Genomic DNA, 72,089 nt, shown 5'->3' on the forward strand with positions numbered 1-72,089 from the left:
AAGCCCAGAGGGACCAGTGGTGTCAGATAGATAATCATTGACGATCTGCGTATCTACATGAGCTACTCGGTCGTAACCCTCTTTATCGGGTGCAAGGGTGACGGTCAGGTGGCATTTCTGTGGTGTCATTTTAAGGGTGTCTGAAACACTTTTCCGGCTGCTTGTGACACATAATGTAGCTGCTAAATATCTGATCCCTTCTGATCTACATCCTTCATCATACTTATTCTTCGCTCACAGTAGTAAGGCATCCAAAACTCATTAATGCAACTGCTACAACCATGCTTTCTTCTTCAAAATACTTTTAATAAACGAAATTGGTGGCAGTTTATTGCATAAAGTGCAGCAGTGCAATAAAATCGTATTAAAATTTTCTTACAGAGCAAGTATGATGCATGTCAAGAATTCAGTTTTAATTAATTCATAAATTCATTATCCGATACTCATTCTTTATCTAAATTACACCAATTCATTTTCCAAATCGTAATCAGTACCCACCCTAAGTCAGTTCATTATCCAAGCACATACTCAACATCCTTCATATCTACTTTCATTATCCAAAAACTGCATATAGATCTCGGGACAACAAGCTGCGCAATCAGGGTGCAACAAAGTTTATTCAAAACGTCTCATTTTGTGTCGGCGCCATTTTGGGTGGGGTCAGGCGAGTTCCAGCACAGTCAGAGTGTCTCTAGTCTCGCGTGGTTGGCCCAGAACTTTCCGTTGGCAGTTCAAAAAGTTTTGTGCTATGTGGTTAACAGTTTATCAAATATGGACCATGAGTCAAAGAGTGGGAAGGGCGGCAACAATTTTCCTACCGGGTCATCCTGGTGTTCCTCCGGAACTGAACAAGTCTGTGCCGCGGCTGCATTTTAGCCATTTCCAATCCGAGGCTGGCGCCGGCAGGAGTTGCACCGATGTCGTGGTTCCCAGTGAGGGGGCGGGGGCACCCATGCGGAGGGATCGGGGTGCCCCCCGGCTCTTATAGAATCTTCAAGGTTGAGGAGAGAAGGCATGGAGCGTGTGCCCGTCCTGGGCAGAAGACCGCTTTTTGATGTTGACCCTCTTTAAGTAAGAGCATTGGGGTGTCGCTGGAAGCCTCCACCTGGAGGGAGGTGGGGGAGGCTCGTTCGCGTCACCTCCCCCTTCCAGCGACCCCGCGCCGTTCCTTGGCTCCGTCGCTTCGATATTGGCCGTGCTGGCTATTGAAGATGGGGGGGTGGTCAGCGGCTGAGGCAAGACAGCCCCCCCTTTTCTCTTGACATGTGGCGGGACTACCTGGAACTGTCCAGGCGTCGACATGTGGCGGCACTACCTGGAACTGTCCAGGAATTTGACATGTGGCGGGACTACTTGCAAGCGCCGCCATTCTCGCTTTTGGCTTCGGCCTTCTTCGTGGGTCGGACCAGGCGAGAGACAGAAGGGGGGGGGTGGTCGGTGGCTGAGGCAAGACAGCCCCCCCCCCCCATGGCCTGCAGATCAGCAGAAGAGGAGAGAAGGAGAGGTCTCTGCCATTCTTTGGACCGCCTGCCCAACATCATCTCCTCCTGACCGTGGCCAGGCGAGCCCCTCGTGCCTCGAGGCCTCGCCTTCCGGATGGGCGTAACCGCGGACCTGTTGCACTTCGGGAGCTTCCGGAATGGGGGTAGGTACCTATTGGATTGTTTCTATTTCATGTGACCGTTATTTGGGCGTGGCGGGCAATGAGGCAGGCATGTTGGGAGCAGGAACAGGCAGTGAAGCCTAGCTACCTCGTGGCTATTTTTGCTGCCAAACTTTTCGCCATTTTATATTTCTTATTATGAACTATTTCTAATGTTTCTTATTTTTAGTGAAGTCAAAAGCTCATCAGGGGGTTACTGACTTAGCCTGATTTCCTTTTCTATTTTTCTTTCTCTTCCTTAGCGTGTTTCGAGCTAAAGCTTTCTGTTAGTAGGGAACGGTGATCACTTCATATTTTTATGTGTCCTTTTCACTAGGGGGTACTTCTGGACGGACCAGACGAGTTCCCTCCAATAAATGGTCCGGGGTGGAACGAGATTATCGATCAAAAGGGGAACATATATTCCTTCATTAGGGTATCATCCTGGACGGACCGAGCGATGTACTTCCATTTACTAGGGTAGCCTCCTGGACGGACCAGATGGTCTACTTCCACTAAATGGCCCATGAGCGGGGAGCATATGTCCTCCATAAGGGTAGTCTCCTGGGCAGACCATGCGAGCTACCCCCCAAACAGTGGGGAGTGGGTAGGACTGACGAATTCACAAAGGGGCATAACCTACCCTTTACTACTTGCAAAGACTAGATAGAATATTTCTATTCCACGTTGTTTGCAAGTAGAAAATACCTCAAACGAAACAATTCCTGGAACAACAATGTCCAGGCAACCAACCAATCAGTGGGGAGAAAAACAGGCATGACGGATTACAACGGGGACAAATGTCTGCATTACCTGCCCTTCGCTATCCAAAAAGGAAGACAGAATATTTCTACTCGTCTCAGTTTGTAGACAGGGAAGATCTCAAAGAACAACAATCGATTATTAATCGACTTCAAACAATCAGTGGGGAGAAAAGTAGGCATGACGGATTAATACCGGGGACAAAAGTCTGCATTACCTACCCTTCTCTATCTGCAAAGAGGGACGACGTTCCTATTCGCCGCTGTTTGCAAACAGAGAATGTCTCGTTCTCCAGAAGAGAACCAATATGTCAAGTAGCCTTCAAAGCTAAATGAACCAATACCAACAATTTCGGTATACAAATACCGATTTTCAATACAATCAATCAATCAATCAGGTGGATAGAACCACCCTACCAATCAGGCGTAAGAACGCCCTACTTAATCTTACCCGGACCGGACCATACGGACAGTTCTTTGACTTCCTCCTCCAGCGCCCGATCGTTCTCTTACTCCATGTAGCATTCCTGTGGGATTCCAGTCAGGACAATAGGTCACTCAAGAGAGGTCAGTTCAGAATTGGTGAAGTTCTGTCGATCGGCAGCCGGGCGAGGGCCCTCTCAAGGCAGGCATACCCCGATCATTTAGATGTTCACTTCTTCGTCTGGATCTCTCTTATCGGACCCTATGTCACTGATGGACCCCGCGTTGGGACGCCAATTGTTGAAAATGAGCCCATAATCCTATCGATGCCCAGGCCGCTGGCGCAAACCGCCTCTTAGTTCCCATGTTGAATAATTACCAAATAAAGAGACGGGCGCTGGAAGCAGGAATCAAGAACAGATTTTATTTCTCATGAGGAGAGCCAGTCATTTCGGACACGAAACACAGTGTCTTTCGGGAGGTGCTCTAACAAGTGAGCTGAGACTCTTGCTTTTATACCTTACAGAACACTTGATAACACAATCAGGACAGTATGACGCAAAAGAAAGACATCCCTATAATCCTTGTGTCAATCCTACCCCACATGTGTTCACAATGGGGACCCTTGACCTGCTGATAAGAGGGGAGGGCAATCACGCAGCTGAGTGTTTCGTAGGATGTGTACGCCTGATCATAGCCCAGGGGGTGGGGTGGCTAGGATCAATAGTGGGTCTCTTGAGGAGGAGTGACTTCATACAATAAGGGCAGTAAATGGTATCTCCTGGCTTAGGCGATGGCCTCGGGCATGTGTGGTCAGCCGGACTCGGGGGAAGGGGTCATCAAGGAGTGGTATTCATGCCGCGTGGACAATCGAGCGCGGAGGGAAGGCTTGTCAACAGAGGGGCATTCATGGAAGGGAAGGAGGTGTTGGTCAGGCGCGGCCGTGACTCTCAAGGACAGGGCCTTGCAGAAGAAGAAGGTTTATGACTTGCCCATGTGAGGAGAAGGGAGGGGTAGTCAGGGTGGACACAGGGACAGAGTCACACAGTGAGAGAGAGAGATCTGATGACCCGTGCATGAGAGAGCGGGGGCAGTCAGGTGCAGCTGGGGAGGGCTACGTCAGCTAAGGCGAAGGATGCCTCTTCAAGAAGGAATGGGGGGGGTTTTGTGCGGGTCAAGCAGGAGAGTTGCCTTTCACAGCAGGGTCGCGCAGAGGGAGAGGGTTTCATGGTCTATGCATGAGAGAGGGGGGTGTAAGGTACGTGCAGGTGGGAAGCCGGGGATTCCAATGGGTAAAAGGCCATGGTGCCTAAACTGGTTGTACATATGCATAGGGGTATGGGCTCTTACTGGCAGAGTGATACGGTCAATAGTTTACGGTATTCATGGTGCTCACAGGGAGAGGAGTGGGAGAAGAAGGGAAATGAATGCTGTCTATGTACATCAATTTCTTCAACTTTCACAGCACGGTATACAAAATAAGTGTGGATTAGAACCAGCAGTGCACATTTCATAACCCCATTCTGTCTAGTATTTCTGCTCCATAACTGTAGCACGCAACGAACAAAATGCAGTACGAAGAAATCACAAAATTAACTGAAACAAGGGCAGACACATTTGCATACTCTACAGAGGAAACTACCAAAATCTATGCCCTCATCCAAGAGGAAACGTGTGAATACACCACATCGAAATCCAAAGAACAACAAGTCAAACAACTATTATATCTATCACGGAAAATCATCAACCAAAGGTTGCATGCCAGCACAATGTTAAGATACCATAAAGCGTCAAGAATCCCACGGGGGCTGAGAATCTTATTGAAACCATCATTATGCAAAAATTCCCAAAAATTCACAGACAAATGGTATGCCATTCTCAATAAGTGTTCACTCGATCTCATCCTATTGATAATTGAGGAACTATCGCAAATATTGGAGGAACTGGAAAAAGATATTAACCAGGTAAAAGAGGAATTGAGTAAAGGTATGACTTCAGAAGAACTGAACACCATATTGGAGGATATCAAATCACAGCTAACAAAACATACCGAAGAAGTGAATGAGAGGAAATTGCGGAAATACCGCAGAGACACCATTGACTATAAGTTGGGTGAAGTTTATAATTGGGCAGAAGTCTATGCGAGAAAGCGGCAAAATCGTCCCTATACCCAACAGACAGACACATCATCTACCGACACAGATACCACATCAGAAGATAACAGAAGAGAACCCACTACAAGGGGACCGAGAGCAAACATCCCGAAAGCTACACAGCCTTTTTTAGAGGCAGGCCCCAGCGGCGGGGACGACCCAGGAGGTCAGAGAGAACAAGTAACAACGGAAAAGGAACAAGAACCGCCACAAACACGTCAGATAACCACGAAGAAGGACAAGAAGAAGAATCAAAAATAGAGAACCTAGTAATCAACATCTCTAAAATGCATCTCAATACCACTCAGATTAAGACATTACAAAAAGGGACGTCTTTTGTGCCCACGACACGCACCAACCAATTGGAAATAAACGTCAGTTTTTATAAACTCATGAGAAAATTAAGACTCCGACACTTCTTCTCGAACATTATTACGGAAACACAAGAACCAAGCGACGATCTTCTCAAGGGTCTTTACAAAAGCAGTACGTACATCCCTCCAATCAGCCACAAGACGTTGGACTTATATGAACAAATGGTTAAACAGGATTTGAACAAAATTAATTGCCGTAAACAGACTAGACATCGGAACCTTACTCAAAAAGAATATGCTACTTTAAGAACTATAGCAAACAACTCCAATATTGTATGTCAAATGGCGGACAAGGGAGGTGCCCTGGTAATCATGGATAAAGACTATTATGATTCCCAAATTGCAGTACATCTCCAAGATACCAACACGTATATGGAACTCAATACCAACCCTACGAAAGAGATACAAATGGTCCTAGAAAACATCATCCGGGAAGGGGTGTTAAGAGGATGCATTGATGAAAAAGTTAAAAAATATCTAACTACAGAGTACCCGAAAACACCTAGGCTATACCTCACGCCTAAGATCCATAAAGATCCGATTAGACCTCCTTGCCGACCCATTGTGTCTACATGTGGTAGTGTGCACGAACCAGTAGGTAAATGGATTGACAAATACTTGCAGCCATTCGTAATCACAATGGATTCGTTTGTGAAAGACACAACTGACTTTTTGTTGAAATTGGAATCTATTAATTTGACACCAGAAGAAGAAATCACTCTATGTACGATCGATGTACAAGCATTGTACACTTCCATCCCACACCTCTCGGGTATGGAAGCAGTAGAAGAAGCATTATTAACCATGGAGTATGATGTTTCCACAAAAAATTTTCTAATGGAAATGTTGAATTTCATTCTGATGCACAGTTATTTTGAATGTGACAAGCGGTGGTACCTACAAAAGTCGGGAACATCCATGGGCAATCCGGCTGCTCCAGCCTATGCGAATATCTTTATGCACCAATACGAACAAAGACACATTTTACAAAAAGATCAATGGAAACAGGGATTACGGATGTACGTCAGATATATTTCTGACATATTCATACTATGGAAAGGAGAAAAAGAAAATTTAATTGAAAACATCAGCAAATTAAATACCATAGATCCTCGCATCCAATTCACGTCAGAAATCCATCAGAGCCAAATCAACTACCTAGATGTGACCATCATCAAAAGGAATCATCATCTAGAGACCACGTTGCACACTAAAAAAACAGACAGGAATAATCTCTTGACATATCAGAGTTTCCACCCTAGTCCCCTGAAACAACACCTACCCTATTCCCAGTTATTGAGAGTTAAAAGAATCGTCTCTAACCCGCAGGAGTCATTGACGCAAACCCAAAACATGCTCCAATGCTTCAAAAAGCGAGGATACCCTGAAAGCTTACTGAAAACTTCCATGGAAAGGACTCAAACCAAAACCAGAGAAATGTTGTTAAAGTCAAAATCCAACAAAGAAGAGGCTAAAATAACTTGTGTCAGCAAATTCTCCACAGTGAGTCACCTAGTGAAAAAAGCTATTGGTTGACACGGTCGACCATGATATTTTGGTCGACCGTGTCGGAGAGGCCGGCATCCAGGGTACCGCCCTGGTCTGGGTCCGCTCCTTTCTGACCCAACGCCATCAAGCGGTCAGACTATCCCAGTTTTCTGCTTCCCAGGTCAAACTTACCTGTGGTGTCCCGCAAGGCTCTTCCCTATCCCCCCTCCTTTTTAATTTGTATCTTTCCCCACTCATCCGTGCCCTCCGGCAGTTCAATGTCACAGCGTTCAACTACGCTGATGACATACAACAAATTTTCAACATTGATTCCTCTGCTGATTCCATTTCTACTTTCCAAAGCACCCTCTGCTTTATCAGCAATTGGATGAGCTCAAACCATCTGAAGCTCAACCCCGACAAGACCGAGCTGGTTCTTGTCGGGGGCTCTTCCAACCCCTGGGACTCCTCCTTCTGGCCGGTCAGCCTCGGCAGTCCACCTCGCCCCGCCAACTGTGTCAAAAGTCTGGGAGTCGTCATCAGCAGCGACCTTTCTATGACGCCTCAGATCAGCGCGGTAGTCTCCTCCAGCCATTTTCAATTAAGAAAAATTAGGAAAATCTCCCGGCTACTCACTTTCGAGGCCCTTACCCTAGCCCTGCCAGCGCTAGTAATATCGAGGCTCGACTACGCCAACGCGCTCTATGTTGGCATTCCAGCCTACCAACTCAGGCGGCTTCAGCTGATCCAGAATCAGGCTGCCCGCCTGATTCACTCTCTTCCAAGAGACCAACATGTTCGCCCCCTCCTGAAAAGCCTTCATTGGCTCCCGGTAGCCGCCCGTTGCAAGTTTAAGTTGGGCTGCATCATTTTCAAATCCCTTGCCGGTCAGGGCCCCCACTTCATCTCTTCCCTCCTTCAACCCTATGTTCCCCCTCGCACTCTCCGGTCTTCCCAACTGGCCCTGTTATCCACTCCCAGATACAAGAGGAAGAAACACGGCGGGCTTAAGTTCTCCTTCCTGGCCCCCACTCTTTGGAATTCCCTCCCTCTGCCTCTCAGACTGTCCACTCCATACCCCAAATTCAGATCTTCTCTCAAAACTTTTCTTTTTACTGAATCTCACCAATAAACGTCCCCTGTTGCCTTTTCATCTGCTCTCTTCATTATGGCGCCAAGAAACCTAATGGTGTTAGTTGCGCCTTATAAATTTGTTTAACATAACATAACAAAAAACATTGGCCAATGTTGCAAACTGAACCAGATTTCCAAAACATCTTCAAGGAGGAACCTGTTTTTGCATACACGCGAGCCAAGAACTTGGGAGAACTTATTAAATGTCCGAATATCATTGAGGCCAGAAAAAATTACAAAGGAACAATCCCTTGTAAAAATTGCAGCAACTGCCACAACATTATGGAAGGCAATACCATCACGCATCCCATGAAGGGCAATAAAATTAAATTGAATGTTACAGGCACTTGTGATACTAAAAACATTGTTTATCTCATCAAATGCCCTTGCGGGAAAGTATATGTTGGCCAAACAGAGCGTAAACTTAAAACAAGACTCACAGAACATAAGAGTAACATTCGCACAAAAGTTATGAAATCAGCAGTAGCCACCCACTTTCTGGAACAAAGGCACCAAGTGAATCAAATAAAAGCCTGCATTCTAGAAATTGTTGATAGAAAAGAAGACAAAGACAATAAAAAGACTCTGCTTATGCGAGAAAATCACTGGATTTTTTTCCTACAAAATTTGACCCCACATGGAATCAATGAGAGGGTTGAATACAGCTGTTACCTGTAGTACAATGCTCAATAGAAGAAAGACTTGTGCTGTTGCATGCATCCATATATCTCTCCATTATAAGTGTTGCTGTTATCATTGCTGTTTTATATTTGTGTTTATGTTTTTGTTTCTTTAGAGGATAGGAACTATACAGGTTGACACCCTATTTTTTATAAATAAGTTCACTCAGGAACCCGGTTGGGATATTACATGAACGTAGTCGCCCCTTTAAATATATGAAAACCAAGCCATTTCCGGCTCATACGTCACACGCCGTCGGTCGAGTGTTTCAGATACTCGAGCCGCAGATGAGATACGCGTGCACTTTAACCATTTCCCGGGTAAGAATGAAGAGTGTTTGCCGGTTACACGTTAAGTCAGGGGCATAATGCGCTAAAAGTCTTTCGACTGCTTGAAAGTATTTCCCACCGGCTGGTGGTTTAATAATTCCGTAGTTGTGAACTCCAGCGCGTAAATGTATAGAAGTTTGTGAACCCTTGCTAGCTAGTTTTCGTTTATACTGAGAGGTGACAGCATGAAAGAACGGTCACTCATGCAGATTTGTAACGGGTTGATTTGTGAAATGTATCGTGGTAACAGTGTAGCCACTATGCTTAATACGATTATTATTTCAGTGTATTCAGGTTATTGTTTAGCAGGATATTTATTTGTGATTAGCATAAAGAAATGCCATTATACACATCATTGTTATTGGAATAATGGGAGATGTATTTTTCGTGTTATAGATTTCCCTGATGAAGCCCAAGGGGCGAAATGCATTGGAAACCAATTGGATGTTTGGAAATGATATGGATTGTTAAAACTTCACTTCATGATTGAATAATGAAGGAAATATATCACAGAAATATGAAAAAAATCTAAAGTATGAATAAATGATTTTCGAAAGAAAAACAAGAGAATACGTTATTATCATTGTTGAAATTGTGATGGTACAAAACTTTATTGACAAACTTTGCTGAATATTTCAGCTAATCACCAGTGACCTGGGAGTCACTCACGCATGCTTGCGCCAGTGCTATCCATTTGTGTTTTGTCTTACTCCTGAGCGGGGAGTAACCCAGGAGCACGGTATACAAAATAAGTGTGGATTAGAACCAGCAGTGCACATTTCATAACCCCATTCTGTCTAGTATTTCTGCTCCATAACTGTAGCACGCAACGAACAAAATGCAGTACGAAGAAATCACAAAATTAACTGAAACAAGGGCAGACACATTTGCATACTCTACAGAGGAAACTACCAAAATCTATGCCCTCATCCAAGAGGAAACGTGTGAATACACCACATCGAAATCCAAAGAACAACAAGTCAAACAACTATTATATCTATCACGGAAAATCATCAACCAAAGGTTGCATGCCAGCACAATGTTAAGATACCATAAAGCGTCAAGAATCCCACGGGGGCTGAGAATCTTATTGAAACCATCATTATGCAAAAATTCCAAAAAATTCACAGACAAATGGTATGCCATTCTCAATAAGTGTTCACTCGATCTCATCCTATTGATAATTGAGGAACTATCGCAAATATTGGAGGAACTGGAAAAAGATATTAACCAGGTAAAAGAGGAATTGAGTAAAGGTATGACTTCAGAAGAACTGAACACCATATTGGAGGATATCAAATCACAGCTAACAAAACATACCGAAGAAGTGAATGAGAGGAAATTGCGGAAATACCGCAGAGACACCATTGACTATAAGTTGGGTGAAGTTTATAATTGGGCAGAAGTCTATGCGAGAAAGCGGCAAAATCGTCCCTATACCCAACAGACAGACACATCATCTACCGACACAGATACCACATCAGAAGATAACAGAAGAGAACCCACTACAAGGGGACCGAGAGCAAACATCCCGAAAGCTACACAGCCTTTTTTAGAGGCAGGCCCCAGCGGCGGGGACGACCCAGGAGGTCAAAGAGAACAAGTAACAACGGAAAAGGAACAAGAACCGCCACAAACACGTCAGATAACCACGAAGAAGGACAAGAAGAAGAATCAAAAATAGAGAACCTAGTAATCAAAATCTCTAAAATGCATCTCAATACCACTCAGATTAAGACGTTACAAAAAGGGACGTCTTTTGTGCCCACGACACGCACCAACCAATTGGAAATAAACGTCAGTTTTTATAAACTCATGAGAAAATTAAGACTCCGACACTTCTTCTCGAACATTATTACGGAAACACAAGAACCAAGCGACGATCTTCTCAAGGGTCTTTACAAAAGCAGTACGTACATCCCTCCAATCAGCCACAAGACGTTGGACTTATATGAACAAATGGTTAAACAGGATTTGAACAAAATTAATTGCCGTAAACAGACTAGACATCGGAACCTTACTCAAAAAGAATATGCTACTTTAAGAACTATAGCAAACAACTCCAATATTGTATGTCAAATGGCGGACAAGGGAGGTGCCCTGGTAATCATGGATAAAGACTATTATGATTCCCAAATTGCAGTACATCTCCAAGATACCAACACGTATATGGAACTCAATACCAACCCTACGAAAGAGATACAAATGGTCCTAGAAAACATCATCCGGGAAGGGGTGTTAAGAGGATGCATTGATGAAAAAGTTAAAAAATATCTAACTACAGAGTACCCAAAAACACCTAGGCTATACCTCACGCCTAAGATCCATAAAGATCCGATTAGACCTCCTTGCCGACCCATTGTATCTACATGTGGTAGTGTGCACGAACCAGTAGGTAAATGGATTGACAAATACTTGCAGCCATTCGTAATCACAATGGATTCGTTTGTGAAAGACACAACTGACTTTTTGTTGAAATTGGAATCTATTAATTTGACACCAGAAGAAGAAATCACTCTATGTACGATCGATGTACAAGCATTGTACACTTCCATCCCACACCTCTCGGGTATGGAAGCAGTAGAAGAAGCATTATTAACCATGGAGTATGATGTTTCCCCAAAAATTTTTCTAATGGAAATGTTGAATTTCATTCTGATGCACAGTTATTTTGAATGTGACAAGCGGTGGTACCTTCAAAAGTCGGGAACATCCATGGGCAATCCGGCTGCTCCAGCCTATGCGAATATCTTTATGCACCAATACGAACAAAGACACATTTTACAAAAAGATCAATGGAAACAGGGATTACGGATGTACGTCAGATATATTGATGACATATTCATACTATGGAAAGGAGAAAAAGAAAATTTAATTGAAAACATCAGCAAATTAAATACCATAGATCCTCGCATCCAATTCACGTCAGAAATCCATCAGAGCCAAATCAACTACCTAGATGTGACCATCATCAAAAGGAATCATCATCTAGAGACCACGTTGCACACTAAAAAAACAGACAGGAATAATCTCTTGACATATCAGAGTTTCCACCCTAGTCCCCTGAAACAACATCTACCCTATTCCCAGTTATTGAGAGTTAAAAGAATCGTCTCTAACCCGCAGGAGTCATTGACGCAAACCCAAAACATGCTCCAATGCTTCAAAAAGCGAGGATACCCTGAAAGCTTACTGAAAACTTCCATGGAAAGGACTCAAACCAAAACCAGAGAAATGTTGTTAAAGTCAAAATCCAACAAAGAAGAGGCTAAAATAACTTGTGTCAGCAAATTCTCCACAGTGAGTCACCTAGTGAAAAAAGCTATTGGTTGACACGGTCGACCATGATATTTTGGTCGACCGTGTCGGAGAGGCCGGCATCCAGGGTACCGCCCTGGTCTGGGTCCGCTCCTTTCTGACCCAACGCCATCAAGCGGTCAGACTATCCCAGTTTTCTGCTTCCCAGGTCAAACTTACCTGTGGTGTCCCGCAAGGCTCTTCCCTATCCCCCCTCCTTTTTAATTTGTATCTTTCCCCACTCATCCGTGCCCTCCGGCAGTTCAATGTCACAGCGTTCAACTACGCTGATGACATACAACAAATTTTCAACATTGATTCCTCTGCTGATTCCATTTCTACTTTCCAAAGCACCCTCTGCTTTATCAGCAATTGGATGAGCTCAAACCATCTGAAGCTCAACCCCGACAAGACCGAGCTGGTTCTTGTCGGGGGCTCTTCCAACCCCTGGGACTCCTCCTTCTGGCCGGTCAGCCTCGGCAGTCCACCTCGCCCCGCCAACTGTGTCAAAAGTCTGGGAGTCGTCATCAGCAGCGACCTTTCTATGACGCCTCAGATCAGCGCGGTAGTCTCCTCCAGCCATTTTCAATTAAGAAAAATTAGGAAAATCTCCCGGCTACTCACTTTCGAGGCCCTTACCCTAGCCCTGCCAGCGCTAGTAATATCGAGGCTCGACTACGCCAACGCGCTCTATGTTGGCATTCCAGCCTACCAACTCAGGCGGCTTCAGCTGATCCAGAATCAGGCTGCCCGCCTGATTCACTCTCTTCCAAGAGACCAACATGTTCGCCCCCTCCTGAAAAGCCTTCATTGGCTCCCGGTAGCCGCCCGTTGCAAGTTTAAGTTGGGCTGCATCATTTTCAAATCCCTTGCCGGTCAGGGCCCCCACTTCATCTCTTCCCTCCTTCAACCCTATGTTCCCCCTCGCACTCTCCGGTCTTCCCAACTGGCCCTGTTATCCACTCCCAGATACAAGAGGAAGAAACACGGCGGGCTTAAGTTCTCCTTCCTGGCCCCCACTCTTTGGAATTCCCTCCCTCTGCCTCTCAGACTGTCCACTCCGTACCCCAAATTCAGATCTTCTCTCAAAACTTTTCTTTTTACTGAATCTCACCAATAAACGTCCCCTGTTGCCTTTTCATCTGCTCTCTTCATTATGGCGCCAAGAAACCTAATGGTGTTAGTTGCGCCTTATAAATTTGTTTAACATAACATAACAAAAAACATTGGCCAATGTTCAAACTGAACCAGATTTCCAAAACATCTTCAAGGAGGAACCTGTTTTTGCATACACGCGAGCCAAGAACTTGGGAGAACTTATTAAATGTCCGAATATCATTGAGGCCAGAAAAAATTACGAAGGAACAATCCCTTGTAAAAATTGCAGCAACTGCCACAACATTATGGAAGGCAATACCATCACGCATCCCATGAAGGGCAATAAAATTAAATTGAATGTAACAGGCACTTGTGATACTAAAAACATTATTTATCTCATCAAATGCCCTTGCGGGAAAGTATATGTTGGCCAAACAGAGCGTAAACTTAAAACAAGACTCACAGAACATAAGAGTAACATTCGCACAAAAGTTATGAAATCAGCAGTAGCCACCCACTTTCTGGAACAAAGGCACCAAGTGAATCAAATAAAAGCCTGCATTCTAGAAATTGTTGATAGAAAAGAAGACAAAGACAATAAAAAGACTCTGCTTATGCGAGAAAATCACTGGATTTTTTTCCTACAAAATTTGACCCCACATGGAATCAATGAGAGGGTTGAATACAGCTGTTACCTGTAGTACAATGCTCAATAGAAGAAAGACTTGTGCTGTTGCATGCATCCATATATCTCTCCATTATAAGTGTTGCTGTTATCATTGCTGTTTTATATTTGTGTTTATGTTTTTGTTTCTTTAGAGGATAGGAACTATACAGGTTGACACCCTATTTTTTATAAATAAGTTCACTCATGAACCCGGTTGGGATATTACATGAACGTAGTCGCCCCTTTAAATATATGAAAACCAAGCCATTTCCGGCTCATACGTCACACGCCGTCGGTCGAGTGTTTCAGATACTCGAGCCGCAGATGAGATACGCGTGCACTTTAACCATTTCCCGGGTAAGAATGAAGAGTGTTTGCCGGTTACACGTTAAGTCAGGGGCATAATGCGCTAAAAGTCTTTCGACTGCTTGAAAGTATTTCCCACCGGCTGGTGGTTTAATAATTCCGTAGTTGTGAACTCCAGCGCGTAAATGTATAGAAGTTCGTGAACCCTTGCTAGCTAGTTTTCGTTTATACTGAGAGGTGACAGCATGAAAGAACGGTCACTCATGCAGATTTGTAACGGGTTGATTTGTGAAATGTATCGTGGTAACAGTGTAGCCACTATGCTTAATACGATTATTATTTCAGTGTATTCAGGTTATTGTTTAGCAGGATATTTATTTGTGATTAGCATAAAGAAATGCCATTATACACATCATTGTTATTGGAATAATGGGAGATGTATTTTTCGTGTTATAGATTTCCCTGATGAAGCCCAAGGGGCGAAATGCATTGGAAACCAATTGGATGTTTGGAAATGATATGGATTGTTAAAACTTCACTTCATGATTGAATAATGAAGGAAATATATCACAGAGATATGAAAAAAATCTAAAGTATGAATAAATGATTTTCGAAAGAAAAACAAGAGAATACGTTATTATCATTGTTGAAATTGTGATGGTACAAAACTTTATTGACAAACTTTGCTGAATATTTCAGCTAATCACCAGTGACCTGGGAGTCACTCACGCATGCTTGCGCCAGTGCTATCCATTTGTGTTTTGTCTTACTCCTGAGCGGGGAGTAACCCAGGAGCACGGTATACAAAATAAGTGTGGATTAGAACCAGCAGTGCACAGTTCATAACCCCATTCTGCTTTTGATTGAAGCCATATCATAAAATTTGATTTAAGCAAAACATGGAATAACTCTTTGCTGATATAGAGAGGTTTGGTGTGTTATGTATTTTTTATTATTTGTACCAGTATAGGTAAATGAGAATGTTTTTTAATTATAACTCTGTTTTTTAGGGTTTCAAGATAAGATTCACATGTACTGAAGATTAGAGACCGAAACGTCGACACATACGCTTTGTCTGCTCAACTACTAAATTAACTGTGAATAGGCAGATAAGCATACACAATTGTTATAGAGAGATTCCTTTGTTTGTTATCCTTGAAACACCTCTCCTATAACATTGTTATTGACTCTGTACCCTTGATCAAATTTATTTGGCGTAATAAATGCGATTTTTTCATACACACCCTCTCCCTCTCCTCTATTTGGATCACTTAAAGTGGCTTTTGCATGCTGATTGAATATTTGTGGTTGTTGCTTTGCACTATCGGCCTCAACACGTGACTGTCCTTCTACACCCCCACCCGCCAACTACGATCGTCCAATCAAGCCCTCGCCGCAATTCCGCGCATCCAGAGATCCACCATGGAGGGAAGATCCTTCTCCTACTTAGCGGCCAAAACCTGGAATTCTCTCCCCACCCATCTCCGCCTTACACAGAACCACCTCTCATTCAGAAAGCTACTAAAAACTTGGATATTCGATAAGTAAAGCTCCACCCCTCCCTCAAGCGCCTTGAGACCCTATGGGTGAGTAGCGCGCTATACACATTTCTGAACTTGAACTTGTATACAAGGCCGCCAAATACTGTTTGAAATCTTGTTTTAACTATATAGGAACAAAATCCCTTGAAGATACTTTTACCCTTTTGCCTAAAGTCACCTTTTTGTTTAATACTATTCCCTTATATTTTGAACCTTTACTTTTATCAAAGCTGCAGAGCGATATCAACTCATTTATCTGGGCAAAACCTATACCCAGGATTGCCTGGAAAAAACTAAGGTGCCGTAGGGAAAAGGGAGGGCTAGCAGCCCCTGATCTTCAATTATACACATGGGCATTTCAACTTATCCATTCCCGTATGCTATTGAAGGCGCCCATAAACATGGGGATAGGCTGCATGTTTAGAGCTATGCTTAGCGGGGTAAGCCTTTCACAGGAGGGATTTTTGTTTAAATTTGGGGACCCCAAATTATTTAAGAAAATAAAACTAAAAGTTCGACAAGGTATGGCTAAAACATGGTTTAAACTGCGTAGCTCCATCTTGCTGGGTTATTTCTCAAAAAATGCACCTCCATGGGAGTCACCTGGGGGCCCGAGTTGGCTTAAGGATAGTCTTGCGTTACCCCTGAGGGAGGTAGGAGTGAAAGTATGGGGCGATCTGTTTATAGAAGGGGTCCTTTTACCATGGGAATCTCTCAGAGACAGGACTGGCTTAGACCTTTCAAGGTTTAAATATCTACAGATAGCTAGCTGGGCTCAGTCACAATCCAAAATCAAGAATAGATTCCCAATAGGTGGGGGTAACCATCTAGAGCATCAATTGTTAAATAAAATCCCTGCTAAGAAGGAGATCTCCTTTTGGTATCATACAATTCTAGAGGAGATCAATGGTGAACTTCAACTGGCCGATAAAATCTGGGGGAGCTCTCTGTTAATTCAAGACGTGCCTAGCCTTTGGCTGGATTCTTTCCAGACACTGTGGGATATTGTTAAACCGGCTTGGCTTCGGCGTAACCATCCTTTCACATTGCACAGGGCCTATTATTCACCACAGAGGCTCTCCAAATTTTCCGGACCGTCTGTTTCATGTATGAGGTGTGGAGAAATAGCTGCTTCAGATTTACATATGTTTTTTGATTGCCCAATTTGATCACCTTGTTGGGTTTCCATAAGTCATATACTGTCAACTTCCTTGGATCGGCAAATCTCCATAAATGCGGCACATGTAATTTTCGGTCTAATAGATGGTGCCACAGGTCCAGCCAAAAACCTTCTGTTTTATTCCATCCTTTTGGCCAGAAGAGAAATCTGCAAAAAATGGAAAGCCTCTTCATCACCCTCTCTACAGGACTGGCAAACATCAGTACTGCAAGTCTCTAGGCTAGACCTCTTGAGACCGGGCAATCGGAACAAGAGAGCCTTCTGGCATCTTTTGAATTAGGGTCAACAGTGAGGATTTGGACGATTTTTTTTCCCCCCGGTCCAATGATTAAGCTGCCCTTGCCTTTTTATAATCAGTACCTATCTTGATACACCAGATTGGGTCCTGAAAATGGGCTAGAAGTTTTGCAACGCAGCTAACCTTTGGTCTCTGTACGAAGGTTCTGTAGGGGCTACTACGTCACTATTGGCATTGCTTACTCTGATCTAAGGCTTTGTCACCCAGATCTCTGAGTTAGTGGGTCGTTCCCTTTTAGGCCATAGCGGTATGACCAGGGTAGTAAATGAGGACAAAAAAACGAAAGAAAAAAAAACCAGGATGCTCACGAGCTAATGTGGAGCTATAAATGTATTTGTGAAGTTATGCTCGCCCTGCCTTCATTACGCAGTCGGCTGATGTGCAGCACTAGTTGTTTCAAACAACAAAATATGTCACCGGCAGGTGAATTCTAAGGAGGAAATATGGGAGATAGACACTGAGAGCACACGTTCTTTCCTTCAGTAAAATTTGCGGCGACACAGAGGAATATTTTTGCCTGTTTACAGTTACTTCTCAAAGGAATCTGCATCTATATTGGTACATCCTGGGGGTGGTCAAACATCGACAACACCTTTTTAATTTCTTGCAGAATCTCTTACATCTGCGCTGAAATGGCTGATTGCCCCACTCTGCCTAAATCCTGTGGCTTCACCTCTTCTTTGACCTGCAAAGCCTAAGTGGAGATTCCTCTACAGGCAACACATTTTGAAGAGTTTCCCACAATGGTTGCCAAGAGCATGGCCCTGGGTCATAAGAAGATTCTTTCTAGGGCAGGTATGGCTATGCCTTATCCTCTGGCTTTCTTCACAGTGCATCCACCAAAGGACACTGTCCTCTACTCACTATTATTATTATTTTTTTTCTCTTTTTCTTTTTGTCCTCATATCCACCATGGTTTAGGAAAGCCATCTAGAATAAGCGAAGGTACAGCTGGCACAGTGTTGAAACTGGATGGGATCATTTGGAGGGGGGAAACCACACATCCCGCAGCTGTCACTAGCTTAATATCATTTTTGGCTACCAATGGGGAGGCCTACGGTTGGGCCTGGGCCGGGCTATGACCGGATATCTTCTGGTTTTTGGCACCATAGTAGTGTAATCATTGGACACGGGGAAACCCCCCCCCCCAAAAAACAAAAAAAAAACCCGGATCTTTATTGTGCCCAAACAAGCTTGGGCCAAAAAGCCCTTTTACTTTGGTTACCTGGTCTGGCTAGGTCCATTCGTGCCGTCTGTAGACTGGATGTCAACCAGTCCCCGTGGGAAGGAGGGAGGGGATCTTTCCACCTCCTGCAAATTTCCCTCCTGGCCAAGAGGACCGTGTAAAACACCAGGCTTCTAGCTGCATTTTGAGATGTCCTCAGGACTCCAAAGATCACTAAGGGTAGATCCATGATAACTGGGAAACCCAATGATGTCGTAAGAGTCTTACCAATAGCATCCCAGTATGCAGCGACCCGGGGACATTAAAAAAACATGTGAATGTCTGAAGCTGCAGCCAGCCCGCACCTTGCACATGCCACTGAGTTTCCTGTGGCAAATTTAGATAATCTCTGGGGAGCGTAATACGCCCTATGAGGGTATAGAGATGGTTTCTGCGAAGCCATGAGGGTTTCACTAAGCTCTTTAAAAGCTCAAATGAGGTAGTCCAAAGTTCTTGTATATCTTGTCTCGTTATTAAGACACGCCAAAGTTGAGCTGGTAGTTTAAAGTCTCCATCAGATTCCTCAAGTAGGAGTTTATACCATTGTGATATCTCACTTTTGGTTGAAGCAATATTCACCAGGTTAGTTATTAATTGACTATGCCCTGCAAGAGGAAACCTGTTTCTTTTTGTAGGTGGGTTTTTATAGGCCTGTGTCCAGCTGCTCATTTGTAAGTATTTAAATCTCTGGGGAGGAGCCAAGCCAGCGACCGAGATGGCCGCATAGACGCTCAGCTCCATGAGCCCTCTCACCCCGCACATACATCCTGGCAATTATCCTGAGCCGTAACGGCATATTTAAGTAGGCGAAGGAGAACTATCACTTACCGTCTGCTCCGGAGGTTTCCACGAGCGGCAGGCCCGGAGAAATGTCCCCGACTGTTCTGAGGCCCTCGTGGTGCTGGGACCGGGGTGTCGAGTGATGGGTGCAGCCGGCCGCGACTGCGACAACAGCGGCCACTGGTGGAGGTGAGGAGTCGGCCGGAGGGCGCCGGTGAATTGATGGGCCGATGACGACAGTGACGGCCCAGTCCACCTAGCGGAGTGCCTCCTGAGGCTGCGTGGCAAGGAGGGTCGAGGGGAGTGCACGATATCTGCCCCCCCCCCTCCCAGTTCCATGTCCTGGCACATTCAAGGATTGCCCCCGGAATCGGCGGGCGGCTCCCGGGGAGCGGCAGGGATTTTGTTTAGCCCTTTGGTGACTCTTCTCCGGGGAGCCTGCCCTACATTTCTGAGTCCCGGCTGGGAATCCTGTAACGCCCTGATTTGGGGCCCGGTCCCTAAGGTGAGGTGAAGAGGGACGAGGCCGGATCAGCTAAGATGGCGGCCGGCGCCATCCTCTGCGGACCACATCCAGGTCGAATAGCTGCCGTGCGGATGAGATCAGGGGACTGATGGCGTGAGAAGGAGCCCACGTCCAAAGATATATTGGCTGCTCTAATGACCGTGCATGAGACCCTGATCTGTAATGCCCGGGACTTGGGACGAAGGATGGCCTCCATTGTTGTCCCGCCGTTCCATGCGGGCACAGTTCGATCTCAACGGAATGCCGACATGCCCGCCTCTAGGTCCATGGAGAGTGCTCCGGCTATACCCAGGTTCCTGGAGCCGCTGAAAGACCTGGCCCGTGTTATCGTTATGGTTGGCTCTGTGGTACATGAGAGTGTCTCTTCGGGGCAAGCGTCTAATTGGCGGCTGGGGAAACAACGCCAATCTAGTTTTTTGGGCTGGCCCGGCAACGTCTTGACGCCTGCCGGAATGTGTGACTTCCCCTCCTTGGATGGTGGGACTGTGTTCGGACTTGGGGATGTCTTCGGGGTCAATATCGACACAAATGGACTTCCGCCATACATGTTCGGATGGGTTTGGGTTGTTGAAGTCCTATGAAGCGATAACTCGGCCTGGCCCGCCCGGATCACCTGGCCCATGCACGCCGCTCCGTATACCATTTGATAAGTGAACGTTTGTTGGTTCCACTGATAGACAAGGCCAGGGATGATACCGTCCAGAGTCTAGTGGACTTATTGATGGCTGACGGTGCTTGGGGGACATTCGGCTGGGATCATATTGTTGGTGTGGTCGGTGATTGATGTTCTCCATGTATATTCTGTTCTTGCTTATGGGATGTCTCCTGGGCGCAGGGGTGAGAGGTGGGACCGGGTGGCAAGATCGAGGGCCCTCCTCCACTTTTTTCTTCTCTTCTTCTTTCTCTTCCTTTTCTATATTTTGGATCTCCATTAGGGCGACAGGCACGCTGCTGGGGGGGGGGGGGGGGGGGGGGGGGTAGGCTGTGGCCTTCTGCAGGGGTGCCGGGTGGGGGGTAGGGGGGGTGGGGTTTGTCAAATTGTCCGTTATTTGTTTCTATGGCCCTTTAGTCTTCTTTCCTTTTCTAGTGTCGTCGTTCTTCATGCCTCCTGCAATGTGCTTCGTTTTGAGGGGTGGGGTTCTGCTTTGCTACTGAACGAGTTTGTGCTTACATTTATCCTGATTTGCGTACCTTATCCCCAATACTTCATTTGTAGTTGCACATTTGCGAATCTCCTGACTCATGCTCTTAATTGTAGGACCATGTATGACCGTATGGCACTTCCTTTTAGTTTTTTTTAGTTTTTTTTTTCCTTATTGAAAAATGAACCGTCAACATCCTGCACTCAGACCTGTGCGCTTGAATACGAGTCATGTCCTGGACAATTGTAAGACCCCGTTTTTTCGATCTGTTATTATTTTTCACATTGCTCTACTGTACTTCTGTTTTGACTAGCGGCCAGCCGGGGTGGTTGTAGGCCCATACTTGTAACTGCTTTAGGTAACAATAAAGGTTCTCCAAAAAAAAAAAAAAAAAAAAAAGTCTTTAAATCTCGAGATGGTTGGACCTATATTATTCTGTAAATGCTCCCAGGAAAGCAGATCTCCCTCATAGAAGAGATCCCCCCATACTTTAAGGCCTGCCTCTTTCAAGGGAGTGGCTAGAATATCTTCCAACCAAACTGGACTTTCAGGTAACCCCCAAAGCGGTGTTTTATCGCAGTAATACCCCTGTTTAATTGATTTTGTTACCTCAGACCACATTTTCGCCAAACCATATAGGACCTTCAATTTGATCTTTTTAAAGAATTTCGGGTTGCCAAATTTGAATAAGTATCCCGACTGGCTAAGACCTTCCCCATCCAACATGGCTGAAAACATTAATCCTACCCCATAGTCTGTAGGTCTTTTTAGGAGCATTTGAGTGTGTGATAGCTGGAATGCCCACAGATATAATTTTAAATCTGGTGCAGCTAGATCTCCCATCGCCTTCTAAGCTTCTTCCAGGCTATTCTTGGTAGTTTTTTGTTCCATATAAAAGAAGTGATATATGACTGTATTTTAGTTATATGAGTCTGACCAAAATAAAGGGGAATAGTGTTGAAAAGAAATTAAAATTTGGGCAAAATGGACATTTTGATCAAATTAACTCTCCCAATCAAGGATAGTTGAAGGTGGGACCATGACTGCACTAATTTCCTACACTCTTTAGTAATTACTGTAAGATTTATAGTAGCAAGTTTGTTAAGATCCTTTATGATGTTTAAGCCCAGATAACGTAATGATTCACCCGCCTGTATTTCCAATGAACTCGCATCATCATTCCAGACCAGCATCTCTGTTTTTAATGTGTTGATCTGCTACCCTGATATCCGTCCAAACCCCTGAGCTATTTCAAATATAACAGGGAGTGCCGTAGTTACATCTGATGTGAGAATAAGCAGGTCGTCAGCATATAATGCCACCTTCTTTTCCCACCCTTTGTGACAAAAAGGACTGATGTCATTCTCTCTCCTCAGTTGTTGTGCGAGAGGCTCGATATAAAAGTCAAACAAAAGGGGGGAAAGCGGGCAACCCTGCTGAGTCCCTCTAGTTATATTAAAAGGATCTGACAGCTCCCCGTTAATTAATAGGCTCGCCACTGGGCTGTCGTACAACAGAGTAACTGCTTGACGAAATCTCTCCCCCACTCCGAACTTGGCCAAGGCCCCCGACAGGTAAACCCAGTTAACCCTGTCGAAGGCCTTAGTTGCGTCCAGTGTGAGAGCAGTCAAGGGCAGATTCTTTGACACCGCAATATCTATTGCCCCTATTAGGTCATATGTCAGTTCATATAACTGACGCCCCTTTACAAATCCTTTTTGATCTATATTCCTCTACTCACTATTGTGGAGAGCTTTATGAGCAGTTTCCTTCATAGGTCTCACACCTATCAAGAATATAGGACTTCGGCTCTGTTTCATGAAGCATGCCTCTGAAAAGTCCATATACTAATATAGACTCTGTAGTTTGATTCAATTTCTTCTTGTCAGTTTTTGTTTGGTCTGAATAAGACCACATCTCCCTTTGTCACTACCTACAGCTCTCCGGGGGTACTCAAAGAAAGCAGTGGTACTGCTGATGACAAAATACTTAATTATGTTTGTATTGCGGCACTTTATTTGCATCCTAAACCCTCTCTGTATGTTTAAGCCTCATGGGGATGTCTGTGTGTATGGGGGTAGGAGGAGGTGTGTGTGTGTGTGTGGGTGTGTGTGCGCGCGTGTGGGTGTGTGTGTGTGTGTGAGAGAGAGAGAGAGGGTGAGCGAAGGTTTTAAATGGGTCATTAATAATGTAGATAAAGCCATCCTCCTAATCGACAAATTATTTTGGACTCTCTCTTTGCTCTGAACAGTAATAAGACAGTGTCTCGTACAGTTTCATTTTCAGTGTGTCTTCCTGGGAGTGTCACTGATATATTCATAATCTTCCCATTCCCCCAAGGAAATTTCCTATGTTGGCCACAAGGTCCTCAACACGTTCAAATAACGTTCCCACAAATTCTCACATATTTATTGCCTGTGCCTAAACACACACAATACAAGGTCTTCCCTAACACAGAGGAGATAAATGAATAGTACATACCATAATTAAGACTGGCAGTAGTAAGCATAATATTTAACAAAGGAAACATTTAACTCTGTGACTATTCTCCACCATTTTATTACCATTCTTTTCTCCATTCTTTTATTTAAAGCTGTCTTTAATAAAATTGACATCAATCATCACCCATGTTTAGGCCTTAAATTGGCAGTCAATAGGTAGGTACATCTGCAGTTGCCAACCTTCGAATGATAGTTAATAGTGAAGTCATCGGTGTGATGATTTTGTTAGATCTCTCCACCGTTTTTGACTCCATACAACATTATTTTCTCATCCAAATCGTGGCACCTCTGCTATCTATTCCTACCCTACATGCATGTCAAATAAACTAATATGAGTGCATTCTCCTTCAACTGCTATATTTATTGCGTTTCCTTCATGCTGAGAGAATATATACCTCCATGCTGCAACTAAATGGGTTTCAAAATTCATTTCCAACTCCTAAGAATACTAAATATAAGGTATTAGGTTACTAAAAAGTCAAAATGCAAAACAATACAAATCTCAAACTGAATCAGAACAAGCATTGGCATAGCCAATAGGTCCCGCTTTTTGGACCTTCTAAGTATTTAGTTATGCAGCACAATATCCTTGGTTCAACAACATCAATTGTTGCGTGGCTAAACACTTATGAGGTCACAAAGGCGAGATCTATTGGTTATGCCAATGCTTGTTAATCTCTGCCATGATTTCCCACAGCTCTGCCAAGTACCACGCAGCAGGTGTTAGGCTAACGCATTTCAGTGTGGTGGTCCGCATCACCGCACTGAAATGGAAAGCCATGTATTTGTAGCGCCTCAGTATCAATCCAGAGTGCTATTAGTTCTCTGTTAGAAACTGAAATCCAGGTTTCAGCCCACGGTTTGCTCTGCTCACGCAGGCTTGGGCAGCTGGCTTAGCTTGTGATTGGGCTGGCTTAGGAAGGCTGAGAGCAGGGGCTACAATGTAACAAGGTTTATTAACTTCCCGTTGACACCGACAATCCATTCTGGTTAACCGTGTGACACACGGTGAGACTCGTCACATGATGGCACCTCACAGTCAGTGTTAAAGTTATGGCCCCCAGCTTCTATCAAGAGACTCTTTCTCTTTATGTATTGGTGAGCTGGCATGGTGCAAGCAGAAAACGTGACAGTCATGGAGTAATGTGACAGTTTTTTGACACACGGCCAGTCCCGTCCCAGTCCAGACTGCCGCAGGATTGGTGGTGTCTAACAGGCAGCACTGAGCTTATCTCAGAATGCATGCTGTGACACAGCCGACTCCTGGAGGAGTACGGCTGCAGCTGACTCCGAAGACAGCAGCACCCAGGAGGGAGAGAGTGTGTCTACACCGGCAGGAGGTAAGGGACCCTGTGCCTCCACCTTGAAACTTAATCTTGCACCACGTGAGCCAGTACTAGCTTCGCCAGTCAGTTTAGTCTTGAATTCCCTCAGAGCAGGCCAGAAAAACAAATTAGGGATTAAACTCACACACTCAGCAGGTAATGGGCGCCACATGGATGAAAGGGTCTGCACTTAGCACCTAACCCCACAAATGGCATGCTGCCATACTGGTGCTTCACAGCAGATAAACGGCAGTTAACTGCAGCGGCACAAGAAGTAAGGGATCCTGCATGAGACACCTGCCTACACCTAGAATCTTCCCCCACACCCTTCAAAAACACCAGAAAAACCCCTACACTCGGCCACTCTCCACCCAGCATCCCTGCTTCCATACTTCCATACTTCTATTCCACATAGGACTGCCCGGGCACACCCCTTGCACACAAGACTGCCGCAGGTGAGAAGGCCTACACATAAACAAGCTGGAAGCTGAGCCCTAGGGAGCAATCACCAGGATGAATGCAGCCTCCCTAGAGCCTCAGTCTGTTGGCGCCTGCCTAGCAGAGTGAGTCTGGCCCCTAGCGTCGACAACTTGATACCTGGCTATGGTAATGAGGGGCAGCGGTTATGGTGCCGGTCCAACTTTCAGAATTGCCAGCAGTTGTTATGAGCCTGGTGTTTTCAGTAGCTCGGGTACAGCCTGCTGGTGTGATCTGGTGCTACGGGGTGGGGCAGATAGTGGCGTGCCAACCGGGCTGACACCGCTCAGCTGCCCTCCTCAGTTATCATTTTTATTTGAATTGATTAAACCGTACTGCCTTTGAAACAAACAGCAGCCTGGCTGGTTGTAAGGTATGCGCCTCACTCTCCTGAGCCTTCCCAATGCCCGTGCTGCTATCTGGGGCGGCTTGCCAGTACTAGGTTAGTGCCATTCCAGAGCTAGTGCTTTGCAGTAATTTTAGGAACTTAGTTTAGTTCTTTTTGGTGAAATTGGTGTAATTTCTGATATTTATATGCTTTCCTCATCTTTATCACTTGACTTTGCTTGCGAGAAAGAGTCACTCATAGTTGTTGAAATGTCATTCACAATTACACTGACTTTATGAGAATGTCACTCATAGCAATCTAAAACCTTGGCAGCTATGTTCCCTGCTCTGTCATTCTCTCCTCATGTTTTAATTTATAATGTGGTTCCAGTTCTCCAAAAATAAAAATTCCATTCTTTCACTCTGACCTTGTGCATATGTTTAATTTCACTTATTCCACGTTTCCTTCTTTGTACTACTTGGTTTTTGTTTATAAAATAAAAATGCCATTCTTCCACTCTGACTCCGTGCATATGTTTAATTTTCATTTATTTCATGCTTCTTTCTTTGTACTACTTGCATCTTGCTAAAAAATAGAAATGACATTCTTTCACTCGGACTCCGTGCGTGTATTTATTTAATTTTCATTTTTTTCACAGCTTCCTTCTTTGTACTACTTGCCTTTTGCTTAAAAAAATAATTCCATTCTTTCACTGTGACTCCGTGTGTGCATTTATTTAATTTTCACGGCTTCCTTCTTTGTACTACTTGCCACTTGCATTAAAAATAAAATTCCATTATTTCACTTTGTCTCCGTGCATGCATTTATTTAATTTTCCTTTATTTCACCTTCCTTTCTTTGTACTTGGGATTTGCTTGAAAAATAGGCATTCCATTCTTTCACTTCGACTCTGTGGGGCAGATTTACAATCTCTGGCGCATCCCCAGGGATGCGCCAGTTATTGTGTGCCACAGCTCCGTCACCCAGGGTGCGCCACATTTACAATGCGGCGCACCATGGGGCAAAAATGGCACAGATGTGTGACGCATCTGTGCCGTAAAGGCGGCGCATTGCTGGAGTTGCGTCGCAAGCGTGACGCAGCTCCAGCAATGCCCTGGGGGGCCCTATCTGTCCAATGCTGCATTAAGCCTTACGCCTGCTTCAAGCAGGCGGAGGGTTTTGACGCAGCATTGGCCTAAAAGTGCCTGCGTGAAATCTACAAGATTTCACGCAGGCACTTTTGCGAGGTGCACCGACCCCGGAACGCCCACCCTGCGCCGGAACGCCCACATGTGGCGCAGGGCTTTACAACGTGACGCATCTGCCTAGATGCGTCACGTTGTAAATGAGTCACAGGGATGCGCCACATTTACGCCGCCGTTGCATGACGCAACAGCGGCTTAAACATGGCGCAAGTCCGACATAAATCTGCCCCTGTGTGTCCAATTAATGTTCATTTATTTAACCTTTCCTTCTGTGAACTGCTTGCGACTTGCTTCCTGTCTTCAGTGGAGCAGCAGCTCCAGTATTAAAGAAACTTGAGATCATTTATAGCGTGAGACTGTCTGGTATCCCATGAAATCGTAGCCGGAGCAGAGATCGACTGCTTCTGTCTGATCCGGGCTGAGATAATTCTCCGAAGACGGCCGAAGTGAAGGGGATACACGATCCCAAGTGGATACCAGATATTATACAACACCGGCTTTCTCTCTTTCTGAGCGTTTTTCCAGCTTGTGTGTTTTTCCTGTGTAAATGTCTGATACAGAATAAAGAGCGCATGTCCGATCAAAATGAGCTCCACCAGCAGGCACTGGTTCAAATTAAGCATAGATGCTAATCCCTTTGAATCTGGGAGTGCTCCGTGAACATGGATATGCTAGGGGAGTGTACAGTTGCAATGTTTTACTCTCACAAACTCTTGTGAATGCTGCAATTACTGCCTGAAGTATTCAAAGTTCTCTACAACATGTTGACATGCACCAAGAAATAGTGCTAGTTTGCAAGGAAAACCTTCTCGAGTGTGTAGACACAGGAATTGTGGGGAACTCTGTCAAGTAAGGGAACTACAGAAGAATGCTTGTTTAACAAAAAAAACGTTTCCCACCACTAGAATATACGTGCCTAGGAGTGGGAGTGGTGAATTTTGGTCACCAGGTATACCTTTCTTTAAAGGTCTGGCAGTGAAGGAATTATAATTGATTGCTTATCAATACATTTGCAAACACGTCTTCAAGAAGGATGCCCTTAAAAAGACAGCTCTCGCTCACATAGTTGTCTCATTCTCTCCAAATGTATTCAGTATAATGGTGCATGCCCGGAGGGGCAAAAGGTAACAGGATGAAACTGGCAGCACCGTAGTCATACCAAAGGTATTGTACATTGATTGCACCACTGTTGGTACAATATTGCACAGTCTGCACTGATAAATGTCATGTTTGCGATTGTGAGACCTGCAAATGTAGGGGGAATAACTGCTCCATTACCATTTCAATCAAAGTCAGCTACAAATGCTGGGAGAAAACTTTATTGACAATGAAATCTGCAAAATCCGGACCAAGTAACGCCGGTAACTCCTTTACCAGACCGCCGATACCACAACAGAAGAACATACCTCCCTTTTTGTACAGAGACAGGGACTTGCGTGAAAAATAGTTTGCAAAAGATGAAGGCAGCTGCACTGGAGTCACGTAAGAATTTGATACGGGCGCATCCAACATGCCATGTAAATCCACAGCTGCCATTTCCTTTTATCTTTCTTTAGACCTCCCAAGCTTCTCGCTGTCGGGCTGATGCGTGGAAGGCTGCGTAAAGAACAGGATTCCACTCCGAATCTCCCTGAAGCGATCATGACTGTGCTGGAAGCCGCCACAGCTGTGTCATCGGGCTTTGATGGCAGCCTCATCCTGGCTGGACCCCATCATTAAAACTGCATCATTCCGAAACATGTCATGTCAATTAGTATGCTGCATGGGAAAACTTGATTGAAGTGGATGTGGTGTCTTCATTCTCCTTCCAAATTGAGTCATTTGTCTTTTATTCGGGATTGTCTGTGATGGCCCAGCACCCCAGTGGATTGCACACATACCTTTGGGCAAAACGTCTCAGTTGATGACAGGCAGCTCAGTACTGTGTAAAAAGCTAATTTAATGCCCTACAAAAAACACACCAACATGGGCTACCTCATACAGCTAATGGATGGAAATTCAGAAATCTGCCAGATCCCCTAAAGTACCAACATCTTGGGCCTCTTGGGTATAACAGTCCGCCAACTCCCTCCTTACCTCACAATCCTTTTAAATATGACTCCTTCATCCTCTCCCTTCATGTGTCTGTTATAGCACCAGTCATTTCCTGTTCCTACTTGCCTTCCCACATCACCTCCTGGTCTTTGCTTCACTTTCTGGACCTTCAGTTCAGCCTTTCTTTCTGGGACCTAACCAGCCCCCTTCTCCATCCTGGACCTACCGGTCCTACCTCCCTGGCTCTATCAGTGTTTTGGTGGGCACGGGTTTAACAGCCTCCCCGTCTATAGGAAAGCCAGCCAACTACTTCGTCAATATCCCAAGCAACCAAAATTGATAAGCAATTCTGATAAACTGCATCCTCAGGCAATGTTCCTAAACCTAAGTACATCCCTCTCCAATTGATATGGTCAAGGACTACAGACCATCCTCCTCCCCTGCCTTGTGTGTTCCCCCGCAGTTATTAAAAATTGAACATGACTTGTAGCCCTGAGTGATCTACGTGCTGCCCACTGTGCTGCTGCTAGAGACCTGGAGGACCGGCTGGCCGCCATTTCATCCAGTTTGCAACCGACCGACCAAACTTTTCCGCGAGTGCTGGGCGCTGCGCCACATCCTATGCCCTATTACTGCGGATTGCCTATTCAGCTGTCCACAGTTGCGCCGCTGGCGCAGGATCCGACCCCCGCCGTGTCAATACATGCGCTAGCCCGGAAGACGTCTGCTACTCATGGTCTCACGCGGCGGCGAGGGATTCTCCTACGAAAGCCACGTCCGGCAACTTCACTGTGGTCCACTGATGGAACTTGTTATCTTCCCCTGGAACTGATGTTACTGCTCGGATTGACTTTCTTTGGCGACCTAATGCTGCATGGTATTCCTTCTGATACGCTTCTTGCATGCTGGGCTCCGTGTTGGACATTCCATGGCGGTCATCATTCTACTTTGCCGTGGCCGTTTGGTCTGCCTGCCCCGTCCGGGATGGCTATCGTGCAGCTGGACTCTGTTGGCACATTGGACCGTAAGGGGCTGGGTTGAGGCTGCTTCTTTCTCCTTTGCCTGCTGAAACTCTTATTGCTGGAACTGTAATACACAAGCCGGGAATTTGAGTGTTGGTTTTGTATTGGTCTTGGGGCTCGGGGATGGTCGATCGTGGTTGCGCATACTGATTGCTTTATGTATCTTTGATATGTCCTCCTCCGCTTTCACCGGGAGGTATAGATCAGGTTCTTCTGTTCTTCCTCCCTAAATCTTTTCCCTTATGTGGGTTTCTCGGGGCGACAGGCACGTTCTTGGGGGGGGAGGGCCGTAGCCTCTTCGACGTGCAGGGTGGGGGGGTTGGGGCTTGATTTCTCTTTCTTTTTTGTTTCTATGGCCTTTCTTCTTGTTCTCTCTCTTATTTCCTTCTCTTTCTCTTCTTCATATCTTGGATCAGACGGGAGGTGGGGTTTTGGTTTTTTATTTTTTCCGGGATGTTCTCTGCGCTTTGTGCCTATGTCTTTACCACATGTTTTGTTGACTGTATGACCAAGATATCGATTTTAATGCATAGTCACTGAATGATTGCATATCCTGCTTTTCCTTCCCTCTTCTGCTACCAATTGAGGGCGCATATCCTATCACGCATTTTCCCATGTAATGAATGCCCCTCTCCATACGTCGTCGGATCCTTTTATTGCTTGTATGTAGTGATCCCTCCTATATCCTATCATATCGTAGTCGAGCTAGGTTGCAATTTCTGATGTGATACATTGATTGGGCGGGCGCTAATTAGGGCGACATGTACCTTTGTGCTTAGCTATCCTTGTCGTAATGATCCACTTCAGTATTTTTTATAACGATGTTTCACTTGTGGTTATCCTCTTATGCAGTTCGCCCACTCTGCTACCCTGTCTGACTTTAGGACGCTTCGTCAAAATTATAAAACAAAACCCTCTTTATCCTCTTCCGGTGTTTCCATGCCAGTCTATTGTAGTGCTGCTAATTTTTTGTCAACTGTTGCAAGCAAGGTACTTTGGAAGGTTGTATATTGTCATAGCGGCCGGCCAGCAGTGGTTGTAGGCAGACGCTGTGTACTATGTTTGAGATAAATAAAGGTTTTCAAAAAAAAAAAAAAAAAAAAAAAAAAAATTGAACATGAGAGAGGATTTTCCGGCAGTATTTCTAAAACATAAAAGCATATAAAAAATTTGAAATAAACAATATTTACACAACTATTTATGAAGAAAAGGTAGTTGACATTAGATTACAATTCATGTAGACAGGTATCAAAGGGCTAACCTTAACATACTTCTAATACAAAGTATTATCTATCCAAAACTAATATTTTGAATCACAATCACACATTAATAATTTTCTACATATCCTATTTGGGCCTACAGCAATGTCGCTAACCGGTATCAGATCCTTATCAATCAGCCACGCCCTCACGTATGAGTGCGCATGCGCAAAGGGCCCGTTTACCGAGAGGGTACTTCCCCCCCCCCCCCGGTTACCCCTGTACGCTCCATGAACTCCATTAACAAAGGGGGGCCCTTGCACTCTGTGCCGTTTAGTAACGTCACAGTGCATGTATACCAAAAAAGGGAACACTGTTCCTAATGCAAGGTGCAAAAGTCACCCATGCAAAAGGGTGCAAAAAAGTCACCCGTGTAAAACCAGGGGAAGAAAAGAGAAAGAACAGGGATCCTAGGTAACAGTCCCCACTAGTGATAGGAAAACCATCTTGTTGTCCTCTGTTGCCCTCACACACCCCGAAAGGTGTCATGCTTCATCATTGGGCAGTTGCTCCTCGTAGGGCCGGCGCTGCAATTCCCTACGGGTCCCCCGAAGGGTCTCTTTATCGGAGATCTTTTTATAGGACTGCCGGTTGATGCATGTGGGTGTGTGGGGTGTGGGGAATGGTTTCAATTGAGGGTAAAAAATTGACGTGCAAGTGTGATATAAAAATAGGGTCACCATGCAGCAAAGGTAAATTGGTGTACCCAGAGTAGACTCAACTACTAATTAAAATCTAGCCCCACTGGCATACTATGCCCGGGCATAGAACAACATAGGTCAACATGTTTCGCGCCTGTATTGCCATAAGGATCGTTGGCGCTTCTTCAGGACCAAAGCTATAGTGTGTAAAGTGCACGTGAGAGAAAACTAAAAAATACCCTCACATAAATCAGGGCGGCGCAGTAACCTGTATGCCCAGCTTCTGGCTACAACTGCATGATGAAACCGCTCCTGATCGGTACCTAGGAAAGAAAAACAGTACAGGGTAGGTCACATGTATTAACATCAGGAACACCTTGACGCTACATAGTGTGCCACCATTGTGTGCACATCCAATACATTAAAACGAAAAGAACTACAGATACACATAGTGCATGACCTTACCGCCTGACCAAGGATTATCAATAAATACGACGATTGCTGACCTGTAAACGGGAAAAAGTCCTAAGGATAACATTTCACACCACAACCAAGGTACTTTGGAAAAGAAAACCAAAACTATACAAACAACATTATCACACAAGTATGACTTTCTGCTTCAGGGGATGGTGGGTGGGGAAAAAAGATAACATCCTCCGAGGAGGCTGTGGGGCAAAGGGCAGGCCTGCTGAGGAGCGCAGGAACAAGAGAACGCCTCCTGCGCTCCCCGGCCTTATAAACCCTCACCAGTCAGACCAGTTCCAACTGGCCTGACATAACTCCCCACTTTGACCCGGAAGCAATCCTATCGCTAACGGGTCAACTGGGAGCTCTACACCAATCGATGGTGAGGCGCGCTTACCGCGTCATGATGACGTGGCGGGGCCCGCCCCACCATGGGTTGTCGACAAGGGGAGGGGGGGCCAGTGCCCTGCCATACCTGCGAGGGGGCCGATGCGGCCCCCGCCTTTGCCTATGGTCAGGTACTGCCGACCATCCCCCTCCCCTGCCTTGTGTTTCTCCAACAGTTGTTAAAAATTGGACATGAGAGAGGATTTTTCTTTGGAAGGCGGGGGGTCTTACAACCCCCTGGCCGTATTTATTAAAACATAATAGCAAATCAAATTTTTGAAATAAACAATATTTACACAATTATTTATGCAGAAAACGTAGTTGGCATTAGATTACAATTCATGTAGACAGGTATCAAAGGGCTAACCTTAACATACTTTTAATACAAAGTATTTCCTATCCGAAACTAATATTGTGAATCATAATCACACATTATTAATTTTCTGCATATCCTATTTGGGCCTACGGCAAGATCTCTAACCGGTGTCAGATCCTTATCAATCAGCCACGCCCTCACGTATGAGTGCGCATGCGCAGAGGGCCCGTTTACCGAGAGGGTACTCCCCCCCCGGGTTACCCCCGTACGCTCCATGAACTCCATTAACAAAGGGGGGCCCTTGCACTCTGCGTTTAGTGATGTCATAATGCACGTGTGGGGTGGCCACCCAGCCTTAAGAAAGTGTGACTCCCCCCTCCCCCGCACCCATCCATCCAACCGGATGTACCGCCCCTGGAGTTCTAGGAGAGACCACTTGTCCCTCCCCTGTGCGCCCCCTAAGGACCCTAAATTGACTGCTCACCAATAATGACCTTAAATACCTCTATTCCGCGTGTGCCTAACTGCACTCAGATCGGTATCGCTTATGACTCCGACACCGCGCGTCTTTGCCCGCTCCAGTTCCACTCCACGCCGCAACCTAGATCTGCAGTGGAAACCTTCTTGTTCTCGACGTCCTCGCCGGCTGCCGATCCTGCCAAAGCCGACCTGCAATAAATAAAAAAGGAAACAAACACCGGCCCATACATCCACCGTGGTCCTATCTTGACGAACCTGCCAGTCTTCTCCGTAACCTGAAAGAGAAAGGAACAAGTGAAAAAAGATAACAGCCTACGAGGAGGCTGGGGGGAAAAGGGCAGGCTTGAGGCGCGCGTGAACAAGAGGACGCCTCCCACGCTCCCTGGCCTTTTAAACCCTCACCAGTCAGACCAGTTCCAACTGGCCTGACCTCAGCTCCCCCCTTTGACCCGGAAGCGATCCTATCACTTCCGGGTCAACTGGGAGCTCTAAACCAATCGATGGTGAGGCACGCTTACCGCGTCATGATGACACGGCGGGTCGCGCTCCACCATGGGTTGCCGACAAGGAGAGGGGGGGGCCGGCCCCCTGCCATACCTGGAGGGGGGCCGATGCGGCCCCCACCTTTCCCGTTTCTGCCCAACTACTAGGCTTCTTTATGCAATCTATTCCTCTCTTTTATATCTAAAAACTCTGATCCCAGATATCATATTCTTAGTATTAGGCAAACAGCACTTGACACACACCTCTTAAATTAACCTTTTTTTCCTCGTCAACTGAAACTTCCAGAGGGCATATTATGGACACATCACACTGCCCGACTCTGTGCTACAGAGTTCAGCAAATGCATGGTTCCTAGTGAACTCACAAACCCCGAAGCCTTCTTAGTGGCTACAACTTCTTAGAAAATTAAATAACATGAACAGATTAATAAAGTTTATTTAAGTAAAGAAGCAAAACATACAATCGAACATTTTAAAATGTTCTGTAAATGTGAAGGAATGTGAAATTATAGGCAAAAAATTAAGGGGGTCATTAGGATCGAGGACGGACTTGAGTCCGTCCGCGACCCCTGAGGAGGAGGGAACGTCCGCAGGGGCTGCGATGTTCCCTCCGAGTAGATTAGGATGTGACCGCCAGGGTGGTGGTCACATCCTCTATCTTTAACATTGCGGCGGGTGCAGCTTCAAGCTGCACCCGCCGCAATGTTAAAAATGCATGCATCGCATTTGCATGCACAAAGCAGCAGGCACTGCGCAGTGCCTGCCGCTTTGTGCACGTAAATGCAGGGGGGTACCATAGGTACCCCCCATGTGCACCCCCCAACTCCCTTCACCCAGGGGGCCCGCAACAGGCCCCCGAAGTGAAAGTCTGGATGCTTTTCCACGGCGGAAAAGCCGCAGTGGAAAAGCATGTATTCACCACCATCCTAATATGGCTGGCGGTGTCTGATAGACACCGCCAGCCATGTTAGAGCTTTTCCGCCGCGGTCGGAAGGCGACCGCGGCGGAAAAGCTGCGGACGGAATTCCAGACCCACCAGCCATCCTAATTTGGCGATGGGTCTTTGGAGGCTCCGCAGCGGTTTTTCCTTATCCTCTGGGCCGGCGGTGGCTTCCGCCAGCCCGGAGGATGCGGAAAAACCGCTATCATAATCGGCCCCTTGGTTGGTATACTCAGATTGATTCATGGGAGCAGTGCAAGTGGAGCAAACAAATATATGAGTCCTTTAATTACATTTAGAAAAACTACAACCTCCCTATTAAAATTACAATTTAGATTTGGTTATATTTGTATGTTTGTTTGCAAATTAAATAAAGTATTTAATCATTTGTGTGTTTGTTTGATGATTACTTGTTTCTATATGTTGTGTGTATTTTTTGTGGTTAAAATTATCGAAAATGCTTAGGCAGGGGTCCCTGGCTTCCAATAATGAGTCATTGAGGGGTCCATGGATTCCAATAATGATTAAGTGGTGGTCCCAGTAATTAGTATTAAGTGGGGGTCCACAGAAGTCAAAAGCATAAGAATCACTGACCTAGGTCATTAGACCTAGGTCACCCAAGGGACAAAAACCTGGCCAACTCTCCACCACGAGTAACTCTTTTTCTGACCTCGCCTTACATGAATAAATCACATGTTGCCCTGAAGGGTGCTAGCTCCTTCCAAGTAGGGAATTACTATGACTACCCACCAAATTAGTAGCCAACCAGATTGCCTCATCAGACGTATTTTTTACTTAATTTTTACATCGGGGAGCCATTGCAGTATTACAGTTATTCCCAAAATATTGAGACATTAACACTTTCTGCCTGCTTGAACTTTCCTGAGCTCTGCCCCCACTCTGTGTTAATAGTCCTAAATGTTGAGCCAGGCAGCGATCAGTGTTCTCTAACTGAGGGAGCTAATGCGCTGTACCACTGGCAGTGCTCATGTTGCCGGGATGGACCGGGGATGGCTCGACTGCCTCCGATGCCCTCTGGCCTAGTTGCAGTGGGACAGTGGCGACCGAAGGACGGCAGCCTTCCCCATAGGCTGTACAGCTTCAGCACACCATGCCTGATGCTACTGGTGGTCCAGGGGATGTTAGAGTCAGTGGTAAGCCCCTGAGCTGGGGCCTGCCATAATGAGGGGACACAATTGAACTTGGGGCTGGTGTGCGCCCCCTGCTGCACAATCGGGCATTGGTGGGTGTCGGCCCTGGGCTCATTTCTAGAGACCACGCCCTGGAGGACGCAGCACACTTGGAGAGAGGCACCCGCCTGCTTGCTTCCTATGTCGAGGGGCTGGGGAGATCGGTGGTCGTAATCCTGGACAATGGAAGACTGAGTAGTTTATTTCCCCCACATTTGCTGATGCAGAAGCGCAGAAGCTGCACCTGAGGCCTGGAGGCAGACAGAAACCCTTCTTCACCCTCCGGCAGTGGTGTGTTTTCAGCCCATGTCTCTGATCTGGAGGCCACAATGCCAGGGAGGTCTGCACTCCTGAGAAGGGTCTACATTGAGGCACGAGCCCACAATCTGGGAGGTCCATATGACCTAATTTACGGACCTGGTCTGGATTTCACCGGAGGCTGGGGGACCTAGGGCCCTGTACTGAGTAACCCCGCTTTTTGATCCCCTGCTGAGGTAGGTGCAGGTGTGAGGGCTGCGGGTTGCCACCGGCCCAGTAACTCCAACCAGGCATGGATATCAGGACCCCCATGGACTCAGGCTCTCTGCAGTCCTCCTCTACCAACCCGGTAGAGTTTGTTAAGCTTTACAGGGGGCTGCTTATATGTCCTCTTTGGAAGGCATTTATGGAGAGGGGCACAGTTCCCCCTGACCTCCAGATGGCTCATATTGTACTTCCGTTTGGTGGAATTGCCGCCGATGAGAAGCCAGTGAGAGATGCTGTCAGGGAGCTGCAGTTAAAGATCAGGTGCCACTGATCGTGTATAGTCCCCTACCCTTGGTAATGAAACGTGGTAGAGCAAAAGGAATTTGAAAAATTGACGAGAGCACCGCCTACGTGCGAGGCCATCTTTAAGACTCCACCACATACAACGTTTGCCTACTTTTCGCTATCGGAATTATTAATTGGCAATTCTCTCTATATAAACCAAAGAATTTCTCAACATTACGCAACTTTGCATGTCATTCATTACTACACAGCACCCAGGATCACCACCTCTGAATGGTACCCATGGATTGAGTACCCAGATCATTTGGTCCCTGTACTACTAGGGGCCTGTGAGTGCGTCTGCACTTTTGGTTTAAGTGTATGCCCTTGTCCTGATGAAGCCCATAGAAACGAGTGGCTGAAACGCGACCGCTACTGCGTCGACATTCTATGAAGGAGTCCGTCTTAAAATATTAAATTGGTTCACACTCCAATATAAGCCCTTAGAAATAATTTGTTAGGAGTGATATACTTTTGGCACTGTGTAGGACTTCCTAGAAGTGTAGCACTTTGATGCAAAAGTGCACACGGTGATAGTGTCTTATATTTGTTTTAGGGTATATATGTTTAGTATTTGTTTTGTACATATTATAGATATGATTTATATATATATTTTGTATATTGTATGTCTATAGGATGAATGCAAACTAGGGTTGTTCATTTTTGTATAGTCTTTTTTTGACTTTTCCTTTTTGTGCCCCATTCTGTCTTTGGATACATATATGATATTGTGATTTATGTATATAATTGTTTAATTTTTTTTTGAAACATCAGGGTTATTAGTCTATCCCTGTTTGAGAATAAATATTGAATCGATCCCTCTGTACTACCTGTTATTTTCCCCACATCTTTTGATGTATTTTGCTCATGTATAGGAGAGTAATTTGGGCATAACCCCTATTGTTTCCTAGCATATTGTACTGTAGTCATACATAAATTGGGTCACCCACCAGACAATTGCTCCTCCTACCACCCCATCTCTCTACTAAATAAAGAAGTTAAAATAATGGCCATGGTCTAGGCCAATAGACTAGGCACAGTGATAACCACCCTGGTCCATGCGGATCAATCCGGCTTTATGCCTGGGTGACCACAAGCCATTAAATCCTGCGTTTATGCAATGCATTGGCATTGGCAGATAGACTGCCTGGTGCACTTGCGCTTCTGCTAGTAGATTTCCACAAGACATTTGATTCTGTCCGGTGATATTATTTGTTTTGCCTTATGCACAAGATGAATTTCAGACCAAAGTTCCTTGGTTGGACAAAACTCCCACATACAGAACTACAAGCCAGAAGGCGAGTGGGAGGGTCACTTTCCACTCCATTTTCATCACAACAGGGGAAAAAGCAGATGTGCCCACTATCACCCTTACTTTTCATACTTGCTTTTGTACCAGCTATAGCTGAGAATAGACACCTGGGTCAGAGACAAAAAATGCGCACCCAGGATTTCTGATAGGATAGCATTATATGCGGACAACTTCCTAATTTTTCTGGACGATTCCTTGTAGTCATGGCCTGAGCCCTTCAGATCCTGGGGATTTTTTTTTTCTATGAGCTAATTAATTTCTAGCCCAAATCATCTATCTACCCACTATATTGCCCTCCACTAACGCTTCGTTGGGCGGACGACAATTAAGTCCTCCGAGAGGGCTTCCAATAACTGGGGATCTATGTGGGGGGGGGGGGCTCGTGTGAGCCTGGCTGGGAGCAAAACATCTTGCCTAATCTTGAGCTAGTGACTCGAGACATAGTGTTCTGGATAACTCTATCTTTGTCAATTCTGGGGCACTTCACCATTACAAAATGGCTATTCTTCCTCGCCTGCTATATGAACTGCAGAACTACCCCTTTCTGCTTCTACACTCTCGCTTTATGAGGCTGGAGGCCTTGCTTCAGGGCTTTCTGTGGCAGCACTGTACTCCACAGGTAGCCCTTTCCATGTGCTACAAATCCACATATGATGGAGGTATCGCAACCCCAGACATATGCTTGTACTACCAGGTATCTCATCTCATTGTAATAGTGGATTGATATTGCGACTGACCCCACCAAAAACTGGGCAATGTATCTGTTATGGGGGTAACCCCTTCTGGCGACCTCCCAATCGCCACACAGGTGAACTTCCAGGTATAAATGAAGGCCCATTGAGTCTGACAGATGGGCAAAATGCCTCACACAAAAAATCAAATGCAACATGGATTCGGGTTGCCTCAGGTCACTGCCTTGTAGGGCTTCAAATCCTGGGATGCAATAGGCATCCTAAGATTGAGGTATACCCTTTCGAGTCTAACAATGAAATACTTCCAAGAACTGGTGGAGGAAAATGATTTACACCACTCACAATTTAAACAACATTAGATATCTCAAATAGATTTTTTGCCAGAATATAGTGCCTGAAAGCAGATATTGGAAAGCATTTTCAGCGCTTGGTTCACAGCATAAATTTTACTGTTTACCTCAAGGGTATGAGAATAGACCTGGACTGTTCCGAGCAAGGGTAACAGAGTTACTACAACATTTTGATGAGGAGCCATTGTCCTATGTAGGTGACATGTATGACGGACGATTAATTAATGGAACACTTATCTAGATTGAACCACATATTCCTTGAGTTCGCTCACCTGGGTTACAAATTTAAGTATAAAAAATCTAAAATTGCCAACATTAATGTCCTGTTTCTGGAATATAAGTTGTCAAGTGAAGGCAAAAGCCTGGCAGCACATTTTTTTGAAAAATACGCATTGCTCCAACCTCCAACGACTCTGAAAAACTAAAATCCATTTATAGATTTTCTAAATGTTGTCAGAACACACATTTTGGATTATGCAGAATGAGTAAAATCACTCTAGGATTTAATTAGACCTGATTTTTCAATCAACCATTAGACACAGGAACACACAACCATTTAATGTTCCATACAAGCTGATATGATAGCTTCCAAACATTTACATACACATGTAATTACAACTAGCCTGGTGATCCACATAGACGCTGGACCCACCGGGTACACCTGTATCACTTTCAATGAAGGTGATACAGTACCCATTGCATACAAATCATTTTTACACACCAACGCTGAAATGCGTTTTGCACCTTCTGAGAAAATTCGCACAGAGGTACAGACTGCTGGAGTGAGAGAGAAAGGGAGAGAGAGAGAGAGAGAGAGAGAGAGAGAGAGAGAGAGAGAGAGAGAGAGAGAGAGAGAGAGAGAGAGAGAGAGAGAGAGAGAGAGAGAGAGAGAGAGAGAGCACTGTCTCAGGGTAAGCAAATACTTGTCATTTCCCCAGAACCAACCCTCGAGGCCGTTACTAAAGCAGGTGTTCCAAATGCCAAAGCAGTACATTCACAATGGATTCAATGGGCTAACTCTCTCAAAGCAACAGATGCATTTTAAGATTTGATTTCACACTGCAAACACAAACATTCCTACAGTACAAACGAGAATATCCCCTGCTGAATGAAATAATGCCTTTAGATCAATATGAATACATCATTTATACTGATGGATTTGCACAGCCTGCCTTAGGGACACAACTCCAATATTCCACTGCATGCTCAATCGTAAAAGGGGCATTCATTACGCAAACGTATGTCCTGAAAAAACACACACTTAGTCCTTAGGGGTCTGTACAGCACAGCTGGCAGAACTCAAAGCACTGATAATGGCACTACAGAGTACGGATCCTGAATTCCCAGCACTTAAAGTGTGCAATTCATACTATTGTGTTCAGTCCAATAGTGAATATCTTCACTATTGGGGCCAAAATGGATTTCAAGATTCCAAGGGTTGCACAATCAAGCACAAACTGCTTTGGGAGCAAGTTGCACAGAAGAAAGAATGCTTTCCACAGGGTTGTGTTATCCACAGAATCATCAGCGTGGAGGCATTTACGTTGAAGGGAATTCCATGGTCTATGAGGCCTTTAGGCAACTGTCTGTACTGCTGTCATAACTGCAATCCCTTGTTCAAGTACAAAAATACACACAGACATTTATTTATTAAGGAGTTTTATATAGCACTGGCCAGACCCGAGGGTATCGGAGCGCTTTACAACAGATTCAAAGCAGGAATCACACAAAAAGGCATAGGTATACATAATGGTTCATTAGGCCCGGCATGCTGAGCAACATTGAGGTAAGGAAGTCTTGAGATAACCTCGATGAGTGCACGATGTCTTGAGCTGAACCTCATTCGGTGAGGAGAGAACGAGGAAGGGATCGGAGAGAGGGGAAGAGGAAGGTCTTGGTGAAACATTGTCAGGAGGTTGCAGAGTGCAGGTTTGTGCGTTTCAGTGGCGTTTCTCGGTTCGGGAAGGCACGGTTGAGTTTTTAATTTTATAAAGGAAGTTGATAGTCCTGTTATCAGCTGGATGGAGTTCCAGATTGTGCAGCGTTTTTTTGTTTACTTGTTTTCATAAGGATGAGTAGTAGGTTGTTGGAGCTTCTGAGGTTTCTTGTCTGACTTGCTTTCTAGAGTTTGGAGGCCAGGTATTCAGGTTTCCCAGTGAGCAAGGCTTTGTGCGTGAGGCAAGCAGTTCTAAAGCTGGCACTCATTTCAACAGGGGGCCATTTTACTTCTCTGAGTGCGGGTGATATGTGATCCAATTTCTTAACTCCAGTGACCATTCTGGCAGCTGCATTGAGAGTTGTTTTTAGGGGGGCTAGGTAGGATTTTGCTGTACCGGTGAGGACTGCATTCCCATAGTCTAGATAGCACCAGTGATTGGGTGGCTTGCTTGAGGTCCTTGGGTGGAGTGAAGGGTTTTATTTTGTTGAGTAGCTTTAGATTGAGGAAGACACTCTTTGCGGAGATCCTAATGTGTTTGGCCATTGTCAGTTTTGGGTCTAGGGTGATTCCAAATGATTTTACAGAGTTAGCCAGGGTGAGGTTACCATTGAGAGCATTGATTGCTTTTAGCCATTCTACGACATCATGGTGGTCGTTAATGCTGCTCACAATGATACCCACCTGCTTTTGTAGTTCGGACTGGACTGTTCCCATGGGGCACAGGGTCAGAGCTGATTTGCATATCGCCATTGTCTAACCCAGGGTGGTGTGGAGTGCAAAAAAACGATGGATTTGGGCCCAGATCTTTTGACTGGGATGAATGTGTGACATTGATCCACATTCGGTCCATCACCTGCTTTGTTTTCAAATACCGCCATAAGTGCGCTGGGGATGCTCAGACGTGGGTCCCAGGCACTCCACACCACTGGAGTCAAGCTAGCCGGGCTGATGAGAGGTGTTACCTCGAAACCGGTCCGGTCCTCGGATGCTTGATTCCGTTCTGGGAAGGACATGGCTTTTGTAGTTCGGACTGGACTGTTCCCATGGGGCACAGGGTCAGAGCTGATTTGCATATCGCCATTGTCTAACCCAGGGTGGTGTGGAGTGCAAAAAAACGATGGATTTGGGCCCAGATCTTTTGACTGGGATGAATGTGTGACATTGATCCACATTCGGTCCATCACCTGTTTTGTTTGCAAATACCGCCATAAGTGCGCTGGGGATGCTCAGACGTGGGTCCCAGGCACTCCACACCACTGGAGTCAAGCTAGCCGGGCTGATGAGAGGTGTTACCTCGAAACCGGTCCGGTCCTCGGATGCTTGATTCCGTTCTGGGAAGGACATGGCTTTTGTAGTTCAGACTGGACTGTTCCCATGGAGCACAGGGTCAGAGCTGATTTGCATATCGCCATTGTCTAACCCAGGGTGGTGTGGAGTGCAAAAAAACGATGGATTTGGGCCCAGATCTTTTGACTGGGATGAATGTGTGACATTGATCCACATTCGGTCCATCACCTGTTTTGTTTGCAAATACTGCCATAAGTGCGCTGGGGATGCTCAGACGTGGGTCCCAGGTACTCCACACCACTGGAGTCAAGCTAGCCGGGCTGATGAGGTGTTACCTCGAAACCGGTCCGGTCCTCAGATGCTTGATTCCGTTCTGGGAAGGACATGGCTTTTGTACTTCGGACTGGACTGTTCCCATGGGGCACAGGGTCAGAGCTGATTTGCATATCGCCATTGTCTAACCCAGGGTGGTGTGGAGTGCAAAAAAACGATGGATTTGGGCCCAGATCTTTTGACTGGGATGAATGTGTGACATTGATCCACATTCAGTCCATCACCTGTTTTGTTTGCAAATACCGCCATAAGTGCGCTGGGGATGCTCAGACGTGGGTCCCAGGAACTCCACACCACTGGAGTCAAGCTAGCCGGGCAGATGAGAGGTGTTACCTCGAAACCGGTCCGGTCCTCGGATGCTTGATTTCATTCTGGGAAGGACATGGCTTTTGTACTTCGGACTGGACTGTTCCCATGGGGCACAGGGTCAGAGCTGATTTGAATATCGCCATTGTCTAACCCAGGGTGGTGTGGAGTGCAAAAAAACGATGGATTTGGGCCCAGATCTTTTGACTGGGATGAATGTGTGACATTGATCCACATTCGGTCCATCACCTGTTTTGTTTGACAGAAAACACAGGCACGAACAGTTTGATCTACGAGGTCGTCAAGGCAGGGAAACTATACTTTACAGTGCAGAAGGGACTTCGTTTTCACAATTCTTTGGTGCGCTATGTGTGCCAAATCGACCACTCATTGTTGCAGCATCCTGGGAATTACCAAACGGGATCCTCTCATAAGGCATTCTTCAGCGGACACGGACAGGTCTCCTCGGACCTTGTGTAGTACACTCAGCGTGGTGCGAGCTTCCTCAGTCCTACAGGGTAGCTTGTCGTGTAGTAGATGCCATTTTCCTGACGTCACTGAAGCAATGGCCTTTCGAAGACACTCATTGTCTTTTTTAGCTCTCATGATCTCCTGGAGTGAAATGGGCCGGGGACCGGACCGCACCACTATGAACCTTACATACTCTTCAACCTACTCCGCCATGGATTCTTCTTCTTCTGTGGCTGGTCTCACGTGCCTTGACAGGAAATCAGCGGGACTCTGTGCACCAGGGCGATAGACCACTTGGAAGTGATATTCCTGTATTTGGAGGATCCACTTTTCAATCCGTGGTGGAAGTTTTGAGGAGGTGCCCATGAATAATGGTATCAATGGCTTATGATCCGTGTGCACTATGAACGGTTGTCCATAGAGATATAAATGGAAATGTTGGCATCCCCAGTGAACAGGAATTGCTTCCTTTTCTATGTGCCAGTATCTTTGCTCTGTATCTGTCAGAGCATGACTTGCATAGGCCACTGGCGTCCACTTCTTATCCTCTTGCTTTTGCAACAACACTGCCCCTAAGCCAATGGGACTGGCATCAACTGACAGCACTGATTCTTTGGCTGGGTCAAAGTACACTGATGTAGTGTCGGCATATAAAGCGTTCTTCGTGTTGTGAAAAGCTTTTTCCTGGCAAGGACGCCATTCCCACGTAGTGTTGGACTTTGTGAGTTCCCTCAGAGGAGCAGTGAGCTCAGTCAGGTTTCAGATAAACCTCCTACAGAATGTCACCATACCATGGAAACTTCTCACTCCGGTTACAGAGGTGGGGGCTGAAGCCGTCTGGATGTCATGAACTTTCGCTGGATCCGGGATACTCCGTGTTGAGAAATACAGTATCTGAAAAAGGTTATCTCTTTCTGAAGAAAAGCACATTTCTCTCGATAAAGGGTGAGACCACTGTCTCGCAGTCGCTGGAACACCTCTCTCAAATGGTCTAAGTGTTCTTCCAGGGTGCGAGCATGCACAAGAATATCATCGCCGACATTGAGAACCCCATGGATGCCAGCCAGAACTACTCAAATGGTATCTGGAAAGATTTCAGCAGAGCTGGAAACCCCAAAACTCAGTCACTTGTATCTTCGCAGTCCCACGTGTGGTGAAAAAGTGGTTATGGCTCTTGACTCTGGATCTAGCAAAAGTTGGGGGTAGCTGGCTCGGAGGTCCATATTGGAGAACCAACGAGCCCTGCTCACCTCAGCCACAATGTCATCAACGGTGGGGGTCAGATGACGCTCTCTCTTTATCTCCTGGTTGGGTAACCTCATGTCAATGCAGATCCTCACATCGCCTGGTTGATTAGGTTTCCTGGCAACGACAATGGGTCACACCGAGGGAGTCGGTCCTTAGACTCGCTCAATGATATCCGCCTCTTCTAGCTTCTTCAACTCTTGTTCCACTTTAGGCCGTAAGTGAAACGCAACTCGTCTATGCTTGAGGGACACGCTTGAATGATAGCATCTACATGTTGCCGGACTATATGATACTTTAGACATCCGATTCCTTTGAACAGGATCTTGAACACATCCACCAATGATTCCACGCACTCTTGGTAAATTGCGAAAGCTAATGCTACCAGTTGTAGGTGCTCCGCCGTTCGGCAGATTAACAGCATCCCAGAGCCTTCCTGGGTCACATAAACTTTGGCTCGAGTGGAGCGAGAGTCATGAGAGATGTCTGTAGTGAAGACTCCAAACAAAGAAAGAGGGGTGGTTGACCTGTAAGTGAACAATTGGGTCGATGTAGGCCTCAAAGACGGTGTGACAGGAAGAGTCTGTAGCATGGAGCTCACCATGATGTTGATAGACGCCCCAGTATCTATGAGCGCCTGGATCGGATGTCCCGCCACCAGAATGCTGCACTTCGGGATTCGCCGCTTTTAACATCCATCTTGTTGCATTGCATGGATTACATGTATCGCTCCCTCCACATCATCGTCATCCATGTCCTCTTCGCCTTCCATGATTTGGGAAGTATCCATGTGATTTACTTGCCCAGTTTGCGGTCTCCTCCATGATGTGGAACGGCATACCTTTGCAAAATGGTGGAGTTTGTTGCATGCTCAACAGTTCTTTCCTTGATCTGGGCATGACCCCTGATAGGGAAACGGTCCTCCATGGCATGTTCTGTCAGTAGATGGTGGTTTGCTCTGCTTCAACTTCTTGGCCGGATTGCCAGATGCCACAGAGTTCACGAGCTCCGTCAATGTCTGGCGTTGCAATGCTGCTTTCTTGTATTCCACGCGCACCTTTGATAACTCCTTGGACCTTTCCATTGTCAACATGTCTGCAGTGGACATCCCATGAACTTGAAGTATCTGTTTTCTCAATTTTACAGATTCGCAGCCCTGGATAAACTGCGCCTGTATCTCGCCATTAGCATCTGGCAGCATGCATGTACTTGCCAGTTCTCAAATCCTGGCGTAAAAAGCGTTGACTGACTCTTCAGGGAGCTGCCTCGCTTGTCTTAGTAGGAAACATTCGTAATCAGGGTTAGCGAGCAGCACGAAATGCGCCATCAGGGCTGCCTATAGCGTAGCATAAGTGTGAGGAGGGCCTGCCTCTGTCACTGACTGTCCCAGCTTGTGGCACCACCAAGATGCAGTAGCATGGGATGCTGTCGCTCAGCCTCTTGACCCACTGCCGCAAAGTATGTTTCCAGTCGGTCTACCCAATCTTTCCACTTGGCCGCTTGCGCAGACAACAGACATTCCATCAGGACGGTTCAATGGGCTGTGTGGTGGCCATTGTGCAGGTGACATGCAGGTCCTGGGGGTCTGTAGCCAATTAGGCAAGATGTAGAAGGATGTGGCTTAGGAGTCGATTGCACGAGAAAAATTGCCCCTCCGATGCTTCGCCGCTGGCGCTGTATCTTTATGTGCCTCCAGAGTCTCACTCTGTATCTCCCTCCAGTTGGTTAATTCGCCTTCTGCAATGGTGGTCAAGAGAATGCTTCTTATGTAGAAATGGGCTCACCACCCAAGCAGGCATAGGAGCACAGTCCTAGTAGGCAATGGACAGGTACGGGGAGTACAAAATATGCCTGAGGTGCAGGGAGCATAAACTACAAGCTCCACCAGATCACCGTCCTAGCAGGCAGTGGACAGGTGAGAAGACGTGACTGGAACCATCTTCTCACATTGGCAGTAGCATGCCAGCCCAGGACAGGCAGAAACTTGGGCTAAGCGCTCAGTGCATCGGAATGGGGGCGTGGCCTTGTACGCTGGATGTCGTGCACGAGCCTCTGCGCAAAGAGCAAGCTACCGGGGAGAGGATCACCGCCGCGGCAGGCCGGGCAGAAAGAAATGCGTTGCACAGACGTGGAGGCCTCACCTTCCCAGGCGTGCCCGAAATGCCCACGATGGCACCGCTGAAGGCCGCACATGATGAGCAACGGCACCGTCTCAGGCAGAGACTGCAGAAGTCAGGCGCAGGGCACAGCGCCTCCGGTAATTATGGGGAACAAAACACTCCCTTGTCGCGAGTTGTTTAATGCTTTGGGGGAAAGAAATGGACACACACTCCAGTTGTACTTTGGGTGGTGCCGGAATGACCACATCCGGTTCCGGCTGCCCCTCTTTACATGGACACTACCATGATGCATACAGCCTGTGTCCCAAGCTGTAAAATACACCCATTGGTGGACCACCAAATGGTATGGTCCGCCAAACATAACACAAATGTCATTCTATCTTCATTCATGGGGCGACATGGCTATCTACATATCCATAACATCGCTAATCTACGAACGTACATCACAAGGCTGCTTTCTATAATAAATAATGAGCATCCCTATAGATTAGCAGAGGAGTCACTTCAGCTGACACAGAGGGTCTATGCATGCTGATACTTCACCACGCAGCAGTCTGACTTCTCCGAGAGAGGTGTCCAATTTGTGCCAAGACTGGGTCCTACCTTCTCTCCCACCAGATAATGAGGTTGGATCTTCCCTTGGGGAGATTTTTGGCTCTACACCTGCACACAGTATAGGTACACTTAGGGTAGCGTTTGCATAGTAGGAGCACGCCTGATTACTGCTTTGCTTAAATGTCAGCATATATACACTGTTTTATCACCATGGTGGAACTGTATATACTATTTACTCTTTTGGTCTTTTTAATAACTTTCATCTGAATCTGTCTACTGATTATTGCAGCACATGTATTCTAGATCACAATAACCTTGGTTCAAGAAATATATTGAAAACGTCCCACCATGTATTTTCGATATTCCTCTGAGCAAACATAAGCACGAATGACTGAGGGAAATGTTCTGATCTGTTTCCGCGATCACTAAGGGGTCAGGGTTGTCATGTTCAGTGATTGTCAGAAACCATTTGCATCCTGGTAAGGTTGGGGGGGCTAATGGTGGCACTGTGAGCTAGCTGGCCTCTAGGCCAACATATCCTGCGGGGGTCCCTGGAATCAGTCTAGACACTTCGCCCAAAGTTTGTTGTCCAACAAACATGCAGGCCCTATGGATTAGTGGGAACTACACTACAAACGTGTGCAAAGGAATAATGACCACCGTGTAACTGACGGGTGATTTTGACACAGGAGCTATTCCACAGAATGAACCATTATTCTACTGATTGAATGGAACATAATGCGCTGTTCTCTGCCTCTCCCCCAGTTCCCACAAATGAAAGTTCCATCCAACTCTCTTCGAAGGTGTTTACGTATAAAAACAGGTAATCCATTGACCAAAACATGTATGAATTCCAATATTGAACTTTTCTAGGATACCCAGCACTGCATAGGGCAAAGCTAAGAATTCGGAAGCCCAAATTGAAAAGACAGTAATATCTATACCGTCGGATAGCCTGTTAATGATGAAACAGTTGTGTTTGTCTCACTACACTTGGGTATTCCAGAAGTAGATGTCCAGATGTGGAGCGTGCCACCTCTGTGCTGGTCGCTTCCTTCTGTACTTGTGCAGTGCCAGGGGCTTGTTATGTGCTGAGAAACATTTCCAGTAATTACCTGTCTGTTAATACAGCTCTGTGGAAGGTGGGCCACTCCACCTTCATGCCCTAGCATTGCGGAAATCTCAAACATCTGGGGCGGCGTTACACAGAATGTAAGTAAATCTAATTAGTTCAGTTTATTAACAAAAATCCAGCATGAGGGCAACATCCCGCACAACATCATTTCCAGGACAGTTTGGAAGTGATAAACTCAATCAGCCGACTTTGATTAATGGAAATGTTGTGCTAATCAAGGAGGGCCTCAGGCTGCAAACACAGACGGAATGATTTACTCTCCGTGACCTGATCCATCTAATCACACAGAAGGCCACTGGATATCCTAATGAGCCTGCCTAAAGTGTGCTCTTAATATCTGAAGAATTAGCCTTTGGCTAACTTCTTTTCATCTCATGGTAGACAACACTGTGACATGGACATAAAGGAGTCACCGTCTCAGGTTACATATCATGGAACATAAGTCAGCATTCTTCGAGGTACTTTGAGAGAAGCAATAAGCATGAAAAGAGTATGAAATATTGCTTCAGCTTTGGACGTCAGGGGGGCGACTCATTAAGTGAAATGTCTCCCTGCTCTACAATTCAGAAAGTGCCCTCAGTCACACATAAGCACCGCACATACACAGACACTGCATATTCCAGAGAAGTCACTGTGCATGTTCACTTCACTTCAATACATTTGGAAGCCCTTTTTCAAGAGATGGCATGATGTCATGTAGTAGAACATCTAACAATTGTGTAAGTAGAGGGCTTGAATTTTCCACTAGACTAAGAAGTACAATCATTGACAAATCACTTTATCTGTCCCTCAGCTTCTTTAAAACCTGGGAGTGGTGCAGATTTACCCCAGTATTAGGCACAATGCGGGAACTAGGCATTAACTCATGAAACGTGATTAGAGTTAAACTCCACTCAACATGTGGCAAACCACTTACTTACATTTCCATTTAGGTACACCAAAGAGGAGGTACATACCTAATAACACATTTAGGGATATACGTTAATTTCAATTTATCCTATTTTCGCAACCACAATGTTCTGTATTCTGCCTTCCAATAATGCAGAATGGCAGAGTCGTTTCACTTTGAAACACAACGCACATCTAGAATATCTGGGAGAGATGTTTTTGTTGTGACATATGATGTTCCATGCCAGTCAGTCAAAATAACTTTATTCAGTTTAAAATGATAATCTAGCCGGGGTACCAATTTTTATCAATTAAAATAGGTTTTAAAAAATTCATATGCAAAAATCGATAAAAAGAACAAACCAGGACAAAGTGTATACTATCCTGTTTAGTACTGGAATCACACGAGAACTAAGTTCATTAATCACCACTGGTCCAGCCCTTAGAGACGGACAACAGGTGATGAAACAAGTTCGACCTAAACCGTGTAAGTAGAAACCGATACCTATTGGACATTGGAAACAAGGTGTGGTTCTACTGATAGAGAGGTGTTTAACATGATAAATGATCTGAGCGATGTTTTAGGGAGGACAGACAGATCACTCTCTTCACGATTAGGTGATATAAAACCATGCCCAAACTAGACAAAGTTCATCTTGACTATGCTCAGGATTGGAAAATAAGTCAGTATTACCAAACCTTGATAAATTGTTTGTACACGTGTGAAAAGCGTGGTCAAGGTGCAGACAACCATTAAGACTCAATCGGTTAAGCTGCAACTCAGGTTTTAACCAGGCAGACAGACAGCCAAAGCAGCACTGGTCTAAGTTGAACAAGGTCGTTGACAAACCCGAATCCTGCCTCCTCTTGGCCTCTTCACCATGGCATGTCTTCTGGTTCTAACCCGAGGAGTCTAACTGACAAGCGAGTCAGGTATGCAAACTTATTCACCTTACTGATAATACTGCCCCTGGTAGGAATGGGTTCTACTTTTGGTGTATTTGGGCACAATAATCATAGTATGAGATGTAACAGCAGTATGGTGGGTACAAAATGAGGCCCCCTGTGTGCATGCACCCCAATTTCTGCATGGCATGGACTTTATAGTCAATGCCATGCAGGAACATATTTTGACATTCCTATTGCAGTGCTCATTTTCAGGGGCAACAGAGTGGGACTGTAAAAAAAAAGCCCGCCAAGCATGAGAAACACTTACTATCTGATGGGCGGCCAGACCACGGGTTTGATGGTGCAACAGCAGGGCAAACTCGGCACCGCCCGCCAGACTCGTAATCGGGCCCTAAATGTAATGCTCCCAATCGGGTCACAGTATCTGTATCGTTCAAGAGGTGCAGGTTCAGGCATTGATCCACTGTCCCTCTGCCTGGGCGAAAACTGGACTGGATATCCAACAGAATTTGATGATCGTAGACTCAGGTTGTCAGCATGGTAAGGACTATTGTCCCCAACACCTGGAAAGGTGAATCAATCAACAAGATGGGGGCGATAACAGCGAGGTTCATCTCCATACCATTCTTAAAGACAAGAATAATAAGGGACTTAGATCAAGATGTTTTAAAACTGTTATAAAATATAAGGTTAGTAAAGGAGCCCAGAGATTAATATTGAAGTAAATAGGTTCAAGACGACACCATCAGGGCCTAGGGCTTTATTACTAGGCACCCCAATGATAGCATTCCTAACCTCTACCCAGTCAAAAGTTAACACAACCTTTATGTAGGTGATGAAAAGAGAAAAGATGCAGCTCCCATAGAATTGGTGCTGAGGACATCATAGATGGCTTCAGAATGCCTAACCTATATAGCTGGAAGGATATGCTGGGACAACAAGGAACTCGGGACAGAGTTGAAAAGTGCACGATTTACAATTTTCCAAAACCTGGTTCCATTCCTTGCACCTATTAGCTCCTCCCAAGCCTCCTGCTTCAGGTGCTTTTTCCTGAGGAGAGGGCAGATTTATAGTGAACAAGGCAAGAGACTACCCTGGAACCAATCCCAGGAATCTCTTTAGGAGTCTCCATGAGCTCCCGTTGAGCTTTAGAACACAAATGAACAAACCAGCCTTAAGGTTGCAAGGTGGATTTCCGAGTGGTTGTTGAAAAGACCTTTATGAATTTACTAATACCATTAAAAGAATAAATATTAATCTCATCAGTGGAACCATCATCTAGTCAGATATCCAGTGTGCCACAACAAACCTGAACCATCTTACATATATAAAAACGAAAGTATGTCTGTTTGTCCTTTATAAATTACTACACAATTCATCCGATTGCCATGAAACTTTGGGAAGTTGAGTACACTCCCGCGAAGGTTTCTAGCAAAAATAAATAAATAAATAATTTAAAAATAAAATAAAAAATTGTTAAAAGTTGGTAAGTACACTCCTGCGAAGGTTTCTGTAAAAACAAATTTTAAATCGCCCCCCAGGGCCCTCATAATCTTTCAAATACTGAAATAGACAGCGAATTTTTGAGCATCGTCGACAGTTATGACCCCCAAACCGAAATTGATTGGTCAATCTACATCAGAAGCACGAAAGAAAAAGGCATTACGAGCTTCAGAAACAGACGAGCAACGGAAGCAAGATTAGAAGCTGTTCGAATACAAACTGCTCAAGCCCGAAATTCTCAAACGAACAAGCAACGAGAATCAAGATTGGAAGCCGATCGAGTATGCACTGCTCAGCCTGTTCTTCTCAAACGAACAAGCAACGAGAATCAAGATTGGAAACAGATCGATTACGCACTGCTCAAGCCCGCTCAAATGAAAAGAAGAGCAACGAGAATCAATATTGAAAAACTATCAATTATGCACTGCTCAAGCCCGCTCGAATGAAACAGGAGAGCAACCAGAATCAAGATTGGAAACCAATTGAGGACGCACTGCTCAAGCCACACTTAGAAATGTTAAAAAAAATAAAATGAATACGTTTCAATAACAATGACACAATGTAAATTTAATGTTATCATAGCGAGTTTCCATGAATTTCCTTTCTTCTGAGATTGCAGCAACGCGCGACGGGTAAGCTAGTATTAGAATAAAAAAGTATCCATGTGAATTCTCTTCCACCTGTCCTGATCAATAGTTGACACCATCACCTATGACAGATAGTGTGAAAGGTCAGTGGTAAAAGTCCAATAAAACCAGAAGATCAGGGAGTTATATTTGCTCTTGGAGTTCCAGAGTACATGAAAGCTATAACCAATGGCAAAAATTAAATGGATCAATGTGAAAGAGCCTCTCCCTGTATATGTAGAATATCCTTAGTGAAACCACCAGAAGCAGGTTCATTTCGAATCAAAGACAAGTTAAAAACATGAGTACGATATCTCATGTGCTCACCGGAGGAAGAATGATCAGAGTGCAAATTTGCTAGTATCTGTCCATATACTGCACAGGGCAACTACGATACAGATGAAGGTTAATGCCACCCATAAGTAAACCCGAGAAATACCAGGTAACATCATTGAAATGCCTTTCAAGAAGGCTACGTAATAATTTAACATAATCCTTTGTGTGTAAAGCACTGTTGGTGTTATACAAATGAATAATCAGAAGCCCACACAAGGTAATGAATGACAGTCGTATGGCTAGCATATTAGGTGGGCCAGAATCCATCTATTCAAGCTTTCAGTTAAAGCTCCGGTCACACAGGGTCACAAGAGCAGCCTTGGCCCTCCCAGATGGGGAACTACGGGCTGGGAAAGAGAAACCACAGTACCCATCTATGAATAGGCTATTATTAACTTCCCAAGTCTCTTGCAAACAGATTATCTTATACGCTTTCAAAAATGTCACCCAGCTCATGTCATCACTTTTCTCCTAGGCATATGTCAACACCTCTAATAAGAAGAATCTACTCTGGGGTTAATTTAGGGTTTGACGCTAGCGTTAATTTAGGGTTTGGTGAAGCCTGATCTCCTCTGTAAAACAAGAAGCTTCCATCCATCATACCTGCATTTGCCCTATTATATTTAGAGTCGGGGGAACTACTCATGCTTTTTGGTACCTATCCATCTTCCTTTACTGTCTCGGGCATGGGGCTGTTCGTACTGTTTCCTTTCCTTAGAGATGTAGATCCCTTATTCTGCTCCTTCTTGTAAGTGTATCAGGACAATATTTCTTTTTTTTTGTTTTCATTTGTCCGGTTTAAAAGGTAATAGTATCGAAGGGCTTGGGCCAAGAAATTAACATGGAAGTAAGCCCTCGATTGGTCACAGTACCTCTGGTTTCCTGAAACTGCCACACACAGTCAGAGGGCATGCCGGGACCTATCTATACAGGAGCAGGTGCATGCTCTAGTCTAGATGAAGGAAATATTTCCATGGATATAAATGATGATCGCGTATAATTATATATATACTAGGGGGGCGGAGCTTGCCGGCGTCCATGAAAGACGTGTGAGCGTTGAGCTCCTCGCCTGCGCACCGTTAAACTCCGTCAAACTCATCCTTTTGGCACCTAACTAGCTCTGAAAGTTGGTGTGAACTCCCTAACTACGCTCTGGACCAGTGGGGGTCCTTTGCCCTGTCGAAAACCGGTGTGGTGGTGCTTTGCTGTCCAGAGGAAGGTGCCGAGACGGACCAGGCCGTCATCCACGGACTATCCTGAGGGGCTGCCCGTGCTGCGTCACGCTACGTGCGGCTTGCCGTACTGGGGTGGGACCGGTGTGCCTCCCCTGCAGCCAAGCAATCGGTCCTGAGCGGTGCTGGTTCGACCTGCGCCCTGAAGGCGGTGAAGAGTGCCTGTGTTCGACTGCGGAGTGTCAGAAGGGGCCAGCGTGGTGGTGTTTGCAGCGATCTTAGCCGCCGGGTAAAGTGACCGGCTGACTGCCGACCTTTTGGGAAGACGCCCTATCGACCTGTGCCTGGTCCTCCCGCTACCCACAGAACTCTGCAGGATCGGAGGTGTGCTATGATCTAGAACAGTGGAGTCCCTTCTGTCTGGCCTTTGGACGGTGTGGTTGTGGAGGAGTACTTCACGGGGTAAGAGTCTGGCGGTTGGGTCTACTCGCACTGCTGTGCGGACAGCCGCCATTTTGGGCGCCATTCTTGCTACGCAAAACACTGCAGCTTGGCGCCAACTGCCTCAGCGTCACCGGTTTGTCCCGATACCATCAACCTGTGGTGCTTTGCTGACGACTGAACGCCTCCCCGGATGTCAACTAGGAACGCCATGGGGAAAGGCGACAGAAACCAGCCCAAATTATCCTTTGACCAGCGAAAAGCGAGGGGAGCTGATGGGCCGGCTCCAGACACCTCGCCGCGGCCTACCGCCTCGGAAAGCTCATTGTGTGCGGACATACGCGAAATGCTGGTATCGATGGAAAAAGGCCTGCAAGAAAGTATGGCGGCGATCGGCACTAAGCTTGATGCATTGACATATCGCATGGACCGCATGTCCGAGAGAGTCGATAAGCACGCAGAACGGCTGGACATGGCGGAAAGGCGACTGACGGAGGCGGAGGAGGCTCAGACGGAATGGGATAAAGATCACAAACAGTTCGGCAGGCTCCTCCAAGTCATCCAGGACAAGACAGAGGACTTGGAGGCACGCTCACGGCGCTCCAACGTGCGCATCACTGGGGTGGCGGAGACCACCAACACTGGTAAAATGGAGTTATTTGTGGAGAAGTTGCTGCGTACACTATAAGGGTAGGACGCCTTCTCCCCTATGTTTATTGTTGAGAGAGCTCATCGTACTCTAGGGCCGAAGCCGCAACCGGGACTCCCACCGCGGCCGATCATTGCGAAGCTGTTGAACTATCGTGACAGGGACCTAGCGCTTCGACTTGCCAGGGAGAAAGGAGATCTGCAATTTGAGGGCATGAACATCTCTCTATACCTGGACTTCACGGCGAGAGTGCAGGAGGAAAGGAAGCGCTTCGCCCCATATAAGAAGCAACTGAGAGAACTTGGACTTGACTATGCCATGCTATACCCTGCGAAGCTCCGTATTAATAGGCAGGGGCATTCGCACTTTTTCACTGACCCGGCGGAACTGAAAAAGTCCCTGAAGGAATGGGCAAAGGAACGGCGCAATAGTCCGAGAAGTCAGCAAGAGGATGCCGATGCTGCAGCTCACGTGGACGACCAGGAGTGAACGGGAGTGTGGAACTGGGTCGTCCCCTGCGACCGGTGTCGAGATAGAACCACCGAGAGGACTTCTATGCGGGTCGAATGTGCCCTGATGAACTCTGGACCTTGTAAGGAGGGTGCAGGCCCACTGTGCAACGCTCTTGGGGTGAGACCTGTCTGGTTACTAACTGAACTGATTTGCTTGCGCTAAGGTGTTTGTTGGAAGCACGCTCTTCCGGCTGCGTGTTTCTGTGGAAAAGTCCCTCCCGCGAGCGGGAGTTCCATTATTTGACTGTTGGATATGAGCTGGCGAGGGTGCCGAAAGTTAGTAGGGGGTGGGGTGAAGGAGTAGCTGAGATTTAAGGTCCCAGACTCAAGTTGTACTGTTGTCTGGCTGGGAACCTCTGCCCCTGCGCTTTCGGCTTTTGGCTCTGTCAAGGGCCCCATAAGGGTTTGTTGGGTTGGTTTGTTGTGTGGGGGGGAGGATGGGTGGTAGCGGGGTCTGTCTGACCGGGTTGGGGTGGTCGACTGTGGGTGGGTGGGTGGATGCTTTTCTTTTCTGAACGTTTTGAGTAAGCACAATTTGGGATAGATGGGGGGAGGGTTTTATTAGGCCTACTACGGGACTGTGTCTGCGATCCAATAGGTGTGAGTTCACTACGCACGTTCTTCTGCAATGGCGGGCACTGAGGTTTTAGGGCCGGAGGGTGGCCCCAACTCTCTTATAGTGCTGACTTGGAATGTGAGGGGGCTGAATGACTACCGTAAACTCCGGAAAGTGCTGGCCTATTTACAAAGACACCGAGTTGACCTTGCACTACTTCAGGAGACGCACCTCCCTCTATCCAGCCCTATGCTGGTGGCCAGAGGACTCGGAGGCAATTGCATTGCAGCGGGGTTCACCACACATGCACGGGGGGGGCTCACATGGGCTAATCCCAAGGCGCGACTGAAGTTACTACAGATGGTTGTGGACCCGGAGGGTCGCTATACTGTTGCTCGCTGTGTAGGGAAAGGTCATGATCTCCTGGTTGTGAATGTCTATGGCCCCAATTATGATACTCCTGCTTTCTACTCCTCGCTAGCGGATTTGTGTAGACAGTACGAGGGTTCCAGACTGCTGTGGGGGGGGGCGATTTCAACTTTGTCCTAAACCCGGAGCTAGATAGGTCGGCTGGCGCTGCCCGTTGCCCGGCGGCCTCGGCGCTGCTTATGCAGACGGAAATGGTGAAGCTTGACCTGGTGGATGTGTGGCGTCATAGACACCCAGGGAGGGGAGGTTACACTCACTACTCAGCCTATCATAACATACACACGAGGATTGATTATTGGTTTGCATCCCACTCCCTGCTTAACTCAGTGAAAGGGTGTGTGATATTGCCCCGTACGTTGTCGGACCACTCACCATAGCTAATGCTGCTGGAAGCTCCAGCTAGGAGAATCCCCCGTTTACCTGGAGATTTCCCCCATACTCACTTATGGATGAGGTTTTCACAGGGGAGTTAGCTGAAGACATTGATACTTACTTTGCGACCAATGTCGGGACAGTGGATAGTGTGCAGACTCTTTGGGATGCATTCAAAGTGTACATCCGTGGCATGACGATGGCCAAACACTCTGGGGTGCTCAAAGCTATCAGGCAGCGGTTGAAGTACTTAGAGACGCATCTGTCTGATCTGGAACGACACTCAAGGCTTGAAGGGAACACTGACACAGACGAGAGGATCAAATCCTTAATAATAGAATTTAATGAGGAGGCAGATAGAGAAATACAGCACATGGGGAAGTATGCCACGGCACGCACCTATGGGGAAAGAGACCGCCCTGGTTCCCTACTTGCTAAACTTATGCGTAACAGCAGACCGCAATTGGTGGTTGAGGAGTTACTTACATCTAGTGGTGAGGTGGTCACGGAGGAGGGTGACATATTGGCGGAATTCCAAGCTTACTATACTGAACTGTACAGATCACGGTCTGGTCAGCTGGAGGAGGAAATAGATGACTATCTGAGCTATATCAATATGCCCTTCCTTGCGAATTGGCAGAGGGAATTTCTTATGTTGCCAATCCAGAAAGATGAAATTTTAGAGGCGCTTGAGGGAATGAGGTCAGGCAGTGCTCCGGGGGCTGATGGGCTTACGGTGGCCTTCTATAAGGCTTTCCAAGATCAACTTATACCACACTTGATGTCACTCTTTGATGATATTTGCCAACAGGGTAGTATGCCGAAATCTATGAGGGAAGCGCTTCTCATCACGATCCCGAAGCCGGGGAAACCCCCCAACGAATGCGGTTCGTATCGTCCGCTCTCCCTGATTAATGTGGACGCCAAGCTATATGCGAAAGTGCTGGCTGCGCGTCTGGCCCTGCTGGTCCCTGAATTAGTTGCCCCAGAACAGGCCGGGTTTGTCCCCGCTAGGAATTTGACGTATAATATCCGAACGGTGTTAGGCACTATTCAGCATGTCCGGCAAGAAAATAAGGCTGTTGCTATATTCTTGGCCATGGAAAAAGCCTTTGACTCGGTGGAGTGGCCATTCATGCTTAGGGTCCTGCGGAAATACGGGCTGGGTGAGCCTTTCTTGCAGATGTTGGGGGCCCTGTACAACAAGCCGACGGCCCGACTGAAACTAGGGAACATGGTCACTGCCCCAATTGAGATCGGCAGGGGCACCAGGCAGGGCTGCCCCCTCTCCCCTCTCCTAAATGCCTTGGTGGCGGAACCGCTGGCGTGCGCTATCAGGGAATATCATGGGTTTGAAGGGATTAATTTTCCTACTTATCAGATTGGCATCTCTACGTACGCCGATGATACCCTGCTGTATGTTCGGGAGCCGGAGGAGAATTTGGTGTCTGTATTGCGGGAAGTGGTGCGGTTTGGAGCTTTGTCTAGCCTGCAGGTCAACTGGGACAAGTCTGTGGCACTCCCTTTGACCCCGGTGACCCACCCGTTTGACTCGGAGTATCCGCTACAGTGGACCACGGACTCTATTCGCTATCTGGGGATACGTTTACACACTGACCCCGAGATCATTGTACGCGAGAATTATGGGGTGGCGTACTCTAAACTTGTAGATGACGTGGAGGTGTGGTGTAGGCTTCCATTGTCCTTGATGGGTAGGATAGCGATTATGAAGATGGTGGTCCTCCCCAGGTTTCTTTTTCTCTTTACTAATATCCCTGTGGTGCTCTCTAAGGCATTTTTCCGGCAGCTAACGCAGACGCTTATCAGGCTTGCGTGGGGTGGCAAACAACCTAGGGTACAATGGCAAACTTTAATGCTCCCCTATGACCGAGGGGGATTGGGGGCTCCTGATCTGGAGCGTTACTACCGGATAGTGCAGGGGGCTCACCTACAGACCTGGGTCCATGGGAACCCCGATATCCCGCACATGAAACTAGAACGCCTATTTGCGGACCCCACCCCGCTCCCGGCTACAATATGCCGCCCAGTTGACCGCAGGATTGGGAATTTAGACTCCATAACAGCCACGAACCACGCCTGGCATGAGCTGGTCCGCTCGCGGGACAGCGAGCTACTGTACTCACCCCTCATGCGCGTGGAATGGGCGGTGTGATTAGCCCCATTGACGGAGAAGGGGGTCCTTAAGGCACTACGGGAGTTAGGCATAGAAAAGATGGGGGGATCTCTTCTTGAATGGCACTGTAAAGACGCTGCAGCAGGTCCTCCAAGCCCAGTCTGGGAAGACGCTATTGCATAGTTTTCATTACCATAGGGTCTGTGGCGCGCTACAAGTGTTACTGGGCCCGGAAATGTCGGAACCTCCGGAGGTGCCGGAACTCACCTATATTTTCAAGACTCCGTCATCCAGGAAACTGGTCACGAATCTCAAGAAACTGGGGGACCGACACAAGCAGCTCCCGCTCTCCAAAGCCAGGTTGGCTTGGCAGGGCGATTTGCAGCTGACGGTCACGGACGAGATGTGGCAGTACTGCTGCACAAACACCAGGAAGATATCGCTCAATAGCAGGCATAGATTGATACACTTCAAGTATTTACAGCGTGTCTACTATACCCCAGAAAGATTGCATAGATATGGATTGAGAGACTCGGCGGAGTGCAAACGGTGCCACTTCCCTTCGGCAGACTTTCTACACGTGGCTTGGTCTTGCCCTAACATTTATAAATTCTGGCAGGGGGTTTTCTCTGAACTTAGTTTGATGTTGGGAGTGGATGTCCCACCCTGCCCGGCACTGGCGCTGCTGGGCTACTCCAAGGCACTGCCGGTTGCGGTGCGGCGCTTGACGGATATTGCGCTGCTGACAGCCAAACGCCTGGCTGCAATGTGTTGGATGAGGGGACCGATACCAACTAAAAAGAGATGGGAGGTGGACTTACTATACTGCTGCACGCAGTCGGAGGTCTATAACGAACTGCTACCCCCGAAGAGCCGACCCAAGAATTTCTGGGGGTTATATAGGACCTATCTGTGTGCTAAAGATAGCGAGGAGTCGGAACCGGACACGGAGAGGGAGGAGTTGGATGAGATACAAGAGGAAGGGGTGGAGGCGTCGGAGAGAGACACACTACACGTTTAACTATGTCATTTTGAGAGGTTGTTTCCTGGTCCCCGCGGGGCAGTTGGCCGCGTTGGGTGGGGTGGATAGTGGCAGGAGGGTTAACACAGGGGGGCTGGTACTCGGTGGTCATTGACGTGGAGATACTCTTACATAGGGGGGTCTGTAGGGAATCTGGCTGTGGGCACAGTGTTAGCCATTAGTTTGTTACAGATAACACGGGTGGGTGGGTAGACACATGTTCGTGTAGGCTGGTTGTTGGAGGTGTGGGGGCTTCGTTCGGATATGGGTCTCAATGTACTGTTTCTTGAGAAATGCTGATTTTTGACTTCAGGTCTTGTTATGCACAGTCGCTCTGGCTGAACTGCAACTGCTCAACACTCCTCGGTTCTGGGTGACATCACGAGGATAGTCCATTCCATTCTTGCTACATGGCAGTGCCGTTCATGCGTGATAATCTCTCCGTATGCGCCGCCAGGCCCCCGGGATGCTGGCACTGAGGCTGTGTATGTTGCTATCGAAACCTGAACCGGATGCTATTTGCTGCTGCCGCCGGCCTCCGGGTTGTGGGCGAACAGTGCTGTGTGTTTCTTAGATATGCAATAAAGTACAAATTTAATAAAAAAAATATATATATATATATACTAGCTGTACCCTGCCACGCGTAGCTGTGGCTCAGTCTGGTTAAATGGAAGAGAAGGAAAAGAGTAAGCGCACGTTTCTAATATGTTTAATTTCACAATACTTGCGGGCACACAATATGTTTTTGTGACTATTGTCACATTGTGTATATATAAACATGCTCTAATGTAGAGGAAGGAAATATTTCCATGGATATAAATGATGATCGCGCATAATTATATATATACTAGCTGTACCCTGCCACGCGTTGCTGTGGCTCAGTCTGGTTAAATGGAAGAGAAGGAAAATAGTAAGCGGACGTTTCTAATATGTTTAATTTCACAATGCTTGCGGGCACACAATATGTTTTTGTGACTATTGTCACGTTGTGTATATATAAACACGCGCTAATGTTGCAAAGTGAACCAACTCCTCCTCGCTCCCTCCACCCACTTCCCGGTCTGCCAGCCTGACAGCAACTGTCCATCCTAATATATGTAGACTATTGTCTCTATGCGTCCCTTGTAGTTGTTGCACAGCAACCAAATATATAGGGCCTGTTCGGACTTTCGATTAAAAACACGCGCGTATTGGACACACGCGTATTCGAATCCAACGTTGTGTATATATAAGCACACGCTAATGTTGCAAAGTAAACCAACTCCTCCACCCACTTCCAGGTCTGCCATCCTGATACCAACTGTCCATCCTAATATATGTAGACTATTGTCTCTATGCATCCTTTCTTAATGATGCAAGTGAACCAACTCCTCCCCCCCTCCCTCCACCCTCTTCCCGGTCTGCCATCCTGACACCAACTGTCCATCCTAATATATGTAGACTATTATCTCTATGCATCCCTTGTAGTTTTTGTGCAGCAACCAAATCGATAGGGTCTGTTCGGCCTTTTGATTAAAAACACACGCGTATTGGACAAGCGCGTATTCTAATCCCATAAAATTTATATTAAAATGGCACCACCTTAAAGAATATATATTTGTTAAGCACAATTGTATACAGTCCATCCAATAAATGCAATTCCTCCTTTCTGGGTTTTTATATTCTTCTTTTTATTATTTGATGAATCACAGCCAACGCGTTTTGTTCTGAAAACAGAATTTCTTCAGGGCTGGAAAATTAAACCATATACAAAACAACATGTAAAATCAACATATAAAAACTTACAATATCACATAAATATGGATACAAATACAAACATTACAATCCACATAACACTTAAAACATTTTTCAAAATCCAATCTTTAAAATATGCAATCTGAATCCTTAGACAAACCATGGAAAACCATGACACAACTAGATACGCATTATAACTGTGTGTGCATGTAAACATTAGATAAACAAGACAACTTTAAACATAGACAAAACATTTAGACACAAACGTATTGAATATGTACACCATTTTTGATTTTCTGATAGAAAGTGTTTGACCAAATAATGTCTAACCAATGTGGGGAAGGACAATTGAAAATAACGATACTTCACACAGCAAAAGATATTTCTTGTGCCGTAACCCGATATTATCATATGCAAGGGGAACAACCAGATGTAAACAATCTAATCTCTTACATATTCCTAATGAGTACCATGGTCCAAAATGAGCCAAACAACGGAAGGACGGAGCAATATATCCTTAACATGATAAGAGGAATTAAGTATATGAGGGGGAGAGGTATAAGTTAATAAAACATACCATACAATGTTCACAGTTGCAGACACGGTCGTGTAGATCAATTTAATTCTTTCTTCAAACGCTAAATGATTCCTATATTTCATACGGTTCCTTTTTTTTTTCTTTCGTTCTACACAAGACAACAACAAACAGAGTCTATTGAAATCGTCTTTTATAATGTATCTCAATGTTCAGTTTTTAGAATTAAAAAGAGGCAATAATAATGCCTACCTGACAGATTAAGTCCGTTTTATTCAAATTTCTTCTCCAAATAAGACAATTCCCTCCACAAGTGTGGATTCCGGTATGATAATCCGGAAGTAACCTCTATTCTATTCTTGACCCATCGTATATAATGCCTATTAAAAGAACACACGTATCGTTGTTGTGTTGCCAAAATTCGGGAATATAAATACTACTAATCTAGACCGTTCTCAACTAAATATACAACTCGGCGATCGCATTTACGGACGATTATTCATGCACCACGTATCAGGAGCGAAATGGTGTGACAAAAACGCTCACAGAAGAGAATGTGTAACCCAATCTAGATATATCTTGGATGTATCTTGATATTTCATTCCCTATAACTACCAGTTTATGTAAACATAATACGAATCCAGGCGGCATATAAACAAAAGAAATGTATTATTAAAACGAGCAATGCAAGTTTGCACACTTTCCCAAAAGAATATATATATACTTCTACTGTCAGAAATAGTTTGGTTTACGATAATCTAATGGAACCAATGCTCTGCTGCACTTGTATTCTAATCCCACGTTGTGTATATATAAATACACGCTTAATTGAATCCAACGTTGTGTTAAAATTTCAAATCAATCGGTGAAGAACTTTCGGAGATTTAAGAAAATTGATATTTTTATGTGTCTGTTCGGGCTTTTGATTAAAAACACACGTGTATTCGATAGGCGCTTATCGGAATCCAATGTTGTGTATATAAAAACACGTCTGTATTCAAATCATTTGTTGTGTCAAAATTTCAAAGCAATCGGTGAAGAACTTCCGGAGATTTGCGATTTTGAACAAACGAACATTTACATTTTTATTTATATAGATGTTTATCTACCTCATTATGGAAACTCAGACTACCTATTAGCATGCACTGTTTCTGAATAAGTTGGCTATTTACACCAGTTCATCGCTAATGCAAGAGGGCGAGGTCAATCCAGCTATTGTCAGGTCAACAGCTGTACAGAAACAGCAGATTAGCATATCATCATGTCATGCCTAGACTAGGGTCCTCCGACTCTAAATACATTGCATTCTTTTGACTTTTAGGCACAACACACAATCTTTCAATCTCAGACAACATGAAGTCTTAGGGCATGTATGTGCACCATATGCCCACAAATGTCATTTTCAGGGGTGCAGCAGGGTGTTCTTGTGACACCCGTGCACCCTTGAAAATATTCCTAAATTGCGATTAGCAAATTGCTAATCGCAAATTTCCCTTCATTCCTATGGGCCTCATGGCCCATAGAAATGAATGGGAAATTTGCAATTATTTCATTATTCTTTATTTCGGTTAAACAACCTTAAAAGAATGCAGTACAATACATTTTAAAACATTATAATACAATATATATGTCTACACAGTACCGAGTTAAGAATTAAAAGAGAACTAGCAGCAGGGTCCTTCTCAGTTAAATTAGCACACATATTAGAGGAACACTTAATAAATAGCAATTCATAAAATTTAAAATGATATTATAGAGCAATAAAAACAAGGTACCAGGAAGCACTAAGATCGGGCCAATTCCTATTGTCATTATTCTAGTCAAAGTTACAATATAAGCCTGGATCATATTCAGCTACAATATAAGCCTAGATCATATTCAGTTACATGCACCACTTGGTAGTAATAATATCAGTTGGGTTACATTAGATAATTACATAATGCACACACGTTCCAGTAAAAATTACATATGTGCAATTAATTCAAATACAATAGGCACAAGTCAGGCTACATTTCAGCTGCTAAACTACAGTCATGCCGCCTCTCTGTTTACATTTTATAGCCTTTTCTCTTCCTGACTATCGCTACTGATAGGAGGAAGCGGCTTAGACTGAATACTATTGGGCGTGCAGTATCTCCTTTAAACACTCTTTCGCCATCTTTAATGTGGCGAAGGCCCAGGAGTTGGCATATGGGCTTTAGCCATTTTTTTCTCGCATGTAAGTAAGCAGGACATATGAATAACACATGGGACTCATCTTCCCTCAGGCCCATTTCACATAATTCGCATAAATCGGATCCAGTACTACCTCCTGGTCCTTTATTACAGTGCCATTTCGAGGTCCTAGATTTAATTTGAAGGGCACTATAGCGAAATTTTAGATATAAAGATTTGGCCATAGGTGGGTAGATTTCGTCCATAAAGGATTCTAGTTTCATATCCATTTTTAGTTCGAAGAACCCGAGGGTCAGAGTCCCCAGGTTGGGATTTCTCAACACAGAATCTTTAATATATTCCCAATACCCATTCTTTAACAATTTCTTGGAGTTATTTGTAATCAAATCCAGGTCTGACCATAAACTACTTAACCCCAGCTTTGTAAACCATTTTTCGATGTAGGCCAGCCATATTAAGCATGTAGAGTTTTTTATTGCCATTATCTCCTTTAGAGCCTCTCTGTAGTCCACTAGCTTGTCAGTGGACCAGAGACGAACCCAGTATAATAATGGGCGCAATGCAGCGTGGTCATCTGATCGGCGAAAATTAAGATCCCATATAACCGGGGTAAGGGGTGTAGAGATAGGTACACCTAGCAGCTGTCTGATGAATTTGTTTTCCTGGACCAAGAAAGTGCCTTTCGAAATATGTCCCCAGAGTTCTGCATCATAAAGGGAAGCAGATTGTGCTTTATATTTGAACAGACTCATTGCTGGAGTAACTGATTTATAATGACTATTTCTGTGTTTCCTTAAAATAGGAGCTTGATTCTGAACTAGTCTGATCTTGGAGGTTTCTAATTGAGATTTCCAAGATATTTTACTATCTAAAGTGATACTTTGGACTTCTTCGATTTTTTCATTATTTATGTAAAAAGTTATGTTAAAACCTTTGTGTGGGTTGATTGTCATGACCTTAGTTTTGGATGAATTGATTTCGAGCTTCTTGTCCTGACAATACAACCTAAATTTATTAAGAAGGTTCTGGAGTCCTTTAGGGGTTTGGGAAATTAAAATAGTGTCATCCGCAAATAATAATGCCGGAACGGCTTGACCACACAACTTGGGAGAGTCATGCTCGCAGCCCAAGAGGGTGTCAGGGATGTCTTTAACATAAAGGGAGAATAAAGTAGGCGCCATGACACATCCTTGCCTAACTCCTCTCGCTATGTCTATTTTCACAGTCAGCTCCCCATTGGGCCCCCATCTGACTCTTGCAAAATTGTTTTCGTGCAGTCTGATCAGTTGTTGGAGAATGTTCCAAGGGACACCCATATCATTTAGCGTTCTCCAGAGGTTCCCCCTCGGAACAAGATCAAAGGCTGCTCTTAGATCGACGAAGGCCACATACATATGGGAGTTCTTTATGTTAATATATTTCCAAACTAAACATAAAAATCTAAAAACCTGGTCCACTGTACTAATTCTAGGTCTAAAACCAGCCTGGTACTTTGTAAGAATAAAGTGGTCCTCGACCCATGCGTTAAGCCTACTAAGAAGTTGGCTTGAGAAGATTTTTTGCAGCACATCGATCAAGCTAATAGGTCGATAATGAGATGGATTAGACCTATCGCCTTTCTTAAATATATTCACGATTTCTGCACCCCTCCAGGTCTCCGGAATTGTGGCCCCTCGGGTTATTTTATTTGTAAGTAAATTAATGTAGGGAGCCCAAATAAAATCCTCATGCTTCCAGAGGTCCCCGGGTATATAGGGGTCGATTAGGATGGCGGACGGACTTGCGTCCGTCCGCCACCCCTGAGTAGGAGGGACCGTCCGCATGGGCAGCGGCGGTCCCTCCATGGCAATTAGGATGTGACCGCCACCCTGGCGGTCACATCCTGTATGTTTTACATTGCGGCGGGTGCTGCTTAAAGCAGCAGCCGCCGCAATGTAAAAAATGAAAGCAGTGCATTTGCATGCACAAAGCGGCAGGCACCACGCGGTGCCTGCCGCTTCGTGCACGCAAAGGCAGGGGGGTACCATAGGTACCCCCCATGTGCATCCCCCACGCAACCTTCACCCAGGGGGCCCACAATGGGCCCCCAAAGTGAATGTCCGTATGCTTTTCCACGGCGGAAAAGCCGCCGCGGAAAAACATTACTTTCCCTTCATCCTAATATGGCTGGCGGTGTCTGATAGACCCCGCCAGCCATGTTAGTGCTTTTCCGCCGTGGTCGCCTTCCGATCGCGGCGGAAAAGTGGAGGACAGATTGTGAGACCCACCAGCCATCCTAATTTGGCGGTGGGTCTTTCAGGCCTCCTCGGCGGATTCCCCGCATACTCCGGGCCGGCGGTGGCTTCCGCCGGCCCGGAGTATGCGGGGAATCCGCCATCATAATGACCCCCTCTGTCTGGACCTGAAGCGTTACCCGATTTCACTGCCTTAATTGCTGAGATGGTCTCGGTTAAGTTAAAAGTTAAAGGGTTCTCATATGAGGCTAACCTGATTTGTTTTATTACACAATCTTCCTCTTCTCCTTTACTAGAGTAAAGCAAGGAAAAGTGTTTGACCCAGGTGCTTTCCTCAAGAAATCTGTCATTTGCCACTGTAACCCCTTTGGTGCCCCTTGCAATGAGGCTCCAGAAAGAGGTCTGATCGTTTAGTTTGCAGGCCTCAAGCAAATCCGACCAGACCCTCTCATCCCATTCCATCTTGGCTATCTGAACAGTTTTTTATACTGTGTCCTCTTAACTCTAACAATGTCTAATTGGTTTCCTTTCACGGCTTTGATAAGATCTGTTTTAGCTCGTCTACAAGCTTGGTTGTACCAAAGATTTTCCTGTGTAGGAGACCGGCGATCAGAATCCTTCCTTTTTATTCCCTTTGTTAGAACAGTACCAAGTTCGGAAATTAACTGGTCATGGGTCTCCATGACAAGGGAATTATCAATAACAACGTCAGCATCAACTATTGGAGTCATATATTTAACAAAGAGTTGATAAACCTTCCTGACAGTGCCCCCATTACCCAACACCGCGGGCCACTTCAGGCACCTGCGATTGTTGGATTCTATAGGTTCACATGAGGATATGAGGTCCATACTACCTTTTACGCTAGAGGAAATAAAAAGTGAATCTTGAGTGCACAAGGAAAGTGGAAAGTGGTCACTTTCGGTACGCTTGTCTACCTTTATATCCACTAACATTGGCCATAAGGCCAAGGAAACTAAGATATAATCTAAACGACTTTTGCAAACCCCTCTGGCAAATGTTGGTCGGGTAGGACAATCGGAGGGAAATCGCCCATTACATGCACGTAGTCTATGTTCTAGTGTCATGCTTAGAATTTGTAGGGCACTTGTTGTACATGCGACTTTATACTCTGCATCAATATAAGGAATATTATTAACAGTATCCTCATCCCTGTGAACATCTTTCAGACCTAGAATGGGCTCAAAGTTCCTGTTAAAATCACCACCTATAATTAACATAGGGTTGTCACCAAGCTCCGAGATAATATTACATAGCTGCGTTATTACTGGTGACTCCTTACATGGATTATGCGGTCTACTGTAAATATTGATCACATAGAGTGTGGGTCCTTTAGGTTTTTTAATTCTAAGATCAATATGTCTTTTTTTTTTTAATCTATTTGTTTAAATGTGACCCCCACTGTTATTCTGGCCCAAATCATCAGACCCCCCAGAAGGTCTGCCGCCATGTATATTACCAGCTGGGATAAAAAAAAGACCTATATCCAATTTTATAGTAGTTTTCTAACCCCCAAGTTTCTTGGAACAGAATGAGGTCCCCGCTCTCAAGATATTGGTGCCAAGCTGGGTCAGGTAGATTCTTTTTTATTCCTGCGATGTTCCAGGAGATTAGCCTAGCTCCCTTGTTTTAATACAGGATGCATGCCCAAAAGCCATAATGGTACTCGCAGGAGTAACTAGTATTGGTAGATCTGCATCTGCTGCGTCTACTGGGCAAGTCATTAAGATCGAAGGATGCCTAGCCATGAGGTCATTTCGAGTCTCATCATCTAATATAGGCAAAGATATTTCACTAACCAATGAATTGCCCAGTGTCGCTACTAGTTCTTGCGATTCTTGCCCTTGATAGTTAGGTGGATCAGGAACATTGTGGTTGAAAGTTGGACTAACGCAGTTTAACCTTTCTGGATCCTCAAGTATATTACAATTTTCCACCATATTTGTCTCATTCGTAGGAATCTCATTTGTGGAGACAATTCTCTGGGTTATGGAATCGCATACTATACGGTCGTCAGGTGCTCTACTGCATGCCATGATATGGCCCCTCTGAAGTCAGTCGCAGTCGTTTAGACCTGACAGTATCCCAAATCTATTTTCTAATCTTATCTGGGATCTGGGAGTAGATGGGCCAGCTCTGAAATGGATGGTATCCTTTCTAGAAAACCGAAGTTTCCAAGTACACTGCCCTCCATATAAATCATCTATCCACAAATTAAAACATGGGGTACCACAGGGCTCAAGCTTGAGCCCCACGCTTTTTAATCTTTATATGGAGCCACTAGCCCATATAGTGGAATCTTTTGGTGTGGATATTGTCACATACGCTGACGATACCCAATTGATAATTAAACTCACCCACAATCAACCAGAGGACGCCATCAATTTTTCCAATTGTATGCGTTCTCTGGCAGGGTGGATGCATAACAATTGCCTACGCCTTAATGGCGAGAAAACAGAGGTGTTGATAGTGGGCAAATCCCCTTCTGTCTGGTCGCAGGCTTGGTGGCCATCAGAGCTGGGCGCGCTTCCCCAACCCGCTAACCTGGTGAAAAACTTAGGAATATGGTTAGATGCGGAGCTTTCCTTTAAGCAACAAATCAGTAAAATTACGAGTAAATGTTTAGGTATTTTAAAAACTCTCCGGAAAGTCTTAGACCTTCTCCCCATTAGCGCCAGGAAGACACTCATCCATGCCCTGATTACTCCTCACCTGGATTACGGCAATGCCCTTTATTTAGGACTAAGCTGTAAATGTCTTCATCAATTACAGTGTGTCCAAAATGCCGCGGCCCGCATGGTACTGAATCTCCCTCGCAGGGCCTCTGGTAAAACAGCACTACGAAAACTCCACTGGCTCCCTATTGAGGAACGTGTTAAGTTTAAAGCTCTATGCTTTACCCATCGTATTGCCCAGGGAAAAGGACCTAGTTACCTACGCAACCTGCTGACTATTCACCGCCCCACCAGGAACCTTAGATCCGCGGGAGCGATGCTGTTTAAGCTCCCTCGCGTACGTAAGACCAGGATGGGAGGTAGCTCCTTTCGCTTCCTGGCAAGCAAGCACTGGAACAATCTCCCACTAGATCTACGCATGGAGCCCTCTGAAACAAGATTCAGGCTCAAACTTAAAACACACCTTTTCCCAAAGTAATAATGGTCTTGCTCCCCTGTTCCCGCGGGGGCTCCTGATCTCGGCCTCTTGATATACTGCAGCATTTCTTAGCGCGGGGACACACTGTCATAAGTGTAACCAAGCGCTTTATAAGTGTTTTTATTATTATTATTATTATCTCCCAATCGTTTACTGGGGCACCCACATCCCATCTATATGCCCCTGTGTTCCACCTGTGCCTTGAAGTATTAAAGTGCGCAGCCCCAAATCTATTTCCTGAACTTATCCCCCAGTCATTTGCAGAAGCGCCCGTATACCATCTGTGCGCCCATGCGTTCCACCTAGGCCTTACAATATTCGGTTGTATCACACTTTTCTTCTCGCCTTGAAAAAATTCAAGGGTGAGGGGAACAATAGTTCCACTCCTACGTTGAGGTGGGAGGATGTTTGACAAGACATTAGGTAATACAGCCGTATTAGAAAAATTCAACACCACACAGTCACCTTTGAACTTTTTTGGTCTGTTCCCTATCCAGGCTACCCTCCTAGCCGTCTTACTCTCCCCAGCTAGCTGTTGGTTCCCCATGTAGCCATCTGCATGTTACCTGTAGTGCCTTGCTAGTCAGAGATGAAACGGATTCTGACTGGCCAGGTTGCAAGACGGGTACATTGGCCAACACCAGCACCAAAGGTGAAGCCTCTGCTATAAATTGGAGAGAAGCTTTCTCCGGGCACGGTGCAGTTGGTGCAGTTGATCTTAATGTAAGATCTTCTCTTATTGCTGCCTTGTTGTCTGAATTTTCTAGTACCTGCCCAGGGGGGATAGTCAATGCGGTGTTCCCGCTGCCCTCTATCTCGCTTGCAGTATGCTCTTTGTTTGTGTCAGCTAAATTTGATACTAAGGTTGTCATACTACCCACCTCCTCAGCAATCTTATTCTGTACCCTGTGAGAAGTTGGCCCGATATGCAACGTTCGCTATTCTAGCGACCGCTATGTATCGTTCCAACGACCCTTATGGTGTTTGGTTGTAAGTCAACCTATAGACCAGCTATCCTAGTAGCGTGGATACGAGCAGTCTAAGGCTAAAGACTCGAGAGGGCGCGTTAAGCCAGCTGTTTACCACACGTGTACCCCTTGAACACCCAGTGAAAGGACACCACACAAGTGTTATGAAAATAAACAGTATATTTATTAAGAATCACAACAGCCCTGTACTCTTTATGAGGACAGGGTACTAAGCACAAACCAAATCTCGTTAGCAAATACTTTAAGTGCACAGTTACAACAAGTGTCCGAGGACACGGAAAGGTTAAGGCAAGTCGGAAGCGAGGGACTCGGGACCCTAGAGTAAGGAGGCTATGCAGGCACTGAAATGCCGAGTTACCTAGCCACGAGGGCTGCGGCTGCACAAGTCTTACAGGCGTCGGGGTCTTCGCTGACGAGCCAGGAGCCGGAAGAAAAGGAGTTGCTGGCCGGCGACCAGTGATGAATAGTTCGTAGAGATCCAAGCCTGGATCGGAGATTGATGAAACCTGAAAGCAGAGGGGACCAAGTTCGTACTACTAGCCAGTAGTCAGAGGGTACCAGGAAGGCACCAGTTGGCCGTCACCTCGACCAGGTGAGTGGGCGACGCTAGGCTCTGCAGTCTCACGGACCAGGAGGCGTTGTCGGCGACCACGGTGGAGGTGCGAGCTGTCCCACGAAGGATGACGCTGTCGGCGTCTTGAGTGGACCAGGAGGGTCCGGGGTGCTTCTCGAAAAGATGGAAGCAAGGGCCAGTCTGGAGCAACCAGACCGGCAGTGATGATTCTCGGATGTCGTCACAGAAGGACACAAGCCAGCGGCAAGTGACCAGACAACGTGCTGAGCAGCGAGCAGAAGGGCCCCACGCAGATCGTGGAGATGCTGGGGGACGGCACTTCGGAGCTGGAGCGGCTCAGGGTCGGGGCTTCTCGGACCCCTGAGCACTCACCAGAGAGTTACCTCGTTGGTCGTGCTAGTTTTTAAGAGCGTGCAGGTTCTGATGATGGCCGGTCCCTCGAGGTCTCGTCGCACC

Source organism: Lissotriton vulgaris, chromosome 7 (assembly GCF_964263255.1).
Source record: "Lissotriton vulgaris chromosome 7, aLisVul1.2, whole genome shotgun sequence".
In the NCBI taxonomy this organism is placed as follows: domain Eukaryota; kingdom Metazoa; phylum Chordata; class Amphibia; order Caudata; family Salamandridae; genus Lissotriton; species Lissotriton vulgaris.